Source organism: Phyllostomus hastatus, unplaced genomic scaffold (assembly GCF_019186645.2).
Source record: "Phyllostomus hastatus isolate PE091 unplaced genomic scaffold, TTU_PhHast_1.1 phas_scaffold_93, whole genome shotgun sequence".
In the NCBI taxonomy this organism is placed as follows: Eukaryota; Metazoa; Chordata; class Mammalia; order Chiroptera; family Phyllostomidae; genus Phyllostomus; species Phyllostomus hastatus.
Window position 1 is genome coordinate 19,460,123 of NW_025334042.1, and position 70,481 is coordinate 19,530,603.

General features: G+C 47.1%; 2 protein-coding genes and 1 pseudogene across 3 annotated transcripts; 2 read left to right on the plus strand and 1 right to left on the minus strand.

The window, feature by feature from the left end:
- Positions 1–9,876: 9,876 nt before the first annotated feature.
- On the plus strand, positions 9,877–11,189 carry LOC123812604 (annotated as a pseudogene).
- Positions 11,190–20,480: 9,291 nt separating this feature from the next.
- On the minus strand, positions 20,481–24,325 carry KRT18 (keratin 18). The gene is made up of 7 exons (XM_045829436.1): positions 23,757–24,325; positions 22,916–22,998; positions 22,460–22,616; positions 21,773–21,937; positions 21,540–21,665; positions 21,014–21,237; positions 20,481–20,663 (listed from the first exon to the last, which is right to left on the minus strand). The coding sequence occupies exons 1-7, from the start codon at positions 24,171–24,173 to the stop codon at positions 20,546–20,548; spliced, it is 1,290 nt and encodes a 429-aa protein (XP_045685392.1). The 5' UTR covers positions 24,174–24,325; the 3' UTR covers positions 20,481–20,545.
- A 34,054-nt stretch (positions 24,326–58,379) lies between these two features.
- KRT8 (keratin 8) lies at positions 58,380–65,499 on the plus strand. Of its 2 annotated transcripts, none has more exons than XM_045829750.1 (9): positions 58,380–58,795; positions 61,137–61,345; positions 61,981–62,041; positions 62,533–62,628; positions 63,220–63,384; positions 63,695–63,820; positions 64,378–64,595; positions 64,724–64,782; positions 65,075–65,499. In XM_045829750.1, the coding sequence occupies exons 1-9, from the start codon at positions 58,463–58,465 to the stop codon at positions 65,266–65,268; spliced, it is 1,461 nt and encodes a 486-aa protein (XP_045685706.1). In that variant the 5' UTR covers positions 58,380–58,462; the 3' UTR covers positions 65,269–65,499. The 2 variants fall into 2 exon arrangements, with proteins under 2 accessions (XP_045685706.1, XP_045685705.1); XM_045829749.1 differs by having other exon boundaries at positions 58,381–58,795; positions 64,375–64,595.
- The last annotated feature ends 4,982 nt before the right edge of the window (positions 65,500–70,481 follow it).

Below are 70,481 nucleotides of genomic sequence, written 5' to 3' on the forward strand. Positions count from 1 at the left end.
TAAGATGAGAACAACAACAATTTAGAGGTAGAATAACACCCAGAAATGATAGAGAATTTATCTGAATGGAAGTCGGACATCCAAGAAGTTGAAGTAGACCGGTTCATCCAGACCGGTAGGAGGGGCAGAGAGGAGGAGCAGGCGTGGGTCGCAGCACGCGGAGAACAGGGAGAACTGGGTGTGTAAGGCAACTGAGTGCGTAAGCCTCCCGGGACGCGCAAGATTGCAGCGCAGTGGTGGACCCTGAGTACGCAAGAGGCAGCTGGCCAACCCAGTGAGGCGGCATTGTGGACCAGGGCAGAGCGCGCAACCCAGGATCCCAGGGGGGTTACTGATGCTCCAGGAGAGCGGAACTACCGCCATTGTTCCCTCCTGCCCCCGCCCCCACATACAATGTCACAATCTAGTGACCGGGGTGCCCAGCCCCGTTGAACACCTAAGGCTCCATCCCTCACCGGAACAGGAGAGACCAGATCGGAAAAAACAAAAAAAAAAAGGAGAGAGAGAGAGAGACATGTCTCCAACAGAAGAACAGCTCAATCCCCCAGGACTCATCCTTTTGAGCAACTAAGAGATAGCCAATCTATCAGATGCACAGTTCAAAACACTGGTGATCCGGAAGCTCACAGAATTGGTTGATTTTGGGTGCAAATTAGATGAAAAAAATGCAGGTTACCATAAAAGAGATGAAGGAAGATGCACGGAGAACCAATAGTGAAGGGAAGGAAACTGGGACTCAAAACAATAGAGTGGACCAGAAGGAAGAAAAAAACATCCAATTAGGAAAGAATGGAGAAATAAGAATTAAAAAAAAACGAGGAGAAGCTTAGGAACCTCCAGGACATCTTTAAACATTCCAACATCTGAATTATAGGGGTACCAGAAGGGAAAGAGGAAAAGCAACAGATTGAGCGCATATTTGAACAAAAAATAAAGGAGAACTTCCCCATTCTGGCAAAGGAAATAGAATTCCAGGAAATCCAGGAAGCTCAGAAAGCCCCAAAGAAATTGGACCCAAGCAGAAACACACTAAGGCACATCATAATTACATTAGCCAAGGTAAAAATGAAGGAGAGAATCCTAGAAGCAGCAAGAGATAAGGGGACAGTAACCTACAAAGGAGTTCTCATCAGACTGTCAGCTGATTTCTCAAAAGAGACCTTACAGGCAAGAAGGGGCTGGAAAGAAATATTCCAAGTCATGAAAGACAAGGACCTACATCCCAGATTGCTGTATCCAGCAAAGCTCTCATTTAGAATGAAAGGGCAGATAAAGTGCTTTTCAGATAAGGTCAAGTTTAAGGAGTTCATCATCACCAAGCCCTTATTTTATGAAATGTTAAAGGGACTTATCTAAGAAAAGAAGATAAAGAAAAAACATGTATAGTAAAAGGACAGCAAACCCACAATTATTAACAACCACACCTAAAGCAAAACCAACAGAAACTAAGCAAACAGCTACAACAGGAACAGAACCACAGAAATGGAGATCACATGGAGGGTCAGCAACAGGGGAGTGGGAGGAGGAGAGAGGGCGGAAAAGGTGCAGAGAATAAGTAGCATAGATTGTAGGTTGAAAATAGATAGGGGGAGAATAAGAATAGTATGGGAAATGTAGAAGCTAAAGAACTTATAACTATGACACATGGACATGACTAAAGGGGGGATATGGGTGGGAGAGGGTGTACAGGGTGGAGGAGAGTGAAGGGGGGAAAATGGGACAACTGTAATAACATAATCAATAAAATATATTAAAAAATTTAAAAAAGTTTTTTAATTAAAACCTAGGTACATATAAATAAATAAATAAATATATATATATATATATATATTTTAAAGAGATTTTATTTATTTTTAGAGAGAGTAGAAGGGAAGGAGAAAGAGAGGGAGAGAAACAGCAATGTGTGGTTGCCCCTCACGCCCCCCCACTGGGGACCTGGCCCACAACCCTGTCATGTGCCCTGACTGGGAATCAAACTGGCAACCCCTTGGTTTGCAGGCCAGCACTCAATCCACTGAGCCACACCAGCCAGGACTATACATATATATATATAAATGTATTGATTACAATCCAGTTATACACACACATACACATCTATCTATTTCTATCAAGAGTCTAATGAAACAGTGTAACAGTAATATTTACCCTGACCATATGGGAGGCTATCTGGTCTAGTTTATTTTACTGTATTCTACTTACTTTATTAACAATATATTTATATGCTGGTTAGTCAACGCTTTCTGCTGAAAAATCCTGCTTTAGACATTAGTGGGGTGGGGCAGGTTGCTGAGGGTAGAGAAGAGAAGAGTGATGTGGTGAGGAAGGCTTGCTGGAAAAGACTGCAGTGGCTTTTGGAAAAAAAAGAGGGAAAGGAACAGTCTACATCTGGCAGAGGGAACGAACTGGGGGGAGGTCATGGGCCACAGGGGCTGAGATTCACGCCCCACCCCTAGATGGCTTCAAAGCCTCTGCATCCCTCCTACCTTTGGCTTCCCAGCCCCTTTATCTGGCCTTGAGTGTAAATCATTAGCTCTAGCAGTGGACTCAAAGAAGAACTCAATTACAGGGAAGTGTGGGGAGGGCCTTGAGGAAGCTCAACCACATAAATGAATGTCTTCAGGTTGCTGAGCAGGTGGGTGATGGAGAAAGGTCAGCCAACTAGACCCTGCCGCCTGGGGCGAGGTCTGGGAGGAACTCTGTGTGCTGTAGGCCCAGGGCATTGGAATGCCTTAGGATCCCCAGAATTTTACCTTAAATTCCTCCTGCTTCAGAACCAGTCATTTCACCATTAAATATTTTTTTTCTTAGTTTTTAAAGTATTTTATTTATTTATTTTTAGGAACAGGGGAAGGGAGGGAGAAAGAGAGGGAGAGAAACATCAGCATGTGGTTGATTTTTGCACACCCCCAACCAGGGACCTGACCTGCAACCCAGGCATGTGATCCTCTAGTTCACAGGCTGGCACTCAATCCACTGAGCCACACCAGCCAGGGCTCAGCATTATTTTTAACAGAAGAAAAAAATTACTGTATATCTACACATGTGTGTTCTGGACTTATTTTAAATTGTTTTTATCAGAAGCTGAATGAATACAAAACAATAATTATACTATGTGTGTAAGGTGTGATGAATTGCAGTAAAATTGACAACCATGCAGCCAACACCCAGGATAAGAAACACTGCGTTTTTATCACTTTTGAGGCTATGATTCCTTTGCTTTTCCTTGTAGTTTGTCACATAAGTTGATATTTTCAATCTGTAGTTTAATTTTGAATGTTTTGTGTTTATATAAATGGAATCACTGAATTCTTCAGCAATTTTATTTTTTCACTCAATACTATTTTCTGAGATGCATCCAATTTGATGTGTGTAGAAATATTTTATTCTTTTCTACTGCTGTATAATACTGTTACATTATTATTTAAAAAAAAACAAACCGTAAGAAGCCCTGGCTTAATGGATTGAGTGCAGGCCTAAGAACCAAAGGGTTGCCAGTTGGATTCCCAGTCAGGGCACATGCCTGGGTTGCAGGCCAGGTCCCCAGTAGGGGACATGCTAAAGGCAACCACACATTGATGTTTCTCTCTCTCTTTCTTCTTCCCTTCTTCTTCTCTAAATATATATATATATATATAAAATAAAAATAAAAAGTAAAAAATCATGAGAAGAAAACTTGGCCATAAAATGGCATACATCTTCAGTATTTGTTGTTTAAGAGAGCATCTGTCCTCATTTCCACTTTAAGCCTTTGACACAATTTTATGTTTCCATTTTCTCATACGGTGAGTAGGAGGGCTGTGCTCCATATGGCCATTCAGATACACCCTTGTCTCCTGTGGCTCCATTGTCCAGGTTCTAGAAATTCTCTCCATATTGCCTGTAATGGAGAAAGAGTGGAGGATCCACTTCATCATTTCTGACCAGGACCTTTGGGAGACGCAGACTGCCAAGACCCCAGGGTCACTGTAATTCTAATTCCTTGAGGTGCTCCTGTGTAGAAAACTCTTCCCCAGCTGATCCCCTGGCGGATAGGGCCAAGGCCAGCAGAGGAGCAAAATCCTACACCATGCTTGGGGCTCCCTCTACACAGGTTAGGAGAATAATTATCACTCGCATATGAAACCTTATGAGAAGGGAGTTCTGTGTAACTCTAGGGGGCTAGAAGGTTAGGAGGCAGATTTGAGCTCAGTAGGAGAAATAATGTTCTAATAACTACAGTGTCCAACTGGCATTAGGTTAAAGTCACTTCAAGTCTTCACACAGAGGCCAGATGTCAGGAAAGCTAAAAAGAAGTTTCCTATCCCGAGAGGCCAAATTTGAACCATTCATTCATTCATTCCACACATTCATTGACCACCTATTAAATATACTGTACTAGGTGCTGGGGTGACACCTGAATACAAAACACGAAGGTCCCTAATCTGCTGGAGCTGACATGGGTGGTGGGTGGGAGGAGGACAGGGGCTGAGTGAGTTGGAAGGCTTCCTGTAATTCTGGGATTATAGAATGCCTGGAACTGCATGGAACTTCATGACTCACTTCCACCTGTATTTTTTCAGGGGATCGTCACAACCCTTAAGATAGTTAGAGAATGCCAGGTTATTGTCTTCCATCTATAAATGTGTGCTCAAGAAAGGAATACGTTTATTTCACCTATGGCAAAAATGAAGCCCAGAGGGTGGCTGACTCAGGGTCACAGAGGTAGCGACAGGGCTGGGACAAGGATTCAGATTTTAGAGCTTCCCAGCTTGTCTCACTCTGGCGTGTGACAGACCAGGTGAGGCCAGAACATCTCTTTTCTTACCTCCCTGCACCCAGGGGAGAGGCACCTGGGCTGGCTGAGGGGACTGCCTTCTCGTTCCTGTGGACCAGTGAGCGTAACCAGACAGTGACAGGGCTTCCAGAGAGGGAGGGGGAAAGGGGCACAGTTATGGAACCTGGGAGGAGGCCACCTGAATTCTGGTGCTTACACACTTATAATAACATTGAAACTGGAAAAGACGGGCATTCATGCTGCCTGTCACCTACCAAACGCAATAAGCAGAGAGACAGGGATTCAATCTTTATGGGTGCTTTATTCAGATATTCAGATGGCCAGCGATCTGAGAAGATGGCGGGTTCATACCCCAATAACCACCTTATATTTCCTTCCAAGCCAGCCTTTTTATAACAGAGAGCAAAGTGCGGTGAGGGGGGTTGAAATTTTGGGAAAATTAGATTTAAAAAACTGCAGTATTCTTGCCCTAGGCAGTTAGCTGTCCTCTGGATGGGCCGGTATCTGTCTTTCCCTGGAACACAATGGACCGGATGTCTCCAGCTGTGCCTAGGTGGTGGTCGTTAGCTGTGCCCCAGGAGGTTGGCTGTCTCTCCCAGGAGTGGTGGGCCACACCTGCAGTTCCTGAAACAATAGCCTTAACATACACATTACCTACTAGGCTTATTAACCATTTACCTTAAACTAAAATTTTCCAACTCTCGAGACCTTTATCAATATTAACCTTTATATATCACTTACTGTTGACTAGAAAGTGTCCTAAAAGCTTTGCATATGTTAATTAATTTAATCCTTCCAACAACCTTAAGAAGCATGCATTCTTTTCAGCTCTACTTTAGGAACAAGGAAACTAAGGCACTGATAAAGAACCCGCTCACGGTCACTTGGCTAGTGTCTCCTCAGGGATTCGAGCAGGGGCAGTCCAGCCCCACATCTGCGTCTCGGAGGCGCTGGCCTTGGCCACTTCTGAGTCTAGAGCCTGTCGACACTCCCCATCTCCTGCAGCAGGCGCCTGGTCAACCCGCTGCCCTGGCACCTGCTGTACCCTCCTCCAACGTGATCATGTCGTTGGAGGCCTCCAAGGTCGCATTTCTCCTAGCGGGGCTAAGGGGCGAAAAGGAGCTGCAAGAACAAAGAAGCTTTGTGTCGGGGTGGGACTCCCCAGAAAACCACAGCCAAAGTGGGAACCAGAGGGGTGGGGGAGGAACCAAGAGAAGGTGCCAAATGCTGGAGCTCTGGGTGCAGCGCTCTGTCGGCTCAGCCAGAGCTCAGCCGGTAGGAAGCGAAACCCTGGATCCCCAAAATTCTCCTTACAGAACCCCCTGGAGCTGAGGAAGCTGCTCCTGGCTCCACGCTGTCCGCCGTCTCGGCTCATTTCTCAAGCCAAACGCTTGGGGAAGCCTACAGTAATTCCTGCCCACTCTCCACTTTCTCTCCGCGGCAGCTTCACACGCTCGGCTCTAACAACGCACCAAAAGGTGCGGCAGCCATCGGACCCCGAGCAGGCCCCCCACCCCGTGGAGTCAGTGGGCGAAAGGCGCTTGGGTGTCCCCAGCCCTGAGGGCTCAGGGCCTACACTGGCCCAGTGGCCCTGGGGAGGCTGGGGCCAGTACTCAGGGCAGGGCCACCGCCCCCTTACGCTGGCACCCCACTAGCTGCAAGAGTCTCCTGGGGGAACTGGGCGATTCCCCTGGACACCTGCAACATCCTTTCAGTCTCCTAAAATAAGAAGGGGAGCGCTTTCCTAACATAACGCTCAGGAGGAAAAATTTCGAGTGTGTGTATGTATATATGTTTAGGGTAAGAGTCAAATGTTAAAAAAAAAAAACTTAATTTTTTTTACTTTGGAGAAAATAAATGCAAAACATTTTACATACCAACTTTTTTTAAAAGAAACTTTTAAAGAGGACATTGTAGACTTTGTTTTTTTTAAAGGTACATTTTATTGATTATGCTGTTACAGTTGTCCCATTTTCCCCTCCCCTTTAATCCCCTCTGCTCTGCACCTTCCACCAGCATCCCCCCCACCCCCTGCCCTTAGTTCATGTCCATGGGTCATACATACAAGTTCTTTGGCTTCTCCACTTCCTATACTATTCTTAGCCTCTCCCTGTCTATTTTCTACCTACCATTTATGCCTCTTAATCCCTGTATCTTTCCCCCCAATCTTCCCGCTCTACCTCTCTGCTGATAAGCTTCCATGTGATCTCCATTTCTGCTATTCTATCCCTGTTCTAGTTGTTTGCTTAGTTTGTTTTTTTTTTTTTTTAGGCTCAGTTGTTGATAGTTGTGAGTTTGTTGTCATTTTAGTGTTCATATTTTTTTATCTTATTTTTCTTAGATAAGTCCCTTTAACATTTCATATTATAAGGGCTTGGTGATGATGAACTCCTCTAGCTTTACCTTATCTGGGAAGCACTTTATCTGCCTTTCCATTCTAAATGATAACTTTGCTGGGTAGAGTAATCTTGGATGTAGGTCTTTGCCTTTCATGGCTTTGAATACTTCTTTCCAGCCCCTTCTTGCCTGCAAGATTTCTTTTGAGAAATCAGCTGATAGTCATATGGGAACTCCTTTGTAGGTAACTGTCTCCTTTTCTCTTGCTGCTTCTAAGAGTCTCTCCATATCTTTAATCTTGGGTAATGTAATTTTTTTTTAAACATCAATGTGCAGTTACTGGGGGGCCATGGCCTGCAACCCAGGCATGTGCCCTGACTGGGAATCGAACCTGCAATGCTTTGGGAACCCACACATGGACTCACCTACTCATACCCGCTCCCTCTGACCTCCAGCACTGGGGTAGCAGCTTGAAGGGCACTAGTGGTATACAGGGAGAGGCTGAAGTGGCTGGCATTGGGGTGAGCAGAGGCCACTGTCCCTTTGCTGAGCCTTTCCTCCACAGGGCTGGTAGTCTGGTGCCATGTCTGAGACTCCATCAACCTGACAAATACTGTGTGAGCCACCTGGGAGACCCACAGAGGCTTTACCCTACCCAACTTATGGGCCCACTCAAGCTGCTTTTACTTAAGAATGGCCGGTAAATCTTATTAAACAAGCAACAGCTGGCTTCAGTGAGCCTAGCAGCAGCCAGATTACAGTCACAGCTTGGCTTCACCTGGCCACCTCCAAGCCCAGCACAAGAAGCAGTCATCTCAGATTGCTTAACAGCTTAGGCAGGATGCCCCGGGGAAAACACAGGTTGGGGCCGACCTTGGCCTGTACCACTCAGGGAACCCCAAGACCAGTGCACCCAGTGGGCAGCTACAGACCACCCTGCCCCTGCCCAGCTGGTCTTCTATGGAGGGTGGAGGTTGATGGTCAGTGATCACAGCCAGTCCTTGTAGCTGACTGGCCTGCATAAGTCCCTCCCATTGATCTGTCAACAGCAACCAAGGCTCAACGACAAGAGGAGGGTATACTCAGCCCACACAAAATGGGCATCTGGAGCACCTAGCTTGGGTAACAGCGGAGGCTGTGCCACTGGACCCCATAAGACACCTACTACATTAGGCCACACTACCAAGATACGGAGTCAAAGCAGCTCCACCTAATACATAAAAACAAACGCAGGGAAGCTGCCAAAATGAGGAGAGACAGAAACAGGGCCCAAATGAAAGAACAGATCAAAACTCCAGAAAAAGAGCTAAATGAAATGGAGATAAGCAAGGTATCAGCTGCAGAGTTCAAAACACTGTTTATAAGGATGCTCAAAGAAGTTAGTGAGGACCTCAGCAGCATAAAAAAGACCCAGTCAGAAATGAAGGATACACTAATTGGAATAGAGAACAAATTACAGGAAACACCAGTGGGATGGATGAAGCTGAGAATGAAATCAATGATTTGGAACATAAGGAAGCAAATAACAACTACGCAGATGAACTGTTATTTATTTTATTTTTTATTTTTTTAGATCAGAACCATTTATATTTCTAGTTTTAAGTAAGCCATATTCATAATTAACACTTTTTATTGAATTCAGAAGAAGTTATAATTCCTACCGATGGAAAACAAGATTAATGTTTCATTGGTATTTTAGTCAGTAAAGAAGAAAAAAGAATCCAAAAAAATGAGGATAATATAAACACTCTCTGGAACTACTTTAAGAGGCCCAAAATTTGCCTCACAGGATTGCCAGAAGGAGAAGAGAAAGAGCAAGCAATTGGAAATCTATTTGAAAAAATAATGAAATAAAACTTCTCTAATTTGGTGAAGGAAATAGACATGCAAGTCCAGGAAGTACAGAGAATCCCAATTATGATGAATGCAAAGAGGCCCACTTCAAGACACATTAATATTAAAAGGTCCAATGTGAAAGATAAAGAGAGACTCTTAAAAGCAAGAGAAAAGTAGTTACCAGAAGTTTTCCAGATGGGAGAGGGGAGGGGGAGAATGGGTGAAGAGGCGAGGCAATTAAGAGGTACAAATAGGTAGTTGCAGAATAGCAATGGGGATGTAAAGACAATATAGGAAATGGAGTAGCCAAAGAATTTATACACATGACCCATGGACATGAACAATTGTGGGGGAATTGCCTGAGGGAGTGAGGGGTGCTGGTGAAGGGGGGGAAGTGGGAAAATTGGGACAACTGTAATAGCATAATCAATAAAATATAATTTAAAAAAGAAATAAAATAGAATGTTATATAAATAAATGAAATCATACAGTATGTAATCTTTTGGGATTGTCTTTTCTCACTTAGCATAATCTCCTGGAGATTCATCCAGGCTGTTACATGTATCAACAGTTCATTCCATTTTATTGCTGAGTAATATTCTACTGCATGCGTGTACCCCAATGTAAGTGTTCACCTGTTGAAGGACACCTGGATTGTTTCTAGTTTTTAGCTACTAAGAATAAAGTTGTTGCCCTGGCTGGTGTGGCTCAGTGGATTGAGTGCTGGCCCCTGAACCAAAAGATTGCTGGTTCAATTCCTGGTCAGGGCACATGCCTGGATTGTGGACCAGGTCCTCACCCGGGGGTGAGCTGATCAATGTATATTTCATACATCCTCATGCATCGGTGTTTCTCTCTCTGTCTTTCTCCCTCCCTTCCCCTCTCTCTAAAAGTAAATAAATAAACTCTTCAAATTTTTTTTTTATAAACTTGATGACCCAGGCTATCCTCAGCCAGAATGATCCTGTGGAAGTAGTATTCCCGATGAGTTTCCTATGGACATTCCAGGGACCAAAGGGAACTTCAAATTATTCAGACAGGTTTCCTTTGTTGATTGTCCTGGCCATGGTATTTTGATGGCTACTATGCTGAATGGTGCAGCACTGATGGATGCAGCTCTTCTGTTGACAGCTGACAATGAGTCTTGTCCTCAGCCTCAGACTTCTGAACACCTGGCTGCTATAGAGATCATGAAACTGAAGCATCTTTTGATTCTACAAAATGAAATGGGTTTAGTATAAGAAAGCCAAGCTGGCCCTACTGGTGTGGCTCAGTTGGTTGGGCACTGTCCACAAAGTGAAAGATCGTTGGTTCGATTCCTGGTTGCAGGCCAGGTGTCTGGTTGGGGGCTTGAGGTCCTTCAAGAGGCAACTGATCAGTGTTTCTCTCACACATCAATGTTTCTTTTCCTCTCCTTTCCCCTCTTTCTAAAAATACATAAATAAAAAATTTTAAAGAAAGAAAAGAAAAAAGAAAGCTCAAATAAAGGACAGTATGAGCAGATTCTTGCATTTATACAAGGTACAGTAGCAGAAGGAGCTCCTATTATTCCAATTTCTGCTCAGCTGAAATACAATATTGCAGTTGTCTGTGAGCACACAGTAAAGAAAAGTCTAGTACCCACAAGAGACTTTACTTCAGAACCCTGACTTATTGTTATTAAATCCTTTCAAGTCAGCAAACCTGGCTGTGAGTGTGGCTGGTGGTAGTACTCTGAAAGGTGTGTTAAAGGTAGGCCAGGAGATGGCAGTTAGACCTGGTATTGTTTCCAAAGATAGTGAAGGAAAACGCATATGTAAACTGATCTTTTCCAAAATGGTATCACTCTTTGTGGAACATGATGACCTTCAGTGTGCCGCGCCAGGAGGCCGTATTGGAGTAGGAACAGAAACTGAGCCCACTTTGTGCTGGGCTGATGGAATGGAGGGATAGGTTCTTGGTGCAGCTGGAGCTTTACCTGAGATCTTCACAGAATTGGAAAGTTCCTGCTTCCTACTTAGATGGCTTCTAGGTATACGTACCCAAGAAGACAAGAAAGCAGAAAGGGTACAAAACTTGTCTGAGAATGAAGTGTTCAGGGTGGACACAGGACCATGTTGACCAGAGGAAGAGTCAGTGCAGTCAAAGCCAATTTGGGCAAAATCATTTTGGTTAATCACATGTGCACAGAATTGGGAGAAAAAATGCCCTTAGTCAAAGAGTTGAGCAGCACTGGTGTTTAACTGTTTGGGGTAAAGTATAAGAAAAGAAGTGATAAGTCAACAGTAGATAATGAATGAAGAATTTCAGTTAAATAATACATTTGGGTAAAGTCAGATTTTCTCTTAATAGCCTAGAGGAATATTTTCAAAGCAATGCTGGGGAATGGATTTCACATCTCATTATCTTAGTAGTAGCTGTTATTCTCATTTTCTGGTGATGAACATTTAACCTCTAGTTAGGGTCTATAATAGGATCTAAATCGGATCTATAGTAAATGTAAAAATTGGTGTAATGTTGGATTGAATCTACCAGAAATCAATCATTCACAAATAATGTCTACTTTATACGTCAATGCAGGTTTGAAATGAAACTTTTTGCTATAACCAGCTTTTGCTGCAGCACACATACCACCTAACCTGTTTGAAATAAAATTGTTTCTTATTTGCATGATTCATCTTTGACTAGCTCTAGGCTTGGAAGTGTTGTTATACCAGAAAAAATTTGTGTGAAGACAGAAATTCTTGAAGATCAGCTTCACTAGCCTCATATTTTATGTTGCTTTCTCTTTGCAATTTTGAGTGAGGAGAAATGAATAGGTTCTACTAAAATGATCTTTTACACCATGCAAACAAAACCAAAACCAAAAATACCTCTCTTACCAGTGTATTTATCAGTGTCTCAGTGAAGGGAACATCCTCCAGGGCCTCTGGGACAAGTTATTTAGGGGCAGGTGAGTGGACTGTACGTGATAAATCTGCTCTAACATTTTCCTCTCCCTAATTCTTTGGATTCCTTCCTCTGAATAATGCAGTCAGATTTCTGGTAACTCAGCTTCATTTGTTGTGTATCACTACTGAGTCCAGGTTTTAGCCAGTCAATGGAAGAAAGAGATAAAGCCAGTCCAAGTTGCTGGAGTCAGCACACTGAGTTTGGAATCTCTGAACCCATGTAAATAAACCCAAATCAATAAATTCAGCCCAATCTAAAACTGTATTTCTTCCTCTCTGGTTTAGCACCCTTAGGATCCAACCTCATACACATTCCTCCAGTTTGTGCTATATCAACTAGCAAAATCTTTTGGTTTGTGTGTCTTCTCCTGTAGAACCAGATTTTGTATTTGTCCCCTAAATACAGCTGAGGCATCCACTGCACGCTAACTACCTTAGGTGAGGCCCTTATAGTCTTCATGTGAGACAGGACCAGCCTCGTTAGACAGAGAAGCAGAGGGTGCCTTTGCCAGCCAGTGAGGTTTAGTGAGTCTGTGTAGTTAGCATCCTGAAATACGAGTACATCCCAAAGCCCCTTTGTCCATTCTTAGGATCCTCCTCAGTGCCTTGGCTTTCATGTAAGACCTGCTTGTGATGTAGTTAACAACCTGCATTTCAGGTCTCCACTACATCAGCTGTGTGACTGCAGGACTTGAGAGATTCATTTGGGAAGTCTTAGAGGCAGTCTGGTCCTCTTGAGCCAAGAATTTAAAACTCTGAGCTTTCCATTTCTTTTCTTTGAGCTAACCAGTGCAGTCAAGGCAGCCAGACCACACCATAGCCTTCAATTTCCTTTTCCTCACCATTATGGTCTATTGCAACAACTATGTAGTCTGCCAAAGCCTTGCCCTTCGGGTAGCCCCAGGTAGTAAATTAAATTACCAGTTTTGCCATTACATGTGGTAACTGGGATTTCACTGCCTTCACACCCAGCCAAGTGACATAACTGCTCCCGGATCTCCTCCCTGAAGGTCTCATACTTGACTCTAGTTGCAGGAAACACAACCCACTCTAGCATGGGGCAGCCACGGACCCCATGGACATACTCAGGCAGTTGTGACCTATAGATCAGGAAGCCACTACTTCCCCTGGTACAGCTGCCTCTCAGTACTCACAAAACCAATGACTGGACACTGGACATTGCTCCAGAAAAACCTGACAGCCCCATGACCACGCTTGCCAGCAGGAGCAACCACAGCAGCAGGAGGGGGTCTTTGTCTTACCTCCACCTTCCAAATATGATTGAATTACATCTAATTAGTGGAACATAATTCACATCCTAGCTGCAAGGGTGTCTCAGAAGAGTGCTTTTTAGCTTTACCACCCCTGAAGCAGAAGGCACAAATCTGGAATGGAACTGAGTGACAATTCATCCCATTCCCTACGTTTAGACTTTGCAGCCAGACTGCCTGGGTTTGGATTCTTGCTTTGCTATTTATTTACTGTATTTTGCTGTGTTCAATGCACACCCACATTTTTGGCCCAAACTATCAGGAAAAAAATAATTTGTTTTAATTTTTAATTCAATTTTTAATTTTTATATAAAACTGATTATCATATTTCATGGTATTATTTTGCATACAGATATCGTTATTGCTTTCTAGACTTACACTTTTAATGCACAAGCATAAATAAAATAATTAAAAACATTTGTATAGATATGGCATTAGTACTACCCATATATAATGCGCATCCTTATTGTTCCCTAAAAAAATTGGGTAAAAAAGTGTGCATTATACATGGGAAAATATAGTAATGTCATCATCTCCTTCAGTTTTGACTCAAATGCCACCCTCTCTCCAGACTGCCCAACTTAAAATTGTAACCTGCCTCTCCCCTCTTATGGTAGGCAAAATAATTACTCCTCTTTTGAAAAAGTCCACAGCCTAATCCCCAGAACCTTGAATGCTACCTTACATGGCAAAGGGGCCTTGCAGTCATGATTGAGGTAAAGGTCTTGAGATGGGGAGGTCATGATGAGTCATCTGTGCGGAACTGATGTCACCCAAGGACCTTCTTGTAGGGGGAAAACAGGGGCCTGAGTCACAGAAGGAAATGTGACCGCCGGCAAATGGAAGTCAGAGAGAGAAATTTGAAAAGATTATGCAGTTGACTTTGAAGATAACAGGTTTGGCTGGAGTCAGGGAATGCAGAGGGCCCTTTGAAATTGGAAAAAGCAGGGGAAATTGATTCTCCCATAGAGCTTTTGGAAGGCACACAGCCCTTCCTGCCTGTGCACTGAGTTTAGGACTTCTGACCTCCTGAACCGTAAGATAGCAAATGGGTGTTGTAAGCCACTGAGCTAATGGTTATTTGTTACAGCGATAACAGGAAACTAGAACATTCTCCAACTCCTGATTTCTCATACCTTGCTCTATTTTTACCATCATACCTCTTTAGATATGTTATATAATTTACTCATTACATTGATCATTTACTGTCTCTCCCTCTGCAAGAATGTAAGCTCCACAGGAGCAAGGAATATCTGTTTTGTTTACTCTGTATTCCCAGTTGCTAGAACAGTTCTTGGCACACAGTAGGTGCTCAACCAATATTTGTTGAATGACTCATTGAATGAATGGGGTGGGACAGAAACACAGAAGGGTGCAATATTTCCTTCCCTGGGGCTGCAGGTTCCTTTACCATTCTAAAAGTTGACAACAACAAAATGGCGGGTGGGGGGGGATAAATGGTAATGGAAAAAATACAATAAAAATATTTTGTATTTGAATTAGTAGTGTATGATTCAAAAGTACAAAGGATGTGCAAGGGAAAGTCAGTCTCCCTCCCACCTTAATTTCCCCTGCACCAGTTTCCTCTTTAGAGGCAATCATCATTTCCAATTTCTTGTGTATCTTGCCAGAGATCTTTACACATATATAAGAACATATATGTATGAATATATACCTGGATATATATGTGTGTATGTATATAACACATATATTTTGTCGTTGTTTTTGTCTTCTTTTAAAAAATGTCAGTGTATGATACCTGCCATTCTGCCCCTTCCAGTACCATTTATTAATTTAATATCTGCTCTGGATTGCACCTGGACAGGGGGTGGGTGAGATGGGACAGATAATTCCATAGTATAACCTTGGAATCACTCATTTTTCCCTTTAGCCCTTGGAAAACTAAATGGGCCACCGCTCGCGCAGTCATCTTCCCGCAAGGAGAGGAGGATTGCCCCAAAGGCGCCAGGCTTTTCCAGCAGTGCGCTGTTTCAAACAGGCATGACCATGGCCACATCAGGAGGTACAGCTTGGATCTGACTCTCAACCTTGCCTGCCTGTTGATACTAAGTAGCAGCCCTTTTAAGATTTCCTGGGCGCCTAAGCTTCCCCTCCAAAACAATTGAATCAGAATCTTTGGAGATGGGACATGGGCCTTGGTATTATTTGTAAAACTCCTCTGATGACTTCAATTGCATCCAGGGCTGAGAACCCCTGGGTTAAGTTATAATACATGGAGGACAGAGCTTGGGACTGGGAATGTGGGGATGTGGTTTCCTGCTTTAAGCTTCTAGCACAGTGGCTTCAGACGAGTCACATGATTTCTTTGAATCTCAGTGCCTACCTCTGAGCCAGAACCAGTAATACCCATCACCCTGCATACCTTGCAGGATTGTAATGAGGATCAAATACATAAGCGCCCTGGGAACTGTGGGACCTTGTCTGATGGAGGGATAGTCATGTCAGGTGCTTGCAGGTTGTCTCGGGTTACTCCAATTAGCCTGACTCAGCTGCAAGGCCCATTCAGGCTCTGCCAGGGACTTTCTGCTTCACCCTTAGGCAGGTCCCCACGCCGTCACTTTTGCTGAGGTCAGTCTATTCTCTGGCCTATCTGCTCCCTGTGCCACATCTGGCGGCTGAGCCATCAACAGTTTCTCCTTTTTAGAGCTCCAGGGAAGGCTGGATTCCTCCTGACTAAATTACAGTGATGGCTGGCCAGGCCGGTGCAACCCTTTGGGGGTGCTCACCAGACCTCTGGGGCACAGGTGCGTCAGAGCAAACACATTCCATATTATACTTAACACATTTGGAAAACAGAGGGGTGGACAAGGCAGGAAAACTACGCTGAATGTGTTTTAAAACAAATCTCAGAAAGTAAAGCTCAATCATCTTTCCAAAGACTCATCTCCTCTAGATTCTTATAAAGATTGGGGGGTGGGGTGGAGAAAGCAGGGGCTGGAGAGAGAACAGAAGCAAGTGAGGCAGGTGAATGTTATGTTTTTCAGAGAGGTGAGCGACATGTCGCCAGGGCACCTTGCTTTCAGGTGGAATGTTTTCCTCCAGGTAGTACAATCCAGGTACCCTGAGGCCACAGGGGTGCCTACCCACAGAAGCTCCCAAATAACCTCTTATGTTACTTGAGCTCAGACCTCACTCACGAAGGGCAGCTCTTGCTCTGTTCACTTTGCAGGCCTTCCTGGCCCATCTCCTCTCAGGGCTCTACAATGATGAAGATTCCCACCCGGTTCCTCGGAGGGGCTGCTCCACCACCCACAGGTTCTTCCTGTCCTGGCGTTGTTCTCGGGGCCTCAGTCAGTCTTTAGAGTTTCTCCCCAAAGGATCCTCATATTGTTTGAGATTGTAAAGTAAACACATTGCATTTTTTTAAACATATACATATATATTTTTTTAATCCTCACTCAAGGACATGGCCATTGATTCTAAAGGGAAGAGAAGGGAAAGAGAAAGAGGGAGACAAACATCAGTGTGAGAGAGAAACACCGATGGGTTGCCTCTTGTCACCCAGACCAGGGACTGAACCCGTAGCCCACGCACATGCCCTGCTGGGAATCGAATCCTCCAGCCACTTCTTGGTCTATGGGCCAGTGTCCAACCAACTGAGCCACACTAGCCAGGGCCACACTGCATTTCTTAGTAAAAACTGAGTTTTCCATTTCAGTCAAAGATTCATTACCGTGGATCATCATGCATCCATTTTTCCTTTCCTGCCTCCCCCTACTACAATCCTCTTTGCCTGCTCTGTCCAGGGCTATAACACTCATCACCAGCTAGCATGCTGCATTACTCTTATTGTTTATTTTTTGTCTCTTGTCACCAGAATATAAGCTTCATGTGGAGAGGGATTTTGTCTGCTTTGTTCACTGATGTATCTCTAGTGCCTATAAGAGTGGCTGGTACATAGTAGGTCCTCAGTAAGTATTTGTTGGAGGACAATTAAAATGCACATACTTTTGCACTAGACTGTGAGCTCTATGAGGTAGGGACAATACCCATTTTGGTGACCACATGCACACTTGACTAGCACAGGGCTTGGCACAAAATAGGTACTTCATAAATATTTATTAATATGACCCTGGATGGTGTAGTTCAGTAGATTGAGCGTGGGCCTGCAAACCAAAGGGTTGCTGGTTCGATTCCCAGTCAGGGCACATGCATCAGTTGCAGACCAGGTCCCCAGTGAGGGGCCACATGAGAGGCAACCGCACACTGATGTTTCTCTCCCTTTCTTTCTCCTTCCCTTCCCCTCTAAAAATAAATAGATAAAAATCTTTTAAAAAGTTTCAATTAAAAAAAAAACAAACCAAACCAAACAAAAAATATTTGTTAATGTGGTAGGCCAGCATACTATTTCTAGGAATTTATCCTATAGGTATGCTGACATAGCATAATTATTAATCACAAACATTAATTGCATATTAATTAACCTTAATTGTAGCATTTTTACAAAACTGAAACTACTGAAGACCAAGACATCCATCACTATAAGAGCAGGCAAAGAGGATTGTAGTAGGGGGAGGCAGGAAAGGAAAAATGGATGCATGATGATCCACGGTAATGAATCTTTGACTGAAATGGAAAACTCAGTTTTTACTAAGAAATGCAGTGTGGCCCTGGCTAGTGTGGCTCAGTTGGTTGGACACTGGCCCAGGCTGAGGACATTTGTACTCCACACACTGGTGCAAGGCAGCAATTAAAAAGAAAAATGAGGTATACAATGTATAGGAAATTAAGTATAATAACCCCTTCCTCACCAAATTTTGGTTGCTGAGACCTGAAAGAAAATTATTAAGGGTCCTTCTAAAATAATTAACCCAACATCACTCCTATATAGATGCAATAAGAAGTTTTACGTAGCCCTGGCTGGTGTGGCTCAGTGGATTGAGTGCCAGCCTGTGAACCAAAGAGTTGTTGGTTCGATTCCCAGTCAAGGCACATGCCTGGGTTGTGGGCCAGGTCCCTAGTTGGGGGCATGAGAGAGGCAACCACACATTGATGTTTCTCTCCGTCTCTTTCTCCCTCCCTTTCTCCAAAATAAAAATAAACAAAATCTTTTTTTAAAAAAGTTCTTAAAAAAAGTTTTATGTAAAATGATGTCATATTTTGTATGTTGTCTCTCAGACTAGATGGATGACAAATTACTAAGGCAAGGGTCAAAAAGGACCTAGATATCACTGAAAGATTGGTCTGGTGACCATAATTGGACATTAATAGAGCAAGGTTTTGATTTTTGGAAAGAATTTGGAACATAGTAATTATTCTTTATTACAGATTGAGAGCAGATTTGTGTGATATAAACATTCAACTGGACAATAGGTAGGAAAAAAGTAATAAAAAATGGCACCAAAACAGGAGCGGTGACAGAATGCATAATCACAATTCTGTGCTTTCCCCCCAATATTGGACTAATAATTCCTTTTGGCCCTGGCTGGTGTGGCTCAGTGGATTGAGTGCCAGCCTGTGAACCAAAGGGTCACCGGTTTGATTACCAGTCAGGGCACATGCCTGAGTTGTGGACCAGGTCCCCACCTGGGGGCATGTGAGAGGCAACCACACATTGATGTTTCTTTTCCTCTTTCTCCCTCCCTGCCTCTCTGTCTAAAAATAAATAAATGCGGGGGTGGGGGGGCTGGGATGGGGATAAAAGGCAGAAAACTGTACTTGAATCACAATTAAAATTAAAAAAATAAAATAAATAAAATCTTTAAAATTTTTTTCCTTTTTGGTAAATGGAATAGACATATATAGATTCCAAATGAAGGTAGAAGAGACTCCAAATTTATTCATTTGGGTTTGCAAAAAAAGGGTAGGTCTACATGTACTGTTTGGGAAGGTGTCCAAGACATATTGTGAAATGAAGAAAGCAGAGTTTAAGAAATCAAGATGCAGAATAGTATGATCATACAAACGTAAAGAAAAATGTGTATATGTTTGGTTTAAGAAATTATTTTACAATGTTACCTCTGGGGAGTGGGATGGAAAGTATTGGAAAGTATTTAATCTTGTTTCCTTCTCTCCTTTTGGATTTTGTACATTACTTTTATACATATATTAATATTTTATTTATTTTTAGAGAGAGGGGAAGGGAGGGAGAGAGAGAGGGAGAGAAACATAGATGTGAGAGAGGTACATTGATAAATATGGCCCCCAACTGGGGCCCTGCTCTACAACCCAGGCATGTGCCCTGACTGGGAATTGAACCAGTGACCTTTTGGTTCATGGGCCAGCACTCAATCCACTGAACCACACCAGCCAGGTCACTTTTATATATTTTTATTTAAAAAGATAAATTATCAAAAGAAAAATAAAAAGATAAATTATCATCCCGATCAAAGCACATGATTAGGTTTAGATATATCCATTTGTCACTACTAGATGACACTTCCAATGGAATGCAGAGTTGTGATGTTTCAGTTAGCTTTAAGGTGGTTTTTATTACCTAAGTGGGTGCTTACTTAGGGGCACCACCTGCCTAGAAGGGGACCACTGGAATATTCTTTCACCCGCAATGATCGCATTTACTCTAGTTCTAGCCAGACCTCTAGTGCACTAAGTCTTACCCTAACTGAGTGAAGAAGCAGAGCATATAGGACCATAGGTTTGGCGGCTGAATGTAAGAGGGCCAGGGGGCCCTGGTCAGTGTGGCTCAAGTTGGTTGGATCACAGTCCTGTCCCATAAACTGGAAAGTCTCAGGCTTGATTCCTGGTCGGGGTCAATGCCTTGGCTGTAAATTTTGCCCTCAGTAGGGGCACATATGGGATTGATGTTTCCCTCTCCCACCGATCTTTCTCTTGCATGTCAATGTTTCTCTTTCTCTCCTTTCCTTCTTTTCTCTCTAAAATCAATAAGCGTGCCCTTGGTGGGGATTAAAAAAGAAAAAGTGGGTAGGGGGAGAAGCTGTGGGTAGGAAGCACTGGGCAAGGTGTCAAGGATGCAGAGTGGCAAGGGTGGAGAGAGCCAGTTGTATACTGTGGTCGGGCTTTTCTCTTCCTTTTGCTTTGTCCTTGGCTCTACTTCCTCCTCAGGCTGACTCCTGCTAAAGGGCACCTAACAGGCAGAGGATTTATGATCACCAAGTCTCTTCAAAGCTAAGATTACACAATTCTATTGTAGTTCCCCCCCAACCCTTAACCCACTCCTCCCTCTTTCTCTAAGAAGCTGTTTCCAAGAACCCAGACCCTTCCCCTTTGCCCACTGGGCCCTACCTATATAAAACCCTTGGGGTCAGTCAGAGGTGATTCTGCCTCATCAGAGATAAGACCATTGGAAAAGGGGATTTGCATAGTATGAAAATAGCCAGGGAAGACACAAAGTAATCTTTCAATGAACTTTTTATTGGCCTCCTGCCCTGCCAAGGGATGCCCCACTTCTGCTGCCTTCAATGCCTCAGAACTTTGGTGTCGTTGACCTCAGACACCACTTTGCCGTCCACAATCCTGCGGGTTGTGGTCTTTTGGATGGTTTGTGAGAGGCTCTTGTCCAGGGCGTCGACAAGACTGTAACAGGAGACCAAATCTCAGTTATAAACAGTCCCACAGAGAAGGGAGATGAGGAAAGTGGAGGAAAAAAGCCTCTTATCCCTGTGCCCCTTTGTCTCCAAGTTCCCCTTGGCCACTCCCTCCATAAAAGGGAAACCCAAGGCCAAATTCCATGTGTACTCTAAATACAGCTAGGAGCAATACTTAGTCCATCCTCTTCACCAGGAAGGAACCTCTGTAACGGTTACTAGCTTGGAGACAAAGGGGCACTCAGGAGCAAGGTGCTCAGCAGGGCTTTCAAAAGCTCAGGTTTTGAGAAGTGATATCTTGACCCAAGCTGGTGTGGGTGGAAGGACAGCCCCACTTACTTGAAGTCCTCCCCTTCTTCCAGTAGGCTGCGGTAGGTGGCAATTTCAGCCTCCAGCTTAACCTTGATGTTCAGCAGGGCCTCATACTCCTGGGCCTGGCGCTGCCCCTCTGCCCGGGTCTGGGCCAGCTCTGACTCCAAGTGCAGCAGGATCCCATTGAGTTGTTCCATCTGCATGGCGTAGCGCATCTCCACCTCCCTCAGGCTGTTCTCCAAACTGACCTTCTGCAGGGGGCATAGGGAAAAGGGTCGGGTGAACCTTGAGGTGCATTGGAGAGTTAGCAACTTTCCACAGAGCAGTTCAGAACTCAGGACTTCACTCTTTGCAACTTCTTTGAGCAACTGCTCTGTGCCAGCTTCTAGGGTAGGGAGGTAGAAGCAGCGGGAAACGCAGAGTAACAACTCTTTCTGGGCAAAAGGAATTCATGAAGGAAGGGGTAGGATTTGGGCCAAGACAGGATGTGTCTGAGGCAGACAGAGGTCAAGGGACCGGGAGGAGTTGGGGCAGCTGGAGTGAGCGCTCTTACCAGATTCCTCATTGAGTCCAGGTCGATCTCCAGTGATTGGACCACACGTCTCAGCTCTGTGAGTGTCTGCTCAGCAGCGCCTTTCTCAGCGGTCTGCGAGGTGACCACTGTGGTGCTCTCTTCAATCTGCAGGAGATGTGATGCTCAGGTCCCTCCTTCTCTGTTGGCCTCCCTCGCTCCCTCCCCCTTGGGCCTCTATGCCCAGCAAGTGTCCATCTCTTTCTGTCTTGTACCTGATGGGACCAGTACTTGTCCAGCTCCTCTCGGTTCTTCCGAGCCAGCTCGTCATACTGGGCCCGGATTTCTGCTATGATTTTGCCAAGGTCCTGAGATTTGGGGGCATCCAACTCCACGGTCAACCCAGAATTGGCAATCTGGTTTTGTAGACCATTCACTTCCTAAAGGAGAGAGGGGAGGAAGTGAGAAGGGGCTCAAGGTTGAGCTCTAGGAAGGTTCTTCATCTGTGACTGGCTCTTCCTGGCCTACAGGATTGGCTGGAGAAGAGAACAGGAAACTCTTAGCTTTGCCCTTTTGGTTTTCTTCTCTGGATGGGTAAAATGCAACCCACTTACTGCCCGCGCCTGTCTCTCACATGCGATTTTTCTCTCCTCACTTCACCCCGTCTCTCCACCTACCCTCCTCCTTCCACAAACCTGCTCTTTATGCCTTCTTCCAGGAAGCCCTGATGGCTCCACCTGCGCTCACTCCTCAGTCACCCCTCACTCCTGTGCTGGCTGCTTCTGCCTTTGTCCTCATCTATTCTCTCACCCATGGCCTCTTGACTTCATCATGTTGTACATTAGGTTACCCACTGAGGATGGCCACAGTCTGATTATTAAGAGCCCAGGCTGGTAGGTTCATTATTCCCCCAGACTTGTCTTGGCCCCTAGATCCTGGCCTGGCCGGTGGCCCCTGCTTGCCTCCTCGTGGTTCTTCTTCATGAAGATCAGTTCCTCCTTGAGAGTCTCTATCTCTGTCTCCAGCTGCAGCCGAGTGATATTGGTGTCATCAATGACCTTTCGGAGCCCATTGATGTCATTCTCCACAGACTGGCTCATGGCCAGCTCCGTCTCATACCTGTGGAAGTGGAGGTGATTAGATCTAGAACCTTCTTCAATCATGCCCCCTAAGAGCAGCACTGTGGCCACTGCCAACAGAAACTGATCCAGGAATCAGATGGTAATCCTCTGAGCGCCATTCCTGGCCCTAGGTATTCTTAAACTGGGTTATGTGAATGAATGAATTGACGGAGCATCTCATCCACCCAGCTCCACCCACAGCTGAACAATATCCCACTCTGAGCCCCTAGCTGACCTAGCTCAGGAAGCAGAACATTCTTAGCTCCACCCCTAGCTGCCTAGTCCCCCCAGCCTTACTTGACTCTGAAGTCCTCAGCAGCAAGACGGGCATTGTCAATCTGTAGAACGATGCGGGCATTGTCCACAGAGTTTGCAAAGATCTGAGGATTGGTGAGAAAGATTGCTCCATGAATAAGAAGTCCGTGATGGGATGGGCTCAGTGTGTGAAAGATATATATGTCTCAGTGAAAACATCCCTGTCCCAGGAATAGCCAGAGGCTATCAGCTTCCACCTGTGCCCCTCACCCTGTTCCCTCCTTTCCTGAAGTCCCAAGTACCTGGGCTCCCACCAGTCTCCTGCTGCGTCTCCTTTGGGGCCTCTGCTGGCTGGCCTACTGGAGGTGAGCAGCTACTACTATACAAGCCCTCTCCCTGGCCTTCTCCCGGCATTTTTTCCTAGGGCACCTGCTCACCTCCCCACTCTCCACCCCCCAGGTAGGCCTCCAGTGTACTCTTAGTATGACTCAGCCTTAACCACATCCGCTTAATCCTCCACCTGTCCCCATTTGGCCAGAAACCTGTGTCTGGGTCCTCTTTTTGGGCCTTGTCTCACCTCCCTTGATGCTGTTCATTTCCCAAGCTCTGGCCTTCCCTTCCCACTTTCTCCAGGGAAAGGACCAGCTCATACTGTCACCACCCCTGGGGGTCCCATTAGCTAGGGGTAAATGCGGAAACCCAGGGCACTCCTAACACCCTCACTGAACAAGACAGACTGCGGGGTGGAGACAGAAAGTGGGGGAGGGAGTCCATGTGCCCCACCCTATTAAAATTCCTATCCTTGGGAGAGGGGAAGGAAGAGGTACTGCGTGGAGGGCAAACGGGGCTGGGAGTTGGGCTGTTCCCTCCACTGGCCCCTTACCTGAGCCCTCAGGTCCTCGATGGTCTTGAAATAATGCCCCCAGTCTCTGAGCTGGGGTCCCTTCTTCTCTAAGTGTTCCCGGATTTTGATCTCCAGTCTCCGATTATCAGCCTCCAGGCTTCTCACCCTCTCCAGGTAGGAGGCCAGACGGTCATTCAGGCATTGCATAGTCTCCTTCTCGCTCTGGATGCCCCCTATGCCCACCAGACCCCCGGCCATCCCTGCAGCCAGGCCCCCGGATCCCCAGGTGCCCCGCAAGCTGGTGGAGCGGGACACGGAGATCCGGGAGCCCGAGCCCCCGGCGCCTGCATAGACGCTGGCCGCGCTGCTGGTCGGCCGGACTCGGTAGCTGGGCGACTGCACGGAGCCCAGGGACCGGTAGTTCGTGGAGAAGCTGGAGCGCGTGCTGAAGCTCATGTTGTTCAGGGAGGAAGGTGAGAAGTCGCCGAGACTCAGGTTGAAGCTGCAGTGAGTGCCAGGTCCGCGACTTAAGTTTATAGGGCGGAGGGAGGAGCTGGGGACCCGTCGGGCAGGCCCCGCCCTCTCCTCGGTGTCGCAGCGCTCTGGCGACAGGTGGACTCCCGCGGGCAGCACGGCGGTGTAGGTTTCAGACCCTGCCCCCTCCCTCTCAGCACAGCCCTGCCAAGGCCACCCTCGACTCCCTAAAAAGGGGGTGACTAACCTAGAAGGACAAGGGCAGAAAGTGGTGTTGGCCCTGGCTGCTGTGATTTCAAGGGCAGGAAATGACGTTATTATACCCCTCCCCAGGTAGAGGAGGTGCTGGCCGGTTGAGAATTTGGGAGTTTTGGGGAATGGGAGAGAGGAGAGGGGTGTGAGCCTCCATAGCTGTTCTCAGTGTGCAGCCTCAGTTTTGACGTTGAGGGGATCTGGCAGGGATCCTGGAGCACCAGGGTTCCTGGGGAAGAAAAGGTGGGGGCTGGAGAGGAGGAAGAGAGACTCAGTCTTGAGCCGCGACTCTGCTGGTTTACACATTTGACCCCCCAGCACACTTGGGTCCCAAACATACCCACCTGCACATGTTCACCAGCACACACTCCTGCCTGTATCACACATGTGCATGTCACTCACCAGGTGTGTGGAGACTCCTGAAGACACACTCACTCCCTGAACCCACTCCTCACTCTGCCTCCCACCCCCAGCTCCCTCCCATGGGAGGCCTGACTTCCACTGAACACTTTGTGATTGGAGCCGGAGATAGGACACGCCTGCACTTCTGTCCACCTGTGAATCAACCTTGACTGCACCGCTGGGTAAACAAATAGTGTCTGAGCACTTACAGTTTCACAAATAGTTTTTGAGCCCCTACTCTAGAACAGGGCATCATGCCCTGGGAGAACAGGGCATTAGAGTTGCTGGGAGAACAGCAGTGGTAACAGAGAACAAACCCCCCTCATGCAGATTGTGACGTGTCTCACAAGGAATGGGGCCCCAGGGCAAACACGCACACCCAACAGAAACAGTCTAGAGACTCAGACAGACTCAGACCTGGTGGCCAGGCCCCCTTACTAGGACTTTTCTGCAGGGCCCCTCCTTCCTTTGCCTCTCCTCAGAAGGCTTTCGGGATCTCAAGCCCGTCCCCAGGGGGCTGACTCCTTAGGGAGCTTAGGTCAGGATATGGGTGAAAAAGATGGAGATTGGGAAGTTCTCACTGCTCCCTGTACCCCTGAAGCTGGATGGTCACCTCCCACTGAATGAACAGGGGGAATCCCCAGGGACTGGGTCTTTAAGTCTGTCCCACCAGCAGCTGGTTTGTCTGGCAGGGCCTGGCATTGCACACTTGTCTGTGCTTTTTGCTCTGGAGGACACCTATTGATTCTCACTGAGCTGCCAGCTGAACGGAAGAGGTGGCAACAGGCAGGACAGTAGGCCTGGGGAGGGAAAGGGGCCGGGGAGTAGCTAGGCTAGTGGACCAGCCAGGGAGGAAGGGCATCTCAGATGTGGGAGTTTGGCCCTGGATTGTCCCAGGACGGCCACCTTTGAGTGGGGAAAGCACCACAGTACTCCACAGCAGGTGGCCGGGGACAGGTGAGGGTGGGGGCTGGCTGGTGGTGGTGGTGGGGGGTCAGGGCCTGCTGAAGGCCAAAAGGCAAATGGGATGCAAAATAGCATACAAATGAATGTTCAGTCGTTTTCCATTGAAGTTTTCTGGGAGATTAGAGGTGCTAGCCAGTCAGAGGGGTTTCTCCTGCGGTCACCCTCACAGTTCCCCTGGGCTCCAGCACTGCCGGGCTGTGCGGACGTGCACCATAAAGTGTGTAGACTACACCTGCGATGGATTGCCTTCGCTGTTTTTGCTAAGCTTGAAATCAGCCAGTTTTGGTACTTTGCCATCTGTGTGACCTTGGGGGAAATCACTTAACTCTGCACTCAGTTTCTTCACTTGTAAAGGGGGAAATAATAAAGCCTGTTCAGTCTATCTCCTTGGGGGGTAGTGGATGTAAATGTTAATTATCACTCACTCATTTATTAAACAAATACTAATCAGTCACTGCAGAGTAGGTTTCCAACACATCCAGGAGGGCAGAGGTAGGGGAGGGAAGGGTCAATTTAATTGTAAAGATGGCTTACTGATGTAAGTAAGGGCTCTCTACCTCACTTAAGATGGGGGTGGGGAGGTGGGGGGGGGTGACTTTGAATTCCACTGGGGATCAGGCCCAAATTCCAGGATTCTTATCCAAGGTCTTTTCCAGATCCTCCCCTGGTCCTTCCCCCACCCCAACTGCTCAGCACCTTGGGGGTCTGTGGAGGCTCAGTCCAGGGGCAGGAGGAGGAATGCTGCCAAGCCGGTCTTATCTCCTGCAGCTGATGTCAGGGGCCACATTCCTGACCTTTTGCAGCATGGGGCAAATACCAACCTCAGGCTCCGGCACCAACCTGCCCTTTTCTGTCATTTCCAGATTCCTCTGTGGCTCAGGGCCTTTTACTCTGAGAGCCTCTGGGAGAGCTGGGGATGGGGGCATTAGGGAGGAGTGTCCTTCCCGGGATCCCCATCAATGGGGCTCTCTGAGTGAGGGGTGTGAGGAAAGCTGAAAGAGGGAAGGGTGATTGGGAGGCTGGTCCTGGGAGAAGGTGGAGGAGGAGGGGCCTTGGCCAGAAGTTCCCAGAACAAAGTCAAAAGGCACTTGGAGTAAAGAGACCCAGCGGAGGAGTGACCTGGAGAGGGGGAAATGGTTCACCTCCCTCCCATCCTGCCCTGAATTCCAGTGTTTTAGGGAGGGACAATAGGTAATCTGAGAAGCAGGTTTAACTACTGAATAAACTCAGAGATAATCCTGATAAGGGTGGGTCAGCTCATTCCCCCGACCCCACATTCTCCCCTAGAGGGAAGGAGCCAGCATTCCTGTAGAAACCAGATGGGAGATTAGGGGATTAGGCAGGACCCTGAGGCCTGGAGTCCTTCAGGCTTTGCTTTAACATTTAGACTGGAAATTTCTTGCTCAGCCCTGAGGAGAATAGTTTAGAATAGCAACTGAGGTACGGGGTAAAGAGTGGTTTAGTGCCCAAACAGGAAGGGGCTGATTCCCACCCTCTTCTCCAATGGTGTGTGGGAGAGAGTGAGAGGTCCCTATATTGGGGAGGGCTGGAGGCAAGATGACAAGATGGCCAGAGAGACTCCCCCGCAGCCACCCCACAGTGGAGGGCCCAGCACAGGCCAGTGGGCCTCCCAGGAGGACCCTAAGAGCTACTGGGAATGATTTTGATTCAAACAAGTAATGAAAAGAGGGTACAGGGTGAGGCTGGGGGACCAGGTGTAGGGTTAGCTGAGCTGTGGAGGCAGGTGGGATAATGTGGGTTGGGGGCAGGACCTGTGCTGATCCTGTCAAGACTTTGAGGATTTCTCCGGAGGTGCTCCTACCCTATTTGGAGGCCCTGGGGAAGCCTGTCCACTGTTGAGTGGGGGAGGGGTTCTGAGGGCTCAGGCCCGGCTGGGAGTGTCAAAAAGGCTTTGGCACTTTTATATATTGGGTTGGCCAAAAAGTTTGTTTGTTTCTTCCATAAGATGGCTCTAGTAGCACTTAATCGTCTTTAACTTCATTCAGAACAGTGTGAATTAAAAAAAAACAATTTATAAATATTGGTGAATTTTTTTGTGTAGCCATTTTAATATTGAAGATGGAAGAAAATATGCAACATTTTGGCATATTATTTCAAGAAAGGTAAAAATGCAACTGAACTGGCTGGCGTAGCTCAGTGGATTGAGTGCAGGCTGCAAACCAAAGTGTCGCAGGCTCAATTCCCAGTCAGGGTAGATGCCTGGGTTGCAGGCCATGACCCCCAGCAACCGCACATTGATGTTTCTCTCTCTCTCTCCCCCCCTTCCCTCTCTAAAAATAAAAAAAAATGTAACTGAAAAACACAAAAAGATTTGTGCAGTGTATGGAGAAGGTGCTGTGACTGATTGAACAGGTCAAAAGTTTCATGCTGGAGATTCCTCACTGGACAATGCTTCACGGTCGTGTAGACCAGTTGGATTTGACGCAATTCAATTGAGACATTGAGAACAACCACAGTTATACCACATGGGAGATAGCCAACATACTCAAAAGATCCAAATCAATAAAGTTATTGGTAAAAGTGAAAAATGTATCTTTTAGTTTACAGAAAAAACTAAAACATTTTGGCTAACCTAATACTTGCTTTATTTGGGTTTGCATTGAAGGGGATATTCCCCAGGGACAAAGGAAGAAAAGACAGTTGACTACTGAGGAGCACATGGGCTGCCCAGGATTTTCAGCGCTAAAGCCTGGAGCGGACTCTTGGGAATCTGGCTCTCCTGGGAGCCCCCTCTTCTCCCTGGGCCCCCTTGCAGCCTTCTCTGGCAAAGCCAACTCTAGCCCAGCAGGGGCAGCCTCTTCTAATCTTATGACCTCTTCCCCTTCTGACTCTTGTTTTCGTGGTCTTTCCTCAGGCACAGCCTTCTCTACCAATGGCAAAAGTGGATGAAAGGCAGGAGGAGACTGCAGCATACGTGCTGAGATACATGGTCTATTACGCAGGAAACATGAAAAGATACGTGAATGATTTTGAGGTTTTGGGGGAGGTTACCCAGCTCTGTTATGAGCTCTGTTATGAGACCAGCCCCGTGAGAAACAGTCTATATCCTGGGGCACATCTCACTGAAAGGTAAGAGGGTGGGAGTGGTGGAAACTCAGGAGCAAAGGAATCTAAGCCTAAGGCATGAATGAAATGACAGACTCTTGGGGTGGGTTGAGTGGGGAACAAAGGAGACCAGAAGACATCAGTGAAAAAGGAAGAGCCCAGGAACTGAGAGTTGATGAGTGGTATGACAGCAGCTGTACAGGGCACAAGGGATGTGGCTCGTCAGAGAGGGGATTATCAGAGTTTGGGATCAGAGCAGATGATGTCATTTGAGGGTGGCTGAAGGTGCTGAAAATCATGGAGTTAAAGATTCCAGGAATAGATTTTCCTGCCTATGTTCTCCTCTAGGACTTTAATGGTGTCATGGTTTATATTTAAGTCTTTTATCCACCTTGAATTTATTTTTGTGTAAGGTGTAATTTGGTGCTCAAGTTTCATTTTTTTTTGCACGTAGCTGTCCAGTTCTCCCAACACCATTTGTTGAAGAGACTATTTTTACTCCATTTTATGTTGCTGCCCCCTTTGTCAAATATTAATAGGCAGAAAAATCTCAGATATTTCACATAGACACATTTTTACTGACATGTCCCCTAGAGCAAGGGACATAAAGGAAACAATAAACAAATGAGATCTCATCAAAATAAAAAGCTTCTGCATGGCTAAAGAAAACAGTATTAAAATAAGAAGAGAACCAACTGTATGGGAAAACATATTTGCCAATGATACCTCAGACAAGGGTTTAATATCCAACATATATAAAGAACTTACATGGCTCCACTCTGAGAAGACAAGGAACCCAATTAAAAAATGGGCAAAGGACTTGAACAGATACTTTTCCAAGGAGGACATACAGAGGATCCAGAGACACATGAAAAGATGTTCAATATCGTTAGCTATCAGAGAGATGCAAATTAAAACCACAATGAGATACCACTTCACACGGGTCAGAATGGCTATCATAAACAAAGCAACAAACAACATGTGTTGGAGAGGTTGTGGAGAAAAGGGGACCCTAGTGCACTGTTGGTGGGACTGCAGACTGATACAACCACTATGGAAAGCAGTATGGAACTTCCTCAGAAAACTAAAAATGGATCTGCTTTTTGACCCAGCAATTCCACTGCTGGGGGCTATGTCCTAAGAACCCTGAATCACCATTCCAAAAGAACCTTTGCACCCCAATGTTCATAGCAGCACAATTTATAATAGCTAAGTGCTGGAAGCAACCTAGGTGCCCATCAGTAAATGAAGGGATCAAAAAACTATGGTACATTTACACAATGGAATTCTGTGCAGCAGAGAGAAAGAAGGAGCTCCTACCCTTTGCAACAGCACAGATGGAGCTGGAAAGCATTATGCTAAGCGAAACAAGCCAGGCAGTGAAAGACAAATACCATATGATCTCACCTTTAACAGGAACTTAAACAACAAAACAAACAAACAAGCAAAATATAGTCAAAGACACTTAAATAGAGGACAGGCTGACAGTGACCAGAGGCGAGGGAATTTCAGGGGAGAATGGGAAGGGTTTACAGGAACAAATATAAAGGACACATGGACAAAAACTCGGCGGGGGGGGAATGGGAAGGAAGTGGGGAGGGATGGTTGGGTGGGCTGGAATGGGAGTAAAGGACAGAAAACTGTACTTGAACAATGATTAAAATAAAATAAAATAAAATTCAAGGAAGAGAGGATGGGAAAAGAGAATTGATTTTTTTTTGAGTTTGTATCCTAGCTCTGTTGTTTGCCTGTGGAATGACTGTGGTCAGGTGAGGAGCCCAAGTTAGTGAGCTTCAGTTTCCTTATCAGTTGTTGCCGGAATTCAACGTGCATGGTAGGGCCTGGAGCAGAGCAGGGGCTGTTCAAGGGCGTTCACCTGCCTCCTTCTGGAAAAATCATCAGCATGGAGGTTTGACTCTCTCATTTTGGTTCAGTGCCACAGTGAGCTGGGAAATACAAAGATATGCTTAAAAATAATAATTAAATAGATGATTATTAGAAGAGATAGATAATTAGGCAAACAAAACACAGTATACAGGTGTTATGAAAAGTTCTAAAGTACTATCAAAGGAAGGAATAATTCATCCATTCACTCACTATTTGTAAGGCACCCCCCATATACCAGACATGTTCTAGGCTCTGGAGATACAGCAAAGAAAAACCAGATAAGGTAGCTTGCTCTTAGGGAGCTCATATTTTAGGTGTTGAAAGGTTGCAGTGATGGAGAACCTCATGGAGGAGGGAATGCTTGGGCAGAGCTTGAAAAAATGACTAAGAACTTGCTAGGGGGGCAAGGAGGTAAAGGAGAGGGCTTTCCAGACCAAAGGACCAGCATTGGCCCTGTTATAGCATCCAACAGAGTCCCCTCCTCTGACTTGCAGACCTGGATCTCCTGCTGGTCACTGGATTTTATCCCTATTTGGAAGATGCACAGAAATAATAAATTTATCAGATCTAAAGTTGAACATATGATCTTCCTGCATTTATTTTTTTCTGCTTTTTAAAAATTCAGACTTTTGGTATAATTCACATAAAGTAACATTCACCCTTTTCAGGTATACAGTTTGATAGGCTTTGACAAATGAATGCAGTTGTAGAATTGCTACCATAAATCAAGATATAAAACATTTTAATAACCTGCAAAGTCTCACTGTGTTCCTTTGTAGTCTGTCTCCCTCTCCCACCCCCAGCTCTGGCCACCCCTGATCTATCCCTACATTTTTTCTTTTTCAGAATGTCATAGAAATAATCACAGAGTGTGTAGCTTTTTGTCTTTGGCTGCTTTCACTTAGCATAATGCTTTTGTGATGCTTCCATGTTACTGTATGAATGACTAGTTTGTTTCTTTTTATTGCTGTACTCCATTATATGGAGTTACCACAATTTGTTCATCATTCACTAGCACATGGATATTTGAGTTGTTTCCACTTTTTAGTAATTATATATAAAGCTGTTATAAACAAACCTGGCTGGTATGTCTCCTTGGATTGAGTGCCAGCCTGTGAACTGAAAAGTCTCTGGTTCAATTCCCAGTCAGGGCACATATCTGAGTGGCAAGCCAGGTTCCCAGCTGGCATGTGAAAGGCAAACTATAGATGTATCTCTTGTATATTGATGTTTCTCTCCCCTTTTTCCTTCCCTTTCCCTCTTTCTAAAAATACATATAAATAAAAATCCTTTAAAAAAAAGCTGTTATAGACTTGTGTGTACAAGCCTTTGTGCGAATAAATGTTTTTATTTCTCTTGGATAAAACAGCCAGAAATATGATTCTGGGTTATATAAGTGTATATTTAACTTTATAAGAAGCTTAGAATAACAATAATTAAGAAAAAACTTTAGAGCCCTGGCTGGTGTAGCTCAGTGGATTGAGCGGGGGCTGGGAACCAAAGTGTCCCAGGTTCGATTCCCAGCCAGGGTACATGCCTGGGTTGCAGGCCAGAACCCCCAGCAACTGCACATTGATGTTTCTCTCTCTCTCTCTCTCTCTCTCTCTCTCTCTCTCTCTCCCCTCCCTTCCCTCTCTAAAAATAAATAAATAAAATCTTAAAAAAAAGAAAAAAGAAAAAACTTAAAAAGAAACTGCCCACGTGTTTTCTTAAGTAGCTGTATCATTTTGCATGCCCACCAGCAATCCATGAGAGAGTTTCAGCTGCTCTGCAACCTCATGAGCACTTTGAATTGTCTTTTTTTTTTTTAATTACAGCTTTTCTGGAGGGTGAGTAGTAGTACTTCATTGTGGTTTTGATTTGTATTTTTCTAATGGCTAATGATATTGAACATCTTTTCATGTGCTTTTTGTTATCATCTATACCTCTTCTATGATGAAGTGTCTGTTCAAGTCTTTTGCCCATTTAAAAACATTTTAAAAAAATTATTACATATTGAGAGTTTTTTATGCATCTTGCTTTAAGTTCTTCGTCACATATGTGACATACCTATTTTCTTCCAGTCTGTGGTTGTCTTTCCATTCTCTTAACAGTGTCTTTTGAAAGAAGGTTATCAATTCTGAAGAAGTCCAGTTTATCAAGTTTTTATTTTATAGATCATGCTTTGGTGCTGTATTTAAAAAATCTTTGCTTATCTAAGAGTCGCAAAGATTTTTTTGTGTGTTTTCTTCTAGCAGTTGTATGGTTTTAGGCTTTATATTTTGGCTTATGATTCATTTGAGTTAATGTGTTTGGCAAATATTTTCTACCCAGCTGCGGCTTACCTTTGTATTTTCTTAAAAATGTTACAAGAAGACATGAAGTTTTAAATTTTAAAAAAGTTTCCATATCAATTATTTCTTTTGTTTTGTGTTTTTGTGTCTGTTCAATCTAAGAAATCTTTACCTAACCCAAGATCACTAAGATTTTTTTCTTTGTTTTCTTCTAGAAGTTATATAGCTTTAGGTTTTACATTTTGACTTGATTCTTATCTATGATATGAAGTATGGATTGAAATTATTTCTTTTTTCTTGAGGATTCCAACTGTTGCAGCATTATTTGTTGAAAAGACTGTTCTTTCTGCAATGATTAAGTTGGTACCATTGTGTGAGTCTATTTCTGGATTCTATTATGTTCCATTAATGTGTGTATATATCTATCCTTATGCTAATACCTCACTGTCTTGATTACTGTAGCTTTACGAAACCAGGTAGTGTGAGTCCAAATTTCCTATTTTTCAAAATTGTTTTGGCTATTCTTTTTCAAATAAATATTTACATCAGTTCCTCAATTTCTAAGTAAAAGCTCACTGGGATTTTGACAGCAACTATATTTAATTTATAGATTAATTCAGAGAGATAATTATCATCTTAACAATATTGAGTTTTCAGTACATGAACTTGATATGTCTTTATATTTATATAAGTCTCCTTTAATTTCTCTCATTAATGTTTTGTGGTATCCAGCACACAAATCTTGCATATATTTTGTTTGATGGAAGGTATTTTATGTTTTAAATATGATTGTAAATCATATTGTGTATTCAATTTCAATTTCTGATTTTTCATTGCTAGTATAGAAATATAATTGATTTTTGTATGTTGATCATTATATCCTGCTACCATGCTAAATTCTCTTATTAGTTATATTAGTTTTATTGTAAATTCTTTGGGATTTGCTACATAGAATATAATTTCATTTGTAAATAAAGAGAGCTTTATTTCTTCTTTTCCAATCTGTATGCCTATATCTTTTTCTTGACTTATTGCACTAGCTAACACCACCAGTATGATGTTGAATAGAAGTGGTAAGACCAAATATGTTTGTTTTGTTCTTAATCTTGAGGGGAGAGTATTCAATCTTTCACTATTAAAAATGAAATCTTTCACTATTCAATCTTTCACTATTAGTGGGTCCCTGTACAGCTGATCCTCCATGGAGGGCAAAGGTTGGAGGTCAGTGGTCACAGCTATACCTTACACCTGACTGACCTGACCTGCGTAAATCCCTCCTTTTGATCTGCCAACAGCAACCAAGGCTCAAATGCAAGAGGAGGGTGAACTCAGCCCACAAAAATGGCGCACGTTAAGTACCCAGTTTGGGTGACGGGGAGGCTGTGTCACTGAACCTCACAGGATACCTATTACATTACACCACACTACCAAGAAAGTCACAGAAGCTCTGCCTAATACATAGAAACAAACACAAGGAGCCTGCCAAAATGAGGAGACAAAGAAGCATGGCCCAAATGAAAGAACAGAACAAAACTCCAGAAAAAGAACCAAACAAAAAGGAGATAAATAATCTATCAGATGCAGAGTTCAAAACACTGATCATAAGGATGCTCAAAGAACTCAGTGAGTACTTCAATAACATAAAAGAGGTCTAATCAGAATACACTAAGTGAAATAAAGAACAATATACAGGGAATCAACAGTAGAATGGATGAAGCCAAGAATCAAATCAATGATTTGGAACATAAGGAAGCAAAAAATCCCCAAAAGCAACCCCCCCCCAACCAGAACAGCAAGAGGGAAAAAAAATCAAAAAAAAAAAAAGAAAAAAAGAAAAAAGAGGAAGAAGTCTCTGGCACAACCTCAAGTGTACCAGCATTTGCATCATAAAGGTGCCAGAAGGAGAAGAGAAAGAGCAAGAAACTGGAAATCTACTTGAAAAAATAATGAAATAAAACTTCCTTAATTTGGTGAAAGAAACAGACACATAAGTCCGAGAAGCACAGAGAATCCCAAACAAGATTATACAAAGAGGCCCGCACCAAGACACATCATAAGTAAAATGCCAAAGGTTTAAGATTAAGAGAGAATCTTAAAAGCAGCAAGAGGAATCTTAAAAGCACCAAGAGGAAGGCAGGTAGTTACCTAAGAGGGAATACCCATAAGACTATCAGCTGATTTCTCAAAAGAAACTTTGCAGGCTAGAAAGGATTGTCAAGGAATATTCAAAGTGATGAAAAACAAGGACCTACAACCAAGATTACTCTATCCAGAAAAGCTATCAGTTAGAATCAAAGGGCAGATAAAGAGCTTCCAAGATAAGAAAAAAACTAAAGGAGTTCATCATCACCAAACCATTATTATATGAAATGTTAAAGGGACTTATTTAAGAAAAAACAGATCAAAAGTATGAATGATAAAATGGCAATACATACATATTTATAAAAAATTGAAGCTAAGAAACAAACTAGGCAAATAAGCAAAACAGAAACAGAATCATAGATATGGAGAATGGTTTGATAACAGCCAGATGAGAGGGGGTTTGGGGGGAGTAGGTGAAAAGGTGAAGGGATTAAGAAGCACAAATTGGCAGTTACAGAATCGTCATGGGGATGTACAGTACAGTATAAGAAATGGAGGAGCCAAAGAAGTCATATGCATGACCCACGGACATGAACAAAGGTGCGGGGATTGCCTGAGGGAGTGGGGGTTGCCAGTTGGAGGGCGGCAAAGGGAGAAAAACTGGGGCGACTGTGATAGCATAATCAATAAAATCTATTTAAAAATGAAATTAGCTATAGGCTTTTTTTGTAGATGCTCTTCATCAAGTCAAGGAAATTCCCTTCTATTTAGTTTGCTAAGAGTTCTTAATCATGAATGGATGTTAAATTTGTCAAATGGTTTTTCTGCATTAATTGAGATGATCATGATTTTTTTGTCTATTAATAAAATGAATTACGTTAATTGAACTGATCTTGTATTCTTGGGAGAACTCCATTTGATTATGATGTATTTTCTTTTTTATTGCTAGATTTAATTTGTTGATTTTTTAAGAAAGATTTTATTTATTTATTTTTAGAGAAAGGAGAAGGGAGGGAGAAAGACAGAGAGAAACATTGATGTGCAAGAGATACATTGATTGGTTACCTCTCACACGCCCCCAACTGGGGACCTGACTTGCAACCTAGGGATGTACCCTGACTGGGAATTGAACCAGCGACCTTTTTGTTCACAGGCCAGTGATCAAGCCATGGAGCCACACCAGCCAGGGCCTAATTTGTTAATGTTTTGATAAGGATTTTTGCATTGATATTTATGGAAGCTCTTGGTCTATAGTTTTTTTTTTCTTGTATTGTTTTGTCTCCCATTTGTATCAGGGTAATGCCCACCTTATGAAATGAGTTAGGAACTGTTTCCTTCTCTTCTAGTTTCTGGAAGAATGTGTGTATAATTGATATTATTTCTTTCTTAATAAGTGTATTTGGTAGAATTCACCAATGAAACAATCAGAGTCTAGAATTTTCTTGTTGAAAGTTTTTAAACTAAGAATTCAATTTCTTTAATAGATACGGAATGATTTAGGTTATCAAATTAATTTTGCATGAGTTCTGATAGTTTGTGTTTTTTAAAAGAATTTGTTCATTTCACGTAAATTGTCTAATTTTAAAATTCAAAAAAAATTTTTAATCTCACTTGAAAATGTGTTTAATGATTCTAGAGAGAGAGAGAGAGGAAGGGATGGAGGGAAAGAAAGAGAGAGAGAGAGAGAAAGAAAGAGAGGGAGAAAGAAACATCGATGTGAGAGAGGAACATCAGTTGGTTGCCTCCCATTTGCACCTGAGGATTGAACCTGAAACCTAGGTATGTGCCCTGACCAGGGATCAAACCCACTAGTTTGGTTGCACAGGACTACACTCAGCCAACTGGGCTACCTGGCCAGGGCTAAGTTGTTTAATTTATGGGCAACAAGTTTTTCACAATATTCCCTTATCCTTTTGATGTTTATAGAATCTGTAATAATATCTCATCTTACATTGATGATATTGGTGGTTTGTCTTCTCTTGTCTTTTTTTCCTCTGGATTGAGGTTATTCAATATTTTTAATCTTTTCAGCCCCGGCTGACGTGGCTAAATGGATTGAACACTGGCCTGTGAGCAAAAGGGTCATTGGTTCGATTTTCAGTCAGGCCACATGCCTGGGTTGTGGGAGAGGTCCTCAGTTAGGGGTGTGCAAGATGCAATTACATATTGATGTCTCCTTCCCTCTCCCTTCCCCTTTCTCTAAAAATAAATAAATAGAATCTTTTTTAAAAACCTTAAAAAATAAAAAATATTTTGAATCTTTTCAAAGAATCAGCTTTTGGTTTCATTAGTTTTCTTTACTATTTTTCTGTTTTTAAGGTTATGATTCCTGTTCTTATGTTTATTATTTCCTGACTTCTGCTTGCTTCTTGCTTTGGTTTTAATTTGCTTTTCTTTTTTCAGTTTCTTAACTTGAGAGCTTAGCTTTTTATTTCAAAGCTTTCTTGTTTTTTTAATTAACTAACTAACTAATAAATTAACTAATTTTAGAGAGAGGGGAAGAGAAGGAGAGAAACATCAATCGGCTGCCTCTTGCAGCACACTCCCAGCTGAGGACCTGGTCTACAACCCAGGCATGTGCCCTAAATGGAGAATCAAACTGGCAACCTTTTGGTTCATAGGCTACATTCAATTCGCTGAGCTTCACCAGCCAGGGCTTTTCTTATTTTTTTTTTAAAACATAATATTTTATGCTATAAATTTCCCTCTATGCACTGCTTTATCTGTTTTTCAAAATGTTTAATTACTTAAAAATATTTTACACATTCACTTGTGATTTCTTCTTTTATCCATAAGTCATTTAGAAGAATGTGGTTTAATCTACAAATATTTTGATATTTTTCCAGATATCATTCCATTATTGATTTTTAGTTTAAGCCCCTCATGGTCAGAGAACATAGCTTATATGATTTAATTTCTTTTAAATTTGCTGAGAATTGTTTTTTCTTTTTTCCCCAGAATATGGTCAATCTTAATGAACGTTCCATGCACAGCTAAAAAGAATGTGTATTCTGCTGTTGTTGGGTGGAATTTTATATATACCTTCCTTAGATCGCACTGGGTGATGGTGTTGAGCAGATCTTATACATCTGTACTGACTTTCTGTCTATTTGTCTGTTAGCTACTGAGAAAGGAGTATTGAAGTCTCCAAAAATAATTTTGAATTTGTCTATTTTTTCTTTTAGTTCTATTAATTTATGTTTTTAAAAACTGTTGTTGGGAGCATACACATTTAGGATTGTATATCTTCCTGATGCATTGGCCCCTTTTGTATTATGTAACGTCCTTCTTTATCCTAGATATATTCCTTATTTTGGAGTCCATTTGTCTGCTATTTATGTGACTTTCTTCTGATATGCCCTTCTCAGGGCATGACATCACCATCCAAGAGGTATCAAGGGCAGAAACTGAGTTGTCACCCTTGACACATCCCACCCTTCACAACCATATCAACCCAGAGTCAAAACCTGTTCATTTTACTTCCTAAATGACTCTGGAAACTTTCTACTCTTCAGCTCACAGCCATCACCCTAGTCTAAGTGTCATTGCTTTATCTTTTGGTTGGCCTACTCTATTAAGTTTACTAACTGATCTCTTTGAATCTACTCTGGCCTAATCTATTTTCCATACTACAAGCAGGCAGGATTTATTAACAAACAAACAAACAAACAAACAAACAAACAAAAAGAAATGAAATTGCCCCTCTAAATCTAGTTAGATCTAATTAGGTCCTATTATTCTTAGGGTAAAGACCCCAAAACTTAAGGTAGCTGACAAGGCCCTGTGTGGTCTGGCCCTCCTTCCCTCCTTCTCCAGTTTTCTCCTATACTTTTTCTCCCTTTTAGTATGGCTACACTGCCCTTCTTTCTGTTTCTGGAGCATGTCATACTCCTGCTTACCCAGGGCCTTTGCACATGCAATTCCCTGTATCTAGATCATTCTCTTCCCCTTACTGCAGCGTTTTCTATTAACTTATCTCTCAAATCTCAGTTCAAACACAAATTGCTTCCTCAGAGAAGTTTCCCTAACTCCTTCAAATTTAGGCCAGCTTCCTTTGTAATATACTCTCATAAAATTATGTCAGTCTCATTAAAATAAATTATAGTGACTTATATTTATATCTTTATGAACATAATTATTAGGTTACTATTTTTTTCTCCAACTAGACTGTAAGCTCCAGGGGCCATGTCCATTTCCGTTATCATTGTGTTCTTAGTGTTCGAACTTACTATGTGCTTAATAAATATTTGTTGAATATGTGGGGAGCCAAGGGGTGGCAGAGAAAAGGAAGAGGCAGAAGATGAAGTGGGAAAGACTGAGAGAGGATCGGGTCAAGGATGCCTAGTAGGAGAGTTTGCACTTTCCCGGTTCTCAACTTTATTTTGCACCAGATGCACTGGGGAACATGTCATGAATGCAGGTGCCCAGATACCACCTCCACCTGCAGAATAATAGTCTTTGGGGTTAGGGTCTAGGCCTCTATTTATAATGAGTTTCCTAGAGATACAGTGAAGGTTGAGGGCTAATGTTTCAGGACCTGGGGAGACATGGAAACTTGAAGCAGGGAAGTGTCTCAATCAGAATTGTGTTTTGGCAAGACCATTCTAGCTGGATATCCTGGAAAGGTATGAAAGAACAAGACTACTGAAGTAGTCTACTGTAGACTACTTCAGTCACCCAGGCAAGTAATAATGAATGCCTGAACTGAGGGAGAGTCAGTGGAAATACAGGGAAGAGAACAGGTTCAATGGAAAATAGAAGTTAAAGTTGACAGGTCCTGGTGTCTAATTGGATGCACAGGGAAATACATAAGAATAGCAACATTAATAACTAACAACTGTTGAGCACCTGTGATGTGTCAGGCATGATTCTACAAGCTTTACATACATCCCATTTTTTTAAAAAAGATTTTATTTATTCCTAGAGAGAGGGGAAGGGAGGGAGAAAGAGAGAGAGAAAAATATCAATGTGCAAGAGGTACATCAATCTGTTGCCTCTCACATGCCCCCCAACTGGGGACCTGGCCCTCAACCCAGGCATGTGCCCTGACTGGAAACTGAACCAGCGACCTTTTGGTTTGCAGGCCCACACTCAACCCACTGAGTCACACCAGCCAGGGCACACACACACCCATTTTATTTAGCTCCATAACAACTATCTGATGCAGGTTATAATACATCCCTGGGACTTCAGGTAACTCTAGGTTTCTTGCTTTGGAGGGAGTGATATTGTTCACTAGACAAGAATGATGAGAGGAAGTGAAGCCAGGTGGGTGGCTTTAGATAATGACTTCTGTTTGGAACCTACTGACTTTGAGACATTGGTGAGACATCCAAGTGGGGATTAGAAATACGTATCTGCAGCTCTCTTCAGAGTGTGGAGATGGCACTCCAGGAGCCATTCTCTTGGGAGTGAATGGAATTGGCCAGAAGAAAAGAAGTTGAAAAGAGGCTCTTACTCTGGCCTCTGTGGATGTATTTCCTGAACATGTGAGTCCCTTGAGTTATATGGGAGATGCTGGCAATCTGTGATTGTGCCTTAGAGTCTCAAAGGGATGCATGGTCCACCACAAAATAAAGGACTGCAGATACAAGTGGTGGATAGATAGATAAGAGGATTCAGAAATGAAGGTTGGAAAGGAGTGGCCAGAGAGATAGCAAGAAATTCAGGAGCTTTAAGGCCAAGATGTCTTGTCTTGTCTTGTCTTCATACATATATTTTTAGTCTTTTCTGGGAAGAGGGAATAGTCAGTGGTATGCATTGCAATATACCAGGGAGGTCAGATAAGAGATAACTTGAAAAGAGCCCACCAAATGTGGCTATTAGTTGATCATTGAAGAATTTGACTATTCCTGTGGATGATGTTTGGGGTGGTAGCAGGTAGGATGAGGTGAGAAATGACAATAAATATGGCCTCTTCTTTTGGGAAGCTTGGTTGCAGAGGCAAGGAGAAGGAGGAGTCAGGGGTCAGGGCTGGTTTCTCTCCCTCGTTCTCTTCCCTCCCTCCTTCCCTCCATTCTTACTTTTTTAAGGGTAAAGGGACTTGCTCATGGGTACAGGTAGAGGGGTGAAATCCATTCTGTGAGAAGAGTGGGAGTACCAGGTCCAGAGAGAGAAGCTACCTGATGAAGGAAGGTCCTGAGGGGATGGAGTTCACAATACAGGTGGCAGGCCCATCCCAGTGCACAGGGAGTGCCAACTCCACCTCCAGAAAGGTAAGGGTGGGAGTGGAGATAGATAACAGGTGAGGGAAGCATTGTTAAAGGTGGTAGTGGGAACCATGGGGCCTGTTCAGGCACCAATAATTTATGGTTCTGGTGACTAGCAGAGGGGAAGGAGTGATAGTGCATCTTTGGTCTCTCATACCAGCTGAGGAGACACCCTCTTCTGCTCTGAAGACTTCACTGTCTTTTTGTTGGCCTGGGACACCTTCCTCCTATGTTTTTATCTTCCTCCAGGAAGGCTTCCCTGACTGACACCTCCGTACTGACCCTTTCCAGCTGCTGGCTCAGCTCCCCATTCCTTCTTTGCTCCAGCACAGAGACCAAGAACTCCCCCTGGTTCAGGGTCTGTTTGTCTTTCTCTGGTCACTAAAGAGAAAGTTCATAGATAGGAACAGGGAGGGAATAGAAATGCGTGTGTATTTGTAAAATGGGTGGCTTTTCCCTCTGGATTGCCCCTCCCCAGCTCTCAGGATGGGTTCTGCCCACAAGGTGGTGCTCAGCCAGAGACAGCCTGGCTGGCATGGTCTGGGCAACAGGCCCAGCTGGCAGGCTGATAGCAGGGCCTTGCTCTAGCCCAGGACCTTTGCTCCCTGCCCTGATAGCCCTGGCCTCTGTTGCCATGGTCGCCTCTCAGTTTGGTATAAACAGAACTCTTCCTCCTTTTCCTCATTTCCAGCTTACTGACATCCAAGTGTCTCCCCAGGTGTGGGTTGGAGGCATGGGGATGGCGAGTCACTAAATTTAGCTCCCCTTCGACCCCCTCACTGTGCTCTGGCTGACTTTGCTGCAACCTCCTGCCCCGCCTCTGTCCTGCTGGAATTGGGGAGGGATGAGAAAAAGGGTTAGGATTCACATGGTCTATCAAATCGGGTGGTGGGTTGTAGGGAGGAGCCTTTCTGTCCTGAACTACCTCCTTTGGGCTGTTTCTGATCAGTGGAAGCCTTTCTGAGGCCTATTCAACCTTGGGTATCAGTGAGATCAATCTCAGCTTTTTTCCTACCTTGTCTTCTGGATCCTTGGGCCCCAAGCTGAAGGAGAGGAGAAGATAGGAAAAGAGAAATGTGAGGGAGAGAAAAGAAGGATCAAAGGGGAGAAGAGAACCCATCTGGATAAAGTAGAATCATAGAATCCTTCCTTCCTTCCTTCCTTCCTTCCTTCCTTCCTTCCTTCCTTCCTTCCTTCCTTCCTTCCTTCTATGGATCAGGCAAGTTCCTGTGCCGGGTGCTGAGGGAAACAGAAATATGTGTAAGACATGACCCTGCTTTTGAGGAAAGTGACGTGGTGCTGGTGTGTGGGCCCTGGACTCGGAATCCGGGGACTCTGGTTTGAGGCTGACTACCGCTTGCTGGAAAAGTTACTTCTCTGAGACTTGGGTTCCTCTTCTGTAAGTAAGGATAATGATACTGAACTCTCAAAGTCATTGTGAGGATCAAACAGACAACTTTGAAAGACTGCTCCATTAGCTGATGTTCAGTGCATATTATATGCCTGAGAATCAGGTTTATAATCAGGGAGGGGCACGCAGGCAGGTGTAACCCAGCCCAGGGTTGTAACAAAGGCCCATTTTTGGAGGGTCTCTGTGGGTGTGGCCACTTCTGGCAATGGTGACTCGGGCAGCCTGCCTGGGGAGGTGGCTGGTTTGTGATTTTCATTCAGTAAATGTTTGCAGAATGAATAGGGTGTGCCAGAGTCAGGGCCTGCTGGAAGGCTAAGGTTTCAGCAGGTGCAGGTGACAGGGAGGTACTGTGGGAGGGAAGGGAGCAGCCCTGGGCCGGGGCAGGGAAGCAGCTAGTGCCAGATGGGGAGGGCTCAGCTTAGCCTCTAGAAGAGTTTGACCTTTATTCTGAAGGCAACAGGAAGATCTGAGCTGGGGAGTTACAGGATCAAACTGGTGTTTATAGAAGATCAGTTTGGCTGGGCACCAGGAGAAGACATCTTGGAGCAAAGCGAGCTGGGGACGAGGAGGGGGACAGGGACAGAGGGACAGAGGAACCGTATGTACGTGTCTAGGAGCCTCACACCAGGCGATGATGTCATCTCCCCCTCCACTCTGCAGAGGATGCTCTCCCCAGCACGTCTTCAGGGCCCCTGTCTCACCTCCATGCAAAAAACAGGAGGGAACATTACAAGAGGGTGGAGAATTTCTCAGGGACCCGGAGGGGAAGGGCACAGCACTACTTCCTTTCTCCTCCCTCCTGGGGACCCAGGGCCCAGCTCAGTAACCAAGTGGGAGGGGAAGAGGAGGGTATCACTGGAGCTAGGACCTGAGTCCCTTGGTTTTCTGGGTCCGGCTACTATCCTCTAAGAGACTGTGTGAGTTGCTGTGGTTTTCAAAGCTGGAGAGGTAGTTACTAGTGACAGAGAGAGTGAGAACCCATTAGGTCCCAGGAAGAGCTGTGCATGAACCCTGGAGCCCAGTAACAGAAGACTAATTAAGATTGACAGTATTGTCCATTCCCAGGATCTAACCTTCCTGGGAGGGAAGTTTCTGGTCTGGGACTGGCTGGTAGGAATCTGAGACTTGAACTTTGCTGGCCCCAGATCCATCTCTTCTGTCCCTTTACTCCTCATTTCTTGATGCACCACACACCCTGGGGTGACTCAGATGTGCTGCCCAGGCCCACAACCGCCGCCGCCCCCCCTCCCCCCCAGCCCTGACTCAGCCTGAGCTCTGGAGATAGCTATGCTAGCTAGCTCAAGGTGGGGAGATAAGGTTTATGGTCCTGGATAGGCTCATTGGCTGTGAGGTGTCTGTTTTGCAAACATACCTTTCAACTGCATTCCTCCCAGGCCTGACCCAACCTTACTCAGCCTCTTCCAGGAATTGCAGACAGTTGGAGAGCACCTCCTCCCCTGAAGGCTGTCTCCTCACCATCCTGGCCTTGCTCTGCCTCCACACCTGCCCCCCTGGGGCCTGCTGCTCCCGTTCTCCTGTGTTTCTCGGCTTCTGGACAGGCCCAGCCGAGGCTAGGTCTGAGTGAGAAGAGACCCAGCGCAGCCCCCTTTTCCAAGGAGCATCCCCCCTCCCCTAGTCACTCATTTCTATTCCTACTGCTCCTCAGATCAGTCAGTCCTTCCTTTGTCTATCCTTTTGCTCCCCTTCAACGTGTAGTGTGTTATGCTGTGTTCAGGGGCTGTGACTGCAGTGGGGGAGACTAAGGCAGCCCCCGGAGCGCTGCTGGAGGCGCGCTTCTTCACGGGAGCCCTTGCGCCGAGGTGGGGAGAGGGAAGACAGCAGGAAGGGAGAGTTCTTGGAGAAAAGTTTGTAGTCTTCTCCCATCACAGTAGGAATGCTGAACTGGCACTTCACAGGAGGCAGTGAAAACCCCACAAATGTGACTGTACAATTTATTTTACAAACGATAGAACAAAAGCTGAGAGCCAAATCCAGTATGGTTTCAGGTTTAGTGTGTTCCCCGCTACAGGGTTATCACTTTGGAAAATTCCAAGTTTTAAAAACCAAAATAATTTAAATGTAAATAATAATTAAACATAATTGCAAGGGCTCTTAGAAATAAATGGTACTGCTGCTTTGTTACACAGATGAGACTATGCAGCTCAGAGAGGGAAGGGACTTGTCAAATGTTGCACAGCAAGTTAGAGACTGAGTTAAAACTAGAACACAGGGTATTCGGTTCTCAACTTTATATTTTCCTGCTACGTCACATTGTTCTAAAAATTCTATGAAAGAATTCTCAAACTGAAAATTAATTTTAATTTTATTTCATTTTCATCACAAATCCTAGAGCACTTTGGAGGGGGTAGTAGGCATTTACAAAAGTGAAGGGACCTGCGTCAGCCCACAAGCTGGGCGGGAGGATGGAGAGCTGAGAGGTGAGCAGAGCCAGCAGCACACGGCCGTCCGGGGGGTTCCTGGGGCCCCGCAGATCAGCAGGACAACTCCTGCAGGCCTCCTGAAAGGCATCTTCTTTGTTAGAGGTGCTACTGACCTTAGGAAATGTATGAAATGTTTCTGAGCTTCTGTATTCCTATTTGTAACTAAGGCTATTTGTACTTTCCTCACAAGCTTAGTTGTAAGGATTAAATGGGGTTATAGAAAGTCTGTGGTGTAGGATGCACTTGGCATATGGCACTATCTTGAAGGAATAGGGGGAGAGGGGGTGGCGTGAGGCAGGGAGGCAAGACTGGCTTTGAAGGCAGGCAGTGTCCATTTTCGCCTCTCCCATTTGCTAACCGCTGGAGCACAAGCTATTCTTTTTTTTTTAAACCTTATTTATTTATATTTAGAGAGGGGGAAAGGTGGGAGAAAGTAAAGGAGAGAAATATCGATGTGTGAGAGAAATATCAGTTGGTTGCAGCTCACACGCCCCCAACTGAAAACCAGGCATGCACCCGGACCGGGAACTGAACCAGGAAACTTTTAATTTGCGAGATGATGCTCAGCCCACTGAGCCACACCAGTCAGGGTGAGCACAAGCTATTCTTAACCTTAAAGCTGTTTCCTCAGCTCTAAATTCCAGATAATGCTTATTTCATAGTTTCTGAACAGATTAAAAGTTGTCATTACCACCTTATGGGAACTCCTGCACTATTGGGGGTGCCAGCTCTGGGAGATCAGATCAGAGCTGGGGATGCCAAATTAGAATCCACGTTGGAGGGTGGGAGGGAAAAGCCTGCAGTCTTGGAGGGCTTCCTGAAGGAGGTGGGTAGAACCAGGTTGGAGGGACCAGGAGAAAGAGGAAGAGAGTGCCTGGTCTGGTAAATTGCATAGGTAGACAGAGAGTTTGTGTAGGACCTGGCTGCCAAGTGGAACAGTGGCAGGCCATGAGTAGGGAGAGGTGGTTGGAGGTGGAGGGTTGGTGTGACTGGACCTGGAAGCTATGGGAGCCATAAGCCTGTGGGTCTGGGAGGTGGACACTTCTGAGCCAGAAGTTCTAGTCTGGGAGGGAGACAGTCCTCTCCCTGGTGGAGCTTTCTCTCCTCTGGCTCCCATGTTCTGGAGGTTTCTTCTGCTGCTCAGTCTTCTCTTAACTCCCTGAGATGATCACCTGGGAAACCTGGGGAGGAGAGGAAGGAGAGGGAGGTGCTCGACCTTGGGGAATAGATGGCCCCAGCCTGGAATCCTGTTGGGAACAAATAAACACACACTGAATTGTGTTGCCATGGGAGCTTGCTTGACATTTCCCTGAAGCTAAACTGGCCTGGGCTGGCCCAGGCCCAGCCATTTTCACCCTCCAGGTAAGCAGACCTGACATAAGAATGATCTATGAGTCACTGTGTCCCACTTTGGGGTTACCTGCCCTCAGAGACCAGGGAATCCTAGAGGAAGGTTGGCAAATGGGTAGTAGGTATTAGGGCTTTCCTTGACCTGAGTTGCTTTCTCCCTTCCCCTCTTACTTTATCTGTTACAGAACCACCCCCCCCACACACACACAACAGCAGGGACTGAGTCAATAGTTCCCGAATCTGTTTCTCATACATCAGTGGGGTGCCGTGCCTCCTAGGCACTCTGTAGATACCATCGTTAACAAGGCCGCCACATCCCCGCTTTCATGGGGGTTTCCTCTTGGTGGGGAGAGGCCCCCTACATCTGTCTGACTTCCAATGGTTGAAGAGGTAATTTAGATGTTCGACAAATACTAATTGAATGTAATGTATGTGTGTGATTGTAAAATAAAATAAGAAAAATGTTTTGGATCCTTTCTTCTGGGTTATCCACTGTACTGCTTCCCTTGACAGAGAGAAATGGACACCAGTGGTGAGAGAGCATCATGGGAAAGAGCAGCTTAAGCTCTGGACTTACCTCAGACTTGAGGTCAAGGGTTGAAGGACTTTTAGTCTTCTTATCTGTAAAATGGAGGGTAATGTTACTTTCCTCATGGATCGTTTTAGAGTTACAAATAATATGTGTAAGAGCTCTGACATTTCTCAACACAGTTGGCATTTAATAAATAAGAGCTACCATTATGATCACCATCGTGATCACCATTGTTACCACCACCACCACGGTCAACAGGGGGAAAAGGCCTGGGCTGAGCATGGGGGAAGGGAAGGGGGTTGTCAGTAGGCAGGGCTAAGTTTGCATGGCTAGCTCCCTAAAACGTCAATTTGCAAGTCCTGTTTTGCATGGTGGCAGACTTTTGCATGTTATCCTTTATTGCTGCCTATAGACTCTTCCTTATAGCCCCGCTGCCACCCCTCTCTAGTTATCCTCACCACACCGGGCAGACACTGCAGAGGACACAAAAATGCATGAGACACTGTCCCATCCTACAAGGGGAGCAGGCCTTACATTCTCATAGGCAGCTCTCATAGTAAAGCCTGTGCCAGCACAGGTTGTGTCGGGGGTGGTCCTGAAGATGGTGAAGGGGTGGGTGGAGCTGCACTGGGGCAGTCTGTAGGAAAAGCAGGGGAACAGGCGGGGAGGGGTGGTAAGGGTCAAGCTAACAGTGACTGAAAACCTGCAAGTCAGGTACTTTTCCCTTGTCTGACGTTCACATCAGTTCCCTTAAATGGTTATTACCTGCGTTTTCGGTTAAGGAGAAGGAACCTCAGGGAGGTTAAGTAATTTGCCCAATTCACGGAGTTAGGAGTCAAATTCCTATGAATGTATTCACTCTCCCTTGACTTTCGGGCACACTTGGTGGGGGGTGGGGAGCAGTAGAACATTTCTAAATAGACTTCAGTCCACTAGTGAGGAACCAGGAATTGGGTTATAATTCCTGGTCTTCCCTTCACAGCTCTGTAACCTCAGGCGCTTTCCCATTCCGGGCCTGGCAGGGTCCATATGGGTCTAAATGAGGTGAACTGTGCAGTGCATGTAGGCCCTCAGAACATGTTTCTGAGGCCCCAACAACCCCTTGGATGCTCGAGTCCCCTTGAGCTTCTTCCTCATGCAGGGAAAGCCACAACTTCTCAGGTGGTGAAGCAGATCCAACCCATACAAAGCTCGATGTTTTGGGAAGTCTTTGCTTGCAGTGAGCAGAAGTCTTGGTAGGGGCTTCTTCCTGCTGCTAACAGTTGTATCCCTTGGGCCACACAGGTGAATGTCCCATCTTTCTCTTGCAGTCCATGCCTCTTTTTCTCTGGGGCTCACACTTCTGCAGCTGTATGTATCTCTGTGGGACGTGGTTCCCATTTTCCTACCTATCCTTGACATCTTGCATTGGCTCCCATTTGTCCAAGTGTCTCCTGAGAGTCAGCCAAGAGCCAAACACTGTTCTCCAGTCATGGCATAATCAGAGGGGAGAAAAATGTGTTTGCTCACACTTGCTTCTCTTGCCAAGGATCATGGAGGGTTTTGGCAGCCTCATCGTGCTGTTCACCGAGTGAGGGCTCGAGCGCGTGCGTGCACGCATGTGAGATAAACTAAAGTAAGGATGCACGTGTAAGTTGTGTGTTCAGGGGAGGATCTATCTATTCACTTTGTGGCACCTACTCTGGGCCAGAGCCCTTGCCAGGCAGAGGCTGGCACAGAATTAGGAATCAGACTCGGACACTGCTCTGTCTGCTGGGGGCTGTGGTCTGACACTGGTGGCTCATGGTAAGTGTATGCACTAGTCTGGTTGGAGTAGAAGGTGCTAGGATTGAGCAGGGAGTGATCAGAAGTGCATCCGAGTCACCTCCTCGATTCTCTTCGCCTTGGATTTAGCCATGCAATCAGCTGCCACAGCTGTTGGTTCTTCTTTCTTACCACTGCCTGATTCCATCCCTGTGTTCCCATCCCACTGATCCACTATACCACATGCCTCCTCGATTTCCTTCTGCAATAGCCCCCTTTCTAGTCTCTTGCTTTCAGTGTTTGCTCTCACCATCTAACCTACATATCTCAGTGCTTACTCTTCCTAAAGCACTGCCTTCACCATGTCACTCTCCTGCCCCATACTTTCATTGGCCCTGTGACCTCCAGGATAAACTCTGTCTGACCTTAGAAATCTTGTTCCTATTCAATGACTCCATTGCATTTCCAGATTTTTTCATGCATATCTTATTTTTTTAAACTCAACTTAATCAAGCCTGAACCCACTGTAAACAGCTCTTCCTGTTCCTTAGAAGTCATATAGTGTATATCTGAATCATTCATTTATCTGAAATCCATATTTTGTTGATAAGGTGCAGGAGGTAGACTTTGGTCAGGCAGTATTTTTATTTTTACAAGGGCTCAGTGTGTACACTGATATCTTTATACCGCTGGAGCCTTGGGGACTTCCACATCTCCCTGTGTGTGCATTTGGGTCAGTGTGGGTATTGAACATCTGTTGTTTTTCTCTGTCCAATATCTCCTCCTCCTCTTTTGGTAAATCACCTCTTTTGTCCCCTTCTCTATAGTTTGGGTGGAGCTGACCACTCATCTCCAGTAGCTGGGCACATGATCCAGTCCAGTCAAAATTACAGTATTCTAGGCCCCTGGCCAGAGTGGTTGGTGCTGGGATGAGCATGTGACCTAAGTCAGCCCAGTGAGAGTCAGCCTTGGAACTTTAGTGGGAAGGATTGGGAAAGGGAGGGGCACTGGCTGCCTGCAGTGTGGAGATGGTCTGCTGGGGAAGGCAGCTAACACAGGGAAAGAGAGTCAAGAGAAGTAGAGAAAGATGGTCCTGATGCCATCATTGAGTCCCTCACCCAGCTGTGCCAAAAGCCAAATGCACCCCTGAACTTCCTGTGTGAGTGAATAAGTGATCTTTTATGTTAAGCCCATTTGAAATGAGTCTCAGTCCCTTGCAATCAAGAGTTCGAGCAACAGGCTGTGGCTGGCGTAGCTCAGTGGATTGAGCGCGGGCTGCAAACCAAAGTATCGCAGGTTTGATTTCCAGCCAGGGTACATGCCTGGATTGCAGGCCACGGCCCCCAGCAACTGCACATTGATGTCTCTCTCTCTCTCTTTCTCCCTCCCTTCCCTCTCTAAAAATAAATAAATAAATAAATAAATAAATAAATAAATAAATATTTTAAAAAAGAGTTTGAGCAACGATGTGAATGTGTATTTGGGTTTGGATGTTATAGCTGTGTACGCACAGTACGTGGGCGTGTGCGCTGAAGAGCGGTGTGTATCTGGCTGTGATGAGCGGGTGGGCGAGGTGAGGGGTGACACATTCCTGTGAGGGTGTCGTGTGTGTGTGTGTGTGTGTGTGTGTGTGTGTGGACTGAGAGAGAGAGAGGAAGTTACTGACTAGCTCTGAGGGGATGTGTGGCTGAGGCTGAGGTTGCTGCTGAGGCAGAGCCCTTGGCTCCTGTTTGTCTTGAGGGCAGAGGCTGAGCTTTACAGTGTATTTATATGATCACAGAACACTTGCTTGTCACTGTTAGCTTCTACCCTTTAGATAAAATCCTCATTCTTTTTACACTGAAGTCAAATTCCTTAGAATTCTTGAATGATATAATCATTAAGCATTTTTGTATCTGATAGGTGTGAGGGGGCGTCAGAAATATCAGAGACTATTTAGAGCAAACACTGATATATGATCAGACAGGTGTGACTAGTAAGGGTACAGACAAATTTCAGCCAGATTAGGTCATTGCTTCCTTCTACTCCAGCAGGTAGAGACAGGGGTGGTCAGGGCTGGCCTTGGGGCAGCTCACTTTTAAGAAGAACTGCCTTCTGTTCAGTCCTGCCTCTCCCTGGGCTGGTTCCTTTTATGGAGGGTGATTGAACTTAGGCTGCATATTTAGGGCTGGGTTTAAAACCTGGGGGTTTATGGCTTTCAGCTCTGATGGATTCCTTTGATCCCTGAGCCCTCTCTCCAAAGCAGGCTGGGCTTTATCTATTTGCATCCCATTCCTTCTTATCCTTCCCTCAGCTCTTCACGTCAGCAAAACAGTTTGGCTTCCCAAAGCCAGAGCTTGCCAGCCAGGGTACCTAGTCGTGCTGGCTGTGCCAAATGTGGGCTTTAACTATGTGATGTACTGGGCCCACCAGCCCTCAGAGCATCGGAGTGAGGCCTGGGGCATCCAGAGCCTCTGGCCTGACCTCCTCGGGTCCTAAGCAGACTCTTTCATTTACCCTAGCTTGCCATACACAGATGATCGTTTCATGCAGACCATGACCCATGGCCGTGGAAAAGGTGGAGAATGCCCTAAGCAGTGGGATGAAGTGGGATGAGGTATGGAGGCCAGAAGTACACACCTCAGAGGATTGTGACTTTTCATAACACCTCTTTCAATGAGGTGTGGCTTTCTCTTCTGTACCAGGCGTGGAAGGGTCACCTCTCCTATCTATCAAGAAAATAAGGAAGAGGCCCTCTTCTTCAGCCAGAGGGTAGTGTGTCCGGACTAGTGTGCGAGAGTGGCCCTAACCTGGGGCTCCCTGGCAAGTGCAGGACACTAGGGCATTCAAAGGTTCTTGTCCAACCCCAAGTTGTGGGTTTTTTAAGGGGGTGCCTGAGGAATGTTTTTCAGACCACAAAGAGCTCCACTTTATAAACAGAATCCTAGATTTCTCTGAGGAACTGTGGCTGGGGGTAGGGACTTGCAAAATACAGACTCAGAAGTTTTCATCCCAGTCAAGACCGACTTCAGGCAATGCAGAGTGAGGGCGCTCATCTCAGCATCCTTCACCATTCCCCCCGATTTCCTGGCTCCTCGGGGACCCTGAGGCCCAGTGCTGACACTCTGCTCCTCTGCCCATCAGAGTGTGCAGTCAGTCCTCTCAGACCCTGGCCCTGCTGAGGCCAGTTGGCGGATCTGAGGATAGCCCCTGAACTAGCTGTGACACCACCATACCCCTTTCCTTGCTTGCCATCATTATTCCGGAAGTACGAAACAGAGGTTGGAACACGGAGAAGGAGCCAACCGCTATGGTCTTGGGTACATACTTAACCTCACCTGGCAAAGACAGTGATTATGGCACCTACTTGACAGGATTCTTAGGAAGATTAAATGAATTAATATTTGTAAGGCATTCTTGTGTATAAGTATAATTATTATAATATTAGAATAAGTGGCATTACGTGTCTGTCTGTCTGTCTCCCCCAACATACAGTGAAGGCCATTAAGGACCCCCATTAAGGCTCCCTAGGAACCTTGCCAGCATGTGCCTCGTATATAGTCAGCCACCAATATGCTCAATTAATGACTAAGGACTCCTAATGGTCCCTTTTCAACATGGTCCTTCAAGATACACCTTGTCTTGGCCAAGGAGGCTCCCACCTATATCTACCTCACTGGTGGGAAAGGAACCCAAAATTGTCTCTTCAAACTTTTTAAGCTAGTACCTACCTGATAAGCAAATGAGTGGATGAATAAATGAATGCGTGAATAAAGACAGGAGGGAATAAAGGCCTTGGGTCCTGCCCCCACTCCCACCTGGGTCCTCAGGTTGCCTGGAGGGAAAACCAGAACAAAAGCTGTCTGGACATGAGATCCATTGCCCAGCAGCCCAGGTTTGGAGCTGGAGGGTGGGGGTGAGGGGGACAGCGGCCTTACCTGAGCCCCAAGTCCTTCCCATTCCTTCCTTCTGCACTCTTGTCTGGTTACCTGAACACACATTTAGGAAAGCGTTTTCCCTTCAGTGAAGTTGGGGTTTGGGGCGGGGGGGGGGGGGTGGCGCTGTATGATTCCTTCCTAAGGGCTCCTCCAGGGACCTAGCCCCTGGGAAATCTTCTCTGATATCCTGCCTTCCACTTCCCATCGTTCAGGTTGTCCGCACTGTGGTCCCATGAGCGGGACCTGGGCGGGTCCACTCACTCTCTGTGTACCTGGCCAGTGCGGTGCAGGGTCAGGCTCTGGGGACTGGCCACTGTCTGCCCTCCTCCCTGAGGGGCAGTCTATCGTCCTTTCCAGGCAGGGACTCTGCGGTGCTCTGGGTTTGGGGAGAGGAAGTGCGTGTTGCTGGAGGTCTTGGTGGCAGGCCCAGAGCCAAAGCCTGGTGCTCAACCCTGGCTCTGCGCAGAAAGCTTTCTTTCTTTCTTTTAAAAAAGATTTTACTTTTAGAGAGAGGGGAAGGGTGGGAGAAAGAGATAAAGAGAGGGAGAGAAACATTGATGTGTGAGAGAAACGTTAACTGGGAACCTGACCTGCAACCCAGGCACGTGCCCTGACTGGGAATTAAACCGGTGACTTTTTGGTTCACAGGCTGACGCTCAATCCACTGAGTCACACTAGGCAGGGCAGCACAGAGGAAACTTTAAAAAAAATGCAGATGGAGCTCGACCTGGGAGGTTCCGATGTGCCTGCTCCAGACAAAGAACCTGAGTTAAGGGGAAGAATTCCAACAGCATGGAGCTGCAGCTGGAATCCTCCACCTGGCGTGCCTGCCACCAATGGGTGGCCTTTTCTGGTTTGGCCCCAGTGGAGGTGAGGTTGTGAGGGGGTGAAAGAGGGAGGGAACCCTCATCCTCCTCAGGCCGTTGGGCTTGCAGGGATTCCACCGTTCCACCTCTGAACTCGGGTTATTTCAAGCAGATAACCACGAAAGCCCAACAAACTCAAGGAGAGCTTTTTACCTCCCCCAAAGGAATTCAGGTAAAAAAACCTGTTCCAGGAAGGGAGCTCTCACCTTAGCATAGTATGAACTAGACGTGGCAGACAGGGAGGAATCTAGCAAAGTCTGTTTGTTAGAATCTTATCTCTGTTCCACTCTTTCTGGGTGGTCTGGCCAAACATTTGTTTCCCGAGCCTTTGCTTTTTCTCCTTTCCCTGTCACAATGGCCTGTTTTCCCTTTGGAGTCTCAGACCCCTGCCTCCATCTCCTTAGTCTGGAATGACAAATATACCTCAGTTTCACCTTACCGTTTTTGGAGTTTTTGTGCTTATGTGAATTTTCCGGGTGTATGTATTAAAACTTAGTTTTTCCTGTTAACCTGCCGTATGCTATTTTAATTATTCCACCACTGAGAAGAACCAAGAGGGAAAGGGGAGGAACGTCCCTTCCCCCACAGGCTCGTGTCTCCTTTCCTCTGCAGAGAGGCTTACCTGGTCCCCTCCTTCCCACACTTGTTCTAATAACTTCTAAGCGCCTCCATCAAAGTCTGAATTTCTGTTCCGAGTACATTCATGAGTGTCTAATCCATGTGCAAATCTCTGTGGTGTAGGACACGGATCAAAGGCTACCTGACCTAGGAATTTTGCTGGAGTGAACCCAGGGGACAGATGGCGAGGCACCACGTCTGCCCGTGTGGGCAGTCTCTTCCCGTTCAGCTGTCTTTAATCACCAGAGGCAGAGTGAATCGTGAAGAAAAAGTCGCCGTTTATTCAGCATTGACGATGAACGATTTTGGCCTTGAGGCATACACAGCACAAAAGTCAACAATCAAATCAACTTTATTATTCATGATGTGGCTACAGTGGGCGTTGCTGCCATCTGTGGCTACTTAAACTAATTGTTCTTGCAGTGCTGAACGCAGCTAGTACTATGCCAACAATAAGATTTTCTTGTATTTTTTTATTCTCGCCTGAGGACAGTTTTTTCGATGGGAGTGGGGAGGGAGGGAGGAGGAAAGGGAGAGCGACAGAGAGAGACAGAGAAAGAGAAACATGGATGAGAATTGAAACATTGACTTGGGTGCCTTCAAGTACGTGCCCCAACCAGGGATGTGCCAACCAACTGAGCCACACCAACCGGGGCAACAGTAAGATTTTAAATGGTCCGTCTTTTAAAGTGATTTCAGTGCTTTGGGGACATCACCCTGAGTCTTAAGCTAGAGAGAGGGGATTTCTTTACCTTCAGCATCTAAACAAAATTTTCCCTTCTATGCCCTGATGCCTATGCTGGTCCACAAAGTCCTTGCTTTATATGTGCGGCTCATTCATACTTTTGTGGCATCTCTCCCTCTTTTTCCCCTTTGGTGAAAGCTTTATTGAGCTGGGTTGGTAATTCACATACCGTACAATCCAACCATTTAGTGTACAATGTTCAGTGTTTTCACAGATGTGTACAATCGTCACTACAATCGTCATTACCCTAAAAAGAAACATTTTTTATTCTTTAGTAATTTATATATTCTTTAGCAGTCACTTCCATTCCTTTCAGCCTGGGCAACAAAAAAATCTGTTTTCTTTTTCTATGGATTTGCTTTTGGATTCTGGACATTTCATATAAATGGACTTATGCAATCTGTCACCTTTTGTGACTGGCTTGCTTCATTTTGCTTCATGTTTTCAAGGTTCATCCACACCGTAGCAAGTATCAGTACTTCATCTCTTTTCATCGCCAATAATACCCCATTGTATGGATATGCCACACTTTGTTTATCCATTCATCAACTGGTGGACATGTGGGCTGTTTCTGTGTTGGCTGTTACGGCTCATGCTGCTGTGGATGTGGTGTCTTTGTTCATCAGACCCGAGCACTGAGAAGAACTGGTTCAGACCCTCTTTTCCGAGGATTGCCAGAGGTGTAATGATACGCCGCCCCCCACCGCCTCCACCCCCCCCGCCTTGACACAGCTGCCCGGGGCTCAAGGCCTCCTGAGGGGGTGGCAGACAGTTAAGTGTCTCCTCCTTTCCCTTTCTGTTCTCCAGGAAAGGCGTCTTGGGGCAGAGTTGCAGGTACAGTCATTGCAAACACTTTCTCTTTTGTTGGGCAGGCCAGAGTGATCAGAGCCGCACCAGGAGTTGTGCCCGCAGGCTGCCCCAGTCTGGTTTTTTCTTCCCTCACCACTTGGCTCCAGTCCTGGGGCCTTCCCCTTCTGCCTTCACCCTGAAACCTCAAGCAGGGCCATCAGGGAGGGCAGCGCTGGCCTCTGCCCTTGCACTGAGGCTGAGCTTGGGTCCTGGGGGCGAGGTTGGCTGGGGTCTCTAGGCAATAGGGAGCAGATAAATGAGATGCAAACACTTCTGGTCCTGGATTGTTCTGGGTTGTCTTAGCGAAGAGGGGCTGCCCCGGGTGAGATGTGGGCCAGTGCTACAACCTGACAGCTTCTGGGTCCCCTGCAACTCCCTCTGTCCTCCCCTGAAACACGAGGCACTCTGGGAACCAGGGAACCAGGTGGGTGGTGGCAGAGGGGCTGAGATTTCAGGGGGCTCTGGGGTGTTGTTCTGTCCTCAGGGCTGCAGGTAAGGTCCCTCTGGTCTCTCACCTCAGAGTCTGCCCAGGTCCACCCAACAACAGTGTGGGGGAGGGGAAGAAGTGGGAAGCCGCCTGTCCTCTCTCCCCACAGCTGCTATACCAGTCTGACTGGCCCCTCCCTCCCTCCTTCCGCTTTCTCTGTCCTGGGTTTGGCACTTGGCCCATACCTCTCCCTTTGGTCTCTGGAAGGAGAAGTCTCTGCCCTGCTAGGTGTGGGTGTTCATTGGGGAGGGGGTGGCATGCATTCAAATCATTCTTTGGAAAATTAAGCATTGTTTAAAGGGGCTGGGAGAGGGCCTGGTGCAAACAGGTACTAACTTGTCTGAGCTAGCACATCGGGAGACCAGGGCCTGGGGAGGAGGAGGAGAAAGAGGGAAGGGAGAGAGGGATGTGGTCATTGTATTCCCTCCGGGAGTCTCTGAATTTGTCTTTTTGGAAGGGACTTCAAAATGTGTCATCTTGGGTGTGCACGTGCGTTTGAGTGTGTGTGAGTAGTCTCAGGGGACCTTGTCTGTGTGTATGCCTTTTTGGATTTATATCTGTCTCTCAAAGAAGGGGCTTCTGGGTCTCTCTTGTCCCTCTGTAGGGGCCTATGTGCTTTTCCTCCTGGGAGCTCAGTTGTGTCTGCTGGAGCAGGATGAGGAGAACCTGTGTGACGCTGCCCTCCTGGTAGGTGGGTGGTCGTAGTCACCCCTCTGACCTGGCTTTGGGGCTGTGGGCCTGCTGTCCCCTTCCCCCAGGGGATCCGGGTGAACAGCTCTGTTGGCCTCTCTAGGTAGAGCCATCTAGTCCCCACTTCATGCCCTGCAGGATCTTTCAGAGAATCTGGCCCCATTATTGGGTAATTACGGCTAGAATCTCTGCCTTCGGGACCCAAACAAACCTCCTGCTTTCCACCCACACCTGCCCCACCCACCCCACCCAGGCCTGGGGTGTCTTGTTCAGCTCCTCTTTCTCCAACCTTGCAGGTGCCTGCTGTGCCCCAACCTGCCCTCCTGACTCATTTTGATAATGGGTTCAGGGAGACAGGTGCAGGAACTCCGCCTTCATTTCCTTGGGCCAGTTGGGCACCTGGGAAAAGAAGGAGGGCCAAGGTGGCTGCATATTGACTCACCCTCAATCTCCTGTCCCCTACCACCCCACCCCACCCCTCCCCACCCTACCCTGCCTCCCTTCCTTATTCACCCACTGGGAGCTATGGGAACTATGGGAATGGCTCCCCCAAGGAACAGTGAGAACCATGAAGACCCTAACACAGCTTCCTTTCTTCTAAGCTCCCCTCGCTCTACCTCTTTAGCTCTTGTTCTTCATCCTCTGTGCCCTTCAGCAAGGCCTACAGTGTTCGGCCTGACTCTGGGAATCCTGAGATCTTGGGAAAAGAGAGAGTACCTGATTGTGTCCAGGAAAAATGTTGTGTTGGATCGCACTTTATTTTGTACCTACAGACCCAGAGGGAAGACAGCCTGTGTGTGTGTGTGTGTGTGTGTGTGTTCATTCATTCATTCACTCACTTCCATAAACCTTTACCCAGCCCCTCTTGGCACTGCACGAGGTGCTGAGGGCACAGCAGTAACTGAGGGGAGACTAGGCAAATGGTTGAGCTCAGGTTTAAGGATTCAGAACCCAGGTTTCCTGTCCTCCAGCCTTGGGTAGACTTGCACTATCATTCAAAGTAGAGAGAACATGGGTGTCAGCTGCTCACGGGAGACCCGAATGGCAGGGATCCCTGTCCCACTGTCTTCTCAGTCTTTGCTTTGATTTCCCACAGGAAGGAAGGAGACAATACCGAGGAGTTAGGGTTGCAGTGGCTGGGTGATCTCTGGCCAGTCTCTTTGTTACAGGGAACTTGTGCAAGGCTACCGGATTCCTGGCAGTTTCACATTCATCGAATTGCTTCCCTAGGCTTCTGGGGTGGTGCTGGAATGGGCTCGAGGGTGGGAACAGCTCTCTGCTGCCCTCAGCCTGTAGGTGGCAGGTGTCGGGTTAGGCCCGGCCTCCTGTGGGCCTAGCCACTCAGGTACGAGGCCCATCCCCCTCCCTTTGGGCTGGGCTCTCTTTTATAAAGGGCCATGCTGTCCCTCACTTAGAAGCAGCTTTTTGCCTCCTTCTTGAATCGTTGTCTGGTTTGGCCTCCTCGCCTCCACCCCAGCCTCCGCCATGTCCATAAGGATGACCCAGAAATCCTTCAAGGTGTCCACCTCTGGCCCCGGGGCCTTCAGCAGCCGCTCGTTCTCCAGTGGGCCCAGCATCAGCTCCTCGACCTTTTCCCGGGTGAGCAGCAGCTCCCGGCTTGGCCTGGGCAGCAGCATGAGTCTGGCCGGAGGTTTCGGTGGACCTGGGAGCATGGGGACCATCAAAGCCGTCCAAGTGAACCAGAGCCTGCTGAGCCCCGTGAAGCGAGAGGTAGACCCCAACATCCAGGCCGTGCGCAGCCAGGAGAAGGAGCAGATCAAGAGCCTCAACAACAAGTTTGCTTCCTTCATCGATAAGGTGAGGGCTCCCCCTGCTTGGCTAGCTGTGCCTGGGGCCTGATGAAGGTCCACGCCCTTTCTCTTGGTCACCCTATCGGTGGGCACATCTCCAGGCCCCACTGGCATCCTGTGGGGCCCTACCCACCCTGGCAACCCTTTCTTCCAACCTGTGACTCACTGCTCCCATGCACTTTGGTGAGGGCTAGTGCAGGGATGGGGTGGGCGTCTGGGCAGCTTCTGATTTTGAATCTTGGGGCTTCCTCCCTCCCTCCCTCATCTCACCCCAACCCAAGTTCTGACGGTGGATAAACTTTCAGCCTGGAAAAATCGCAGCTGTTCACCTGCGGGGTGGGAGCAGAGCCTCTCTCCTACTAGCACTGCCCTAACAACTTCTCAAAGGTGCCTGGGGGCTTTATTATTATTATTAATTTTAATTTAAATGGGAGTTTGATAGGATTCTAGGAAAAGGAACTGGTGCCTTGATCTAAACAGGCAAATACTGATCGAAGCCTCTGGCGTCCCTAGGCTGAGTGTGGGGGTCACCAAGATGAGTCATACTTGGCCCCTGCCCTGGAGCCTGCAGTGGGCGGGGCCGGGCGGGGCAGGACCCACCCCCGCCACGGGGTGGAGGGCTGAGGCGGCCGTCTGGACGGTGCACTGCTCCAGGGAGCTCTTTGAGTCTGGGGTTTGGGCGGGCTATGCTTCCGGGTGGATGGGGTGGGCGTGGGGACCACGCCCAAGGTTGGCTTGAATGAATCCCTTCGACGATTCAAAGTCTTCAGGCGTTAGACGCCCCGCCCAGGTTTCACGTCCTTTTTAAACTTCAGAGTTTATGGCTTCAGATAACGCGTCCCAGCTCGGCCCTTGTCCCTTCTCTCTTCCCTCCCAGGCTCCGCCCCAACAGCCCGGGTCCACTTTCCCAGGGAGGAGGCCAGGCCGAGTTTTGCAGCCTTGGGAGTATGCTCCCCTAGGGAGCTCCCGGGACCTGGGCATGCTGAACACTGGGCCCCTCTCGGCTGACTGGCTCCTGGGGGGCATTCTGGGAACGGATGGCGGGAAATCCTGGAGCAGATTTGCACCTTTAGGGATTGGAATCCCTCAGGAAACGCGAACTCCCCAGGCCTTGGGCAGGGCTTCCTGGTTGCCTGCCTCTAAGCACCTTTGACGTTGCATCTTGACTGCGTTGCTAGCTCTGGAGTCCCCCCTGCTGAGCACTCTAGCACGGGCTCGAGTCCGAATTCCGTGTTCCCAGTGCTCCGCCTTTTTCTTTGAAGGCCAACCCCTCCCCCCCACCCCCTGCAGCTGAATCTGATTGCCTCATCTATGAAATGGGCACGATAATCCCTAAATCAGAGGTTTTGCCTCAGCAATCACGTAACGTAGGTAAAGAGCTTTTCAGTCCTTGTCCGAAGGTCATAATCACTTATCTTCCAGAATTTTGGGGCAGAATGTCCTGGAGAAGAAAGGGATTTCCAAAGGGGTGTGTTGGATTTATGCCAGACGCTCAGTCAACCTTCTTTTCTAAGAGGCCCTCCCCCATTTAAAAAAAAGTTACAACTTTGGGTTGATTAAGGAAAATAAACTCCTCTTCTTGGATACAGTGTATTATTTTTAAATATTTTCCTTCTAATATGCCTTACTTTCATCCTAAAATCTGGGTTTCCTTGAGCCTAAGGAACGCAGGACCTTCATGTTTGGGGCAGAGGCGAGGGTTGTGGTTTCCGGGGTGTGGTAGGTGGAACAGGGTAGCAGGGACCCGCACACTTGCAGATGTACCGGCCTGGTCCCTTGTCTTTTCCCTGGCGCGAGTGAGTTCTGCACGGACACGGCTCCTGAAAGGACCTGCCTGCGCTCCTCCAGGCAATTGCAGGGTTGCAGAGCCCCGACTCTGAGAGGGGAAGCAACCCAAGGTTATGCAGCCCAGATTAGTAGCAGTGTTTGGCTAAAACCTGGGTCTTCTGGCCACTGCTCCGCAGGCCCTTGGGCTAACGTTTCCCTGTAAACTATATGCGTTCCTCAAAGTCACTCCAAATAATGATGATGATGATAGCAGTAGATAATAGAACAATCTACATTTTCTTTTTCAGTCTTACATAAAATGTTAACACTCGGCTATTTTTACCGTAATATACAATCTAAGTCAAGAAGACCTATTTGTTCTGCAAAAACGGGTTCAACACGATTCTCCTAGCTGTCTCCTTTCAACCAAGTGCCCTTGCCCTCACGTTCCCACCCCAGGAGGAAGAAGGACATGGTCCCCTACCCAGCTCTGTTTGGGGGAGTGGAAAACACTGCTTGCTCCCCTGGGCTCAGAGCCCTGGCTGGACGTGGACCTTTTTCTTCCCTCCTTCCTCATGCAGGTGCGGAGCCTGGAGCAGCAGAACAAGGTTCTGGAGACCAAGTGGAGCCTGCTGCAGCAGCAGAAGACAACTCGCAGCAACATGGACAACATGTTCGAGGCTTACATCAACAACCTGCGGCGGCAGCTGGAAACGCTGGCCCAGGACAAACTGAGGCTGGAGGCGGAGTTCGGCAACATGCAGGGGCTGGTGGAGGACATGAAGAATAAGTGAGCTGCCCTCCTTCCCACTGCCATCTGTCCAAATGAAGCCATCCGGCCTGTCCCACCCCAGGGGACCAGAGGCCTAAGACCCCATGGCCCTCCACTTACTGGACAGTGAATGCAGTCTTGTATAATTAGGGTGACCACGTGACCGGGTTTTCTCGGGACCGTCTAGTTTACACCTGTGGTCCTGGCATAATTGTTAGTAGTCCCCACCCCCTTCAAGTCTGAGACTTGTCCAGGCTTGGACAATGAATTACATGTTAACATTTAAGGAGTGGACGGCAGAGACAGGCAGCCAGCAGGTGGCTGTTATATATGTACAGCTTTGGCCCCTTTTTATTCCTTATCCCCGGTTTTCAGTACAACCCAGAAAGTTCTGTCCAGGTCTCACGTCAGTCCCTGTTGCTGACTCTTCCGGTTTGCCTGCGGTGCCCAGTCCAGTGAGAATCCATGGATTTGGAGAGAGGTTTCCTGCCTCAGGCCTCTCCACTGGCTGCTGAGCAGAAGGACCTGGCCAGCCCTCCCCTATCTTGCATTTCCATGAACTGAATTTTCTAGATATCCTCGCCCGCCTCGAAAGACTCAGGGCAACCTCCCCTTTGCCTTCGTCCTCTGATTCTGAGTCGTTTCCTTACCAGGTACGAGGACGAGATCAACAAGCGCACGGAGATGGAGAACGAATTTGTCCTCATCAAGAAGGTGAGGGAGTCCTCCACCTCCGCCAGGCACTGGGGGCTCGGGCTTAGACAGTCGGACTACACTTTCTGGGTTCAGACCCTCAGTGTTTCTAAGCAATGGGCCAACATTGGGGTGCTTCCTAGATATCTAGTGTAGAAAGGTAGGCTATGTTACCCAGCCTACCTTTCTGCTAAGCAACAAGACAGAGGTAAGGGGGTGCCTTTAGACAGAGCTCTGGGCATCACTATGGGGACGTGGTTAAGAAATCTGGAGGTCTGGACGTGGAAGGCTTCCTGAGGAGGAGGAAGAGTGCTGTAGGAAATTGACTAAAGGTGTTTGGGTGGGGGATGCGGGTACGACGGGGCAGAGGCTGGTGGCCTGGAGGATGAGGCCACAGAATGAGGTGTAGAGGGCAACAGTTAGAAGGTTCTCTAAGTCCAGGCTATTGGGTGCCCCTGGGTTAGGGTCCGTTATGGGCACTGAGCTCAGGGGTCCCTCCCTGACACCCCCAGGATGTGGATGAAGCTTACATGAACAAGGTGGAGCTGGAGTCCCGCCTGGAAGGCCTGACTGATGAGATCAACTTCTACAGGCAGCTCTATGACGAGGTATGTTCTTGTTCCCGCAGCCCCATCCTCCTGGGCCCTAGTGTACCAGCAGGCAAGGGCCCCCCACTGGGTAATTACAGTGGCTGATGTTAACTCAGCATTGATGATGTTCTCCAGATATGCGCCCCCATGTGAGGAAGGGTTGGTTACCTCAGTTTGCAGATCAGAAGATGTGTTCAGAGACTGAAGTAACCTGTCCAAGGTCATCATACACAGAATGGCGACCCAGGGGCAACTCAGGCTGGGCCCACTCTGTCTCACAGCCTTTGTTCTGAGTCTTTGGGTTCTGTGGGAGCCTGCTGTGGGCTTCGGATTGGTAGCTGATATCGTAGAACGGCCCTGCCCCTGTGGTTACTCACCCAAAGCCAGATTTCCTTTTTTCCTGGACTCATTTCATGCTTACATCCCTCCAAGCTCCAGGTCTTTGACCTTTTTGCCTCTTCAGGATCTTTGCCCTCTCCCAGGTCCTCATGCCCTCCTGCCCCTCTCCTCTCTTGCTCCCCTAGCCTGTCCCCGAAGGAAGGCTCTTCCTCAGAAGGAGGCTCCTTGTGTGCAGGGACAGGGCCTCACCACCTCCCCTCCCCACCGCAGGAGATTCGCGAGCTGCAGTCCCAGATCTCTGACACGTCCGTGGTCCTCTCCATGGACAACAGCCGCTCCCTGGACCTGGACGGCATCATCGCCGAGGTCAAGGCCCAGTACGAGGATATCGCCAACCGCAGCCGAGCTGAGGCTGAGGCCCTGTACCAGATCAAGGTGAAGATCAGGGTCCCTAGGCTGGCCCTCCCTTTCTGGCCAGTTCTGTGCTCCAGTCCATGAGCAGGGAGCGGGATCTCAAATGCTACTGTGCCTGCTGCGAGCTGTGCCTGCTGCATGGGTGCTGGGCGGGGGGCAGACCTGTGCCTGGAGATCTGGGAGAAGGTTTTCAGGGTGTGCATGGGGTGGGGGTGGAGGGTGATGACCTGGGCTCCAGTGACGTGGCTGAGAGGGCACTCTCCCTCGGATGGAGGGCACCTTGAGTTCCAGAGGCTTCTTTCAAGCCTCATTCCCCATCTCACCTGCACAGTATGAGGAGCTGCAGACACTGGCCGGGAAGCATGGGGATGACCTGCGTCGCACGAAGACAGAGATTTCTGAGACTAACCGGAACATCAGCAGAATCCGGGCTGAGATCGATGGGCTCAAAGGCCAGGTATGGAGGGGATCCTCAGGTACATCCCGGGGAGAGGAGACAACACAGGAAGGAGTCTGGGGTCAGGGTGGGAATCCTAGGCCAGAGTTCCCGAGTTGGAGGGGCAGCTACAGTCCAGCGTCTCAGACTGCTCCTGGGAGGCTGAGGGGTGCTGAGAGGTCCCTGAGGCCATGTTTAGGGGTCAAAGGGGTCTTGGCAGATAGGTGGGGTCTGCGGTGGCTCCTCCCCTAAGCCTGCTTTATTCTTTGTCTTATATATCAGGGTAGAGTTGGTACTTTAAGGAAGTCTAGAAGGCAGAGATGTAGTCCAGTTAGGGTGGGGATAATACCTTACCGTGTCCCGGGTGAGAAGTTTGTGCAGGGAAGTGCCTGGAAGCTGCTCATATTTCCCCTCCACTTCCTGGACTCACTAGTACGGTTTCCTGAGGGCTGCGTGGAGTTGCTTAGTCTGGGTCAGGGAGGGGTCTCCAGAAGAGTGGAAAGGGAGGGTGGGTGCAGGAGCAAGAGGTAACCACGCTCGGCTCTATCTGCCTACGTGCTCCCCTCCGCCCACAGAAGGTTTCCCTGGAGGCCGCCATCAAGGACGCCGAGCAGCGCGGCGAGCTGGCCCTCAAGGATGCTCAGGCCAAGGTGGCTGAGCTGGAAGCCGCTCTGAGAACTGCCAAGCAGGACATGGCCCAGCAGCTGCGCGAGTACCAGGAGCTCATGAACGTCAAGCTGGCCCTGGACGTGGAGATCGCCACCTACCGCAAGCTGCTGGAGGGCGAGGAGAGCCGGTGGGTGTGAGGTTATTTGAGTGGCTCAAGCCCTGGGACCTGGGGTGGGGAAGGGTGGGTCCTGTTGTGTCCTGGGCCAGGGCCAGGGCCGGGGGCGGTCCTGACATCCATGTGTCCTTTGGGTACAGACTGGAGTCTGGGATGCAGAACATGAGTATCCATACCAAGACCAGCAGCGGCTACTCAGGTGAGTGTCCCTGCCTTGGGGGGCAGGGCAGGAGGGCAGGGACTTTATGAAAGCCCCTATACATTTCTCTCTTGGACAGCTGAGGAAGCTGGGGCCCAATTCACTGTCTCGTCCAAGGTCACATAGCTAATATCAAATCTCTGTCTCACCCCTGTCCTTGGTATTCCCGGCCAGTCCTGCAGCAGTGAGCCGGGGCAGCTCCCCAGCCCAGTGGACTCTGCAGGCAGAGGGGGCGCTGGGGCCTGACGTGTGCAGGGCTCCCATGCTCACGCGGCTGCCTCTCCCTGACCAGGTGCGCTGAGCCCGGCTTACGGGAACTTCAACTACGGCCTGGGCTTCCAGGCCAGCCTGGGCTCTGGCGGGAGCTCTGGCGGGAGCTCTGGCTCCTTCACCCACACCAGCTCCTCCAAGACCGTGGTTGTGAAGAAGATTGAGACCCGCGATGGGAAGCTGGTGTCTGAGTCATCTGATGTCCTGTCCAAGTGAATGACTACTGCGGTCCCTCCTGTCCTCTGAGCTGACAGGAAAGGAGCTCTGTAGGGGAGCAGAAAGCACAGGAGACCCACCTGAGGTGCAGCCCCAGACCTCAGCTCACCCCTGGGGTGGGGGCGTTTACTGCCTGGGGCACTGCCTCTTACCCCTGCCCCTGACTAGAAGCCAAATCAAGTGTTTTTTTTTCTTTTTCTTCCAAAATAAAGCCTCAGCTGGCTCTGCCAACCCTCTTGCTGTGTGTGTAGCTCTTATTGTCCATGGGGTGGGAGCAACATGGTCAGGAGTCCTGTGTCTGGAATCAGAAGCTTTGGTTGGGGGCACGGGAGGGGGACTGGGCACAGGGAGGAAGGAAACCTTCTGAGAAACTGTTCCCAGAGAGACTTCTTCGCTGAAAGGTGGCCGAGGCCTTGGTCATTAATGGGCCTGGGAGGCAGGCCAAGCAGGTGTATGATGGTGTCTGGAGTTTAGTGTCCCCATAGACACGGGAGGTTGACGTCAGAACTGCTTGCAGATAAGGAAAAGCCAGGCCTGGAAAGACCGAGTAACTGGCCTACCTAGAAAGTGATGGGGCATTTGCACCCAGGGCTGTCCGGTTCTGAAGGCTGTACTGCTCCTTGGTCAGGCACATGGCCTTTCCTTGATGACCAGGGATGTCTTTTTACCATTTGCATTCCTTTGCAGCCGGATGCCAAGGAGTCCTGGTTTTCCCAGCCCTTCAGAGGCTCAGAGTCCACTCTGAGCGACTGGGTGTGTCACGAGCACAATTTCTAGAAGCCACGATGGTGTAGGACTTGGCACCAGCAGGCAGGCTTTTCCTGCTCCTCTTACAGTCATACTCATCCTGCATTGCTCCTTGCTGCCACCTCTCCACCCTTTCACAGGGAGGGCTTTTTTGTTTGCCTGTTTTAATCATTTATACAGCTGAGTATGTAAAAGGTGTGTGCATTCTGTTTGCATGGGGAGGGTGTGCTGTGTGTATGTAAGTGAATGAGTTTGTCTGCCTTGCTGAAACACAGTCCCCAAGGCTTAGGGAAGGCACAGGTTTAGGGTCTGGCTGGGTGTGGCACTGGGCTCCCCTGCCTCCACCACAGTTCTAGGCAGACGTGCTGGCCCCCCAGCACGGACAAAGCGGGCAAGCCCTGAGCACGCCTGAGGGGAGTGCATTTTCAAACTTTACAAAATGCCAAGGGAGAATAAACAAGCACACGCAGAGGGTGCCGTCGTAGGGACGGCAGGGCGCAGGACGCTCAGGCTCTGGCCCTGCTGCGGGGTCTCTGGGGCTCTCGTCCCGGGTATTTCACTTCCTAGGATGGGGCCCCACCTAAGGGCTCATCTCAGCTGCCTCCCTCACCTCAGTGGAGCCCACCTCAGTGGAGCTGCTTCCAGACAGCCCTGGTGTTCTGCCCCTGCTGACCGCCCCACCTGGGGCCAGGGCCAGGGCCAGGGCTCAGGACTGTCACAATAAAGGACTTCACGTTTTGATGAAAATACTAACACCATTACTTAGAGCTATGGCTCTCTGACTATTTTGGCAGCTTGCAATAAGAAATTCATTGTTATTACACTCTGCAAACATGTCTATAACTGAAACATAAATTTCATAAAACAATGCCCGCCTTCTGCCCGCTGCTCTTGTGTACCTGGCCCCCTTACCGCGTCCCCGGAGCCAGGAGGGTGGCGTTAGAGCACAGGGCAGGTGCAGCACCCACTGAGAGGGACCTTTTGCTCTCTGAGGCCCCAAGTCAATATTTTCAACCGGGCCCCACCCAGTCCTCCCTGGAGCGGACCAGCTGTTTTAAGGGCCTTTGCGCCCAGGCGGTGGGCTCCCTGGGACAGCCAAGGGCCTCACTGAGAGTCTCGCAGAGTTTCCACACCCCAGCTTTGCTCTGGGGCAGGCAGGAGAGCCCCAGGGAGAGTTTCCTTTCATTCCACTTTATTGTGCATGTACTCTGTGGTCAAGGGCACTCATCATTCGGGAGACACCGTCCCACATTCACCTTTCAGTATTTCAACAGATGTAAGAGGTAGACGCTCAGTTCTGCTTCCGATGAGGATGCTGAGGAAGGATGGGAGCTCCCATCTCCCGACTACCTGCCTGATGGAGGGTCTGGTGCCGAGCCACATCCCCACGCTGCAGTGACCCTGGGGGCAGACAGTCGAACCCCATGCTGTGCGCCGTAAGTGCCCGTGTGGTGTCTCGACACTCGGGCCAGAACGTGTTGACAGCACTAGGTTTTCACTGTACGTACAGAGGTCATATGTAGCTCAAAAATGTAAACCTTGTTTTTGTTTTTGCACAAGTAATAAATAGTCCTTGTATACAATTCTAAAGAACAAAAGGGACTTCTTCCTTACCATTCACCTGGTTTTTCTCCAAGAGAGAAACTAATATTACACATTTTTTAAACTCATTTGAGGCAGAGTATGTGTATATAATTCCTTAAATAGGTATGCATGTATACTTATCTTTCACAGAGGGTGTTGTACTGTGCTGTATGTGGGGTTATATGTTCTGCTTTTTTAATTTTTATTTTTAATCCTCACCAGAGGATATGTTTTTATTGATTTTAGGGAGGGAGGGAGAAAGAGAGAGAGATAGAGAGAAAGAGAGAGAGAGAGAGAAACATCCATCGGTCACCTCTTGTATACACCTTGACTGGGGATTGAACCTGCAATCTGCAACACAGGTGTGTGCCGTGGCTGGGAACTGGACCCTCAGACTTTCGGTGTGTGGATGCCGCTGCAATCAGCTGTGCCCCCCGGCCAGGGCTGTGTGTACTGCTTCGACATGCACTTCACACGGTTCCTTCCATGTCAGCATGTCAGTTGCTGCCTCACTCTTCTTCAAAGCTGTATAATCTTCCATTTAAGGACGTGTCACAATTTATTTAATTAGTCCTCAATATGTGGGTCTTTCCAACCTACTACGACAACAATGCTGCAGCTAATAATAACCTTGGATACGCATCGTATTCCACATGGTGAGGGTATCTGAGTAGTTTCTGGAATTGCTGAGTCAAAGTGTATGCGCATTTAAATTTTTGGCAGACATTTTAAAAAAGCTCTTGTTTGTTTTCCTACGGGACCGAATTTTAGTTTTCTAGAAGGTCCGTGTGTAGACGCCCCACACTGGGCCGTTCCAGATGAGCCAGGCATTATTTATTTATTCCCCACCTCTCTCCCCTCCAGGAACGAAATGCTGAGTCTTTTCAGCATTTGTGGCCACTCTTCATACACTGCCATTCCAAGGTTTTGCCCTGCAAAGGGTGATCTGGGTAAAGGGGACCCACAACCCCCTCAGCGGGGGGTTCTAAAGGGGGTTGCGGATGCGAGTCAGACAAACTGGAGTGCAAGTGAGTGGGCACCCTGTGCGGGAGGTCCCTGGACAGCCCCTGTGCCCCTCCCTGCGAGTCCTGGCGAGTATCGGTTGCTTTGTCTAGTAGCATCCCTTCCCCATTGGCTCACAGATCCCCCCCCGCCCCCCATTCCCCCCACATTCCCCTTCTTTTCAGGAACGGTTCTGCCCGCCTCCAACCCCATGTTCTGGTGGGTCTGCCAGGCACAGCGCCTCTCCTCTGGGCCCCCGGGGGAGCTGGGCTCCGCCAGTCACAGGCCCCTCTGTTCTTTCCTTGCTGTGGTGTGACATCAGTACAAGGAAATGTAGAGTGTGCTCGACAGATTCCTACTTACGTTTACGCCTGTAATACAGGACATTTCTTGCATCACAGAAGGGTTGCTTGGGCTCCTTGCATATTTATGCTTATCAAGATGGGGGAGATGTGTGGATATTTAACCACTGTGCTGTACACGAAACTAAAATAGTATTGAATGTCAACTGTAATTGAAAAAAAAATCAGATTTGGTTACTCCCCTACTTAACCCCCAAGATAAAGCCCCAAGTTCTGATTTTGCCCAAGACCCGGGCCTCTGCCCACCTCTCAGGCCTCCTCCTGGCCACTCTCTCCTGTGCTCTCTCTCTCCCACTCAGTGGTGCTGGATTTCAGCGCTTGGCTCACATCTCGTTTCCTTCTGCTCAGGCCACTGCACATGCTCTTCTCGGAGCCTGGACATGATGCCTTTTCTAGGCGCACTTAGGAGTTTGTCACTCATTCTTTCAGAGCGTAGCTCAAAGGCAGCTTCCCCAGTAAAGTCTTCCAGACACCACAGGCTGGGGTCGGGTGGAGGGGGCGTTTCTATAATAAGTCCTTGAAATAGCCTGTATTTTCTCCTTGGCGGTTATAGCACTCGCTCATCAGCAGGACTGTTTTATTGTCAGCCTCATTTTATTGCCTGATAGAGTGTAAGCTCCAAGGGGGCGGGAACCACACCATGTTTGCCTGGCTTTCCACTGGTTCCACTGTTAGGCACATAACAGTGTTAGGCACATAGCAGGTGCTCAGTAAAAAATTAATAAATAAAAATGCATGAACCATTTCCATATTGAATGTTATCTTTTTTAAATTTTTGCCATATTTATCCTTTTTGAACTCCTTCCTTTAGGTGCAGGCAAATGAATTTGCCCAGGCCTAGTCAAGACACAACTGATGCATTCATCTTTTAAAGGGCCCCCTGCAGAGTGGCCTTGGCCCCACGCCCGCAGCAGGCAGCCTTCTGTGAATGCCTGGGGAGGGGCGGGCAGAGCAGAGTTAGGCTGAGCTTGGCTTAAATGTGCTTAGCAATGTGCACCTGGTGCCTGGAGGGTGGGGAGGAGAATGTTCGAGTGACTCCACAGACTCCTCAGACAGGGTCTTTGACTACAAGCTACTTCCAGCTCACCCAGGAAAACAATACATGCGTCAGAAAAGTCCACCTCGCCTGTCCAGTCATTCAGCAAGCATCTGTTGGTCATCGGGCGTGAGTTGGACATTGTGTCAGGTGCAGGGTGGAAGAAGGACTGGACGTTGGGCTCCTGGCAGGGTGAGGACTTGCTGAGAATGGTGGACTCAGTGGTGATTCGGTATGCCACTGACTGCTGGTGCTCCCCGCTTTTCCTCAGTAACTAGAGCCCCACTTTTTAGCTGGGCACAGGGCTACTGGAATAAAGACTACACTTTTCTGCCTTCTTTGCAGTTAGCTATGGCCATGTGACAAAAGGATAGAAACAGAAGTGGAGGGTACAACTTTCAAGAGGTGTCTTTCAAGGGAGAGAGTGTGAGCTGCTTCTTTTACCCTTTCTTTCTGCTACCAGGAATGCATTCATAATGACT

Excerpts from the sequence above, each read along its gene's own strand:
- KRT18 (XM_045829436.1), bottom strand. The coding sequence starts at position 24,173 with ATGAGCTTCAGCACGCGCTCCAGCTTCTCCACGAACTACCGGTCCCTG. Across the intron at positions 21,238-21,539 it reads TGGACTCAATGAGGAATCTG|AAGGTCAGTTTGGAGAACAG; the intron begins GTAAGAGCGCTC and ends TGCCCCCTGCAG. Across the intron at positions 20,664-21,013 it reads GAAGAAGGGGAGGACTTCAA|TCTTGTCGACGCCCTGGACA; the intron begins GTAAGTGGGGCT and ends CTCCTGTTACAG.
- KRT8 (XM_045829749.1), top strand. The coding sequence starts at position 58,463 with ATGTCCATAAGGATGACCCAGAAATCCTTCAAGGTGTCCACCTCTGGC. Across the intron at positions 63,385-63,694 it reads AGGCCCTGTACCAGATCAAG|TATGAGGAGCTGCAGACACT; the intron begins GTGAAGATCAGG and ends TCACCTGCACAG. Across the intron at positions 63,821-64,374 it reads TCGATGGGCTCAAAGGCCAG|AAGGTTTCCCTGGAGGCCGC; the intron begins GTATGGAGGGGA and ends CTCCGCCCACAG.